The 55956-nt window shown below is 35.6% G+C and overlaps 1 protein-coding gene, 1 non-coding gene and 1 pseudogene across 2 annotated transcripts; 1 reads left to right on the top strand and 2 right to left on the bottom strand.

Moving 5' to 3' along the window:
• Positions 1-17127: 17127 nt before the first annotated feature.
• Positions 17128-17235, bottom strand: LOC148547746 (small nucleolar RNA R71). Its single transcript, XR_015897571.1, has one exon. It is a non-coding gene; the product is annotated as a small nucleolar RNA R71 (small nucleolar RNA).
• Positions 17236-25937: 8702 nt separating this feature from the next.
• Positions 25938-29653, bottom strand: LOC107610921 (uncharacterized). The gene is made up of 2 exons (XM_016312900.2): positions 29123-29653; positions 25938-27668 (listed from the first exon to the last, which is right to left on the bottom strand). The coding sequence occupies exons 1-2, from the start codon at positions 29514-29516 to the stop codon at positions 26347-26349; spliced, it is 1716 nt and encodes a 571-aa protein (XP_016168386.2). The 5' UTR covers positions 29517-29653; the 3' UTR covers positions 25938-26346.
• An 8277-nt stretch (positions 29654-37930) lies between these two features.
• Positions 37931-39348, top strand: LOC107610920 (sodium/hydrogen exchanger 1-like; annotated as a pseudogene).
• The last annotated feature ends 16608 nt before the right edge of the window (positions 39349-55956 follow it).

Below are 55956 nucleotides of genomic sequence, written 5' to 3'. Positions count from 1 at the left end.
ACTGAGTTCGATTGTGTGGGATTCTTCTCCCCTGCCTCTGAGGTTTAGACTTTCATTGTAACAGCGGCACGCCATCTTCTAGTCTGCTTTTATTGTAGCTACTCCTTCTGCGGTTGGGAATTTTATGCATAAATGTGGAGTCGAGACTATTGCGCCGAGCTGATTCAACGTTGTCCGACCTATTAAGGCGTTGTAGGCAGAACTCACGTCGACCATGATGTAGTCTATCTTGAGTGTTCTTGACTGGTTTCCTTTTCCGAAGGTTGTATGTAGTGAGATGTATCCAAGTGGTTGTATTGGGGTGTCTCCCAGTCCGAACAGGCTGCTCGGATATGCTCTGAGTTCTTTTTCTTCCAGGCCGAGCTTGTGGAAGGCAGTTTTGAATAAGATGTCGGCGGAGCTTCCTTGGTCTATCAGTGTGCGGTGGAGATTTGCGTTTGCCAGTATAATGGTGATGACCATGAGATCGTCGTGTCCTGAGATGATACCGGATGCGTCTTCTTTGGTGAAAGTAATTGCAGGGATGTCGAGTGCTTCCTCCTTTCCCTCAACATGATATACTTCTTTAAGATATCTTTTGCGAGATGATTTGGAGATTTCTCCTCCTGCAAATCCTCCGTGTATCATATGGACGTGTCTTTCTGGTGTACGAGGTGATCGCTCAGTTCGTCCGACATCTTCATCCCTTCTTTTTTTTTCTTTGCTCATCGTCCCGGGTGGCCAGATACCGATCTAATTTCCCTTCTCTTACTAGTTTTTCTAAGATATTCTTTAAGTCAAAACATTCGTTGGTGGAATGCCCGCGGATTCGATGGTATTCACAATATTCAGTCCGATTTCCTCCTCTTTTTTTTTCCTTTGAGTGGTCGAGCTAGGGGTATTTTTTCAGTGTGGCAAACTTCTCTGTAGACATCCACAAGGGACACCCGAAGAGGGGTGTAATTGTGATATTTTTTATTTTTTCCCCATGTCGATCTTCCTTCTTTTTGGACTTTTTATCCTTATCGCGGGAGGGATAGGTGAATCCGGATTTTGAGGTCTCCCCTAGTCGAGAGTTTTCCTCCATGTTGATGTACTTCTCTGCTCGTTCTTGCACTTCGTTCAGAGATGTGGGGTGTTTTTTCGATATAGATTGACTAAAAGGTCCCTTTCGCAGGCCATTGAAGAGGCCCATAATGGCGGCCTCTGTTGGTAGGCTTTGTATGTCCAGGCATGTTTTGTTGAATCTTTCCATGTAGTTGCAAAGACTCTCCCAATCTCCTTGCTTGATTCCTAATAGACTTGGGGCGTGTTTAGCCTTATCTTTTTAGATGGAGAATCTGGCCAGAAACTTCTTGGCTAAGTCGTCGAAGCTTGAGATGGACCTAGGAGGTAGATTATCGAACTATTTAATTGTTGTCTTTGTTAAAGTAGTTGGAAAGGCTTTGCAGCGAACCGCATCTGAGGCGTCGGTGAGGTACATTCTACTTCTGAAATTGCTGAGATGATGGCCGGGATCTGTAGTGCCATCGTACAAAGTCATATCTGGGAGTTTAAAGTCTTTTGGGATTTTGGTCTTCATGATCTCCTTGGTAAATGGGTCTTGATCTTTGTGGGAGCTATCCTCATGAGAGGATCGATTAGCTTTAGCCTTGAGATCGGCTTCGATTTTTAGAAGTTTGTCCTCCAATTCCCGGCGTCGTCTTATTTCCCTTTGTAGGTTTTTCTCAGCTTCTCGTTGATGCTCCGCCTCTTTTTGAGTTACTTCAAGTGATCTTGAAGTGCCTCCATGGCTTCCACAGTTGATGGATCGTTATTTTTGTTAGGTTGAAGAGTATCTTTTGGTGAAGTATCCGCGTTCTTGTGCGGCGTTCTATCTTCTAGATCCGAATCGTTGTCATTGTCATGGTCGTCCGCCATGGTGATGGGATGACTTCCAAGTTCCCCGGAAACGGCGCCAATGTTCCGAGGGTTACCTGAAACTGTAGGTCGATCTCGGATGAGATCTTTTGTACTGGTCGGAGATGACGTATCCGGCTGGTGGGTGGCGGCCGGAGCTGTCGTGTCCGACTTGTTGGACTGGCTGCACTGCTGATCCTTGGTTACCAGAGGGTGGGGGGTACCTGCAAGAGACTCCGATGCTTAAGTTAGCATGGGTATTAAACAGGTTTCTAGTAGAATCAGAGTATGAGTTATACCTGCGTGCTCCAGTGTATTTATAGTAGTGTGGAGTGACCTTTTTTGATAAGATAAGTTAGTTATCTTTATCTTATCTTATCTTTGGGCGAGGTCATCTTATCTTCAAGGGAACTGCCCTTCTCTCTGTAGGCTTGGGGTGCCTTAGGATTTGGGTCGTGTTCCTTGATTTTGGGCCCTTCTTTGGGCTTTCCTGTCAATTTGGCCGAGCTCTTTGAAAAGAGGTCGGATAGTTTGACCTAAAGAGGTCAGTCGCCTTGTTACTGAACATCCCGGGTCGGATAGCTTGACCCAGGGTATGAACAATGCTGTAATTTTAATTTTTTAAATTATTAAAATAATAAAACCACGATGCAATTTTCTATTTTCTTAATTTGAATGAAAAATGAAAAACAAAATGGTGATGGTGTTTTCTAATTTTAATAATTTAAAAAAAATGAAAACAAAATGGCAATGCCATTTAGTATAGATAGATAAATTACTAAATAGTGTTCGAAAGTTCGTATCAATAAATTCTAAAGAAAAAGTATAGATAGATAATAAAAATACTAAAGAATGTGAACAATGGATATGTCGAATATTCAATTTAATAGGGATACAAATGATTATGTTCATTATTTTTAATTGAATGGTTATTTCTTTTAATTCGATTTATTCATGCACAGTTAACAATAACTAGATGTTCAATTCACTAAGTGTGCAAATAGTTATCCTAAGATTTAAGAGGTAATTTGAAAGTAGAGTATTTTTTTATTTTATTTGGTCAATTGTAGAGATCATTGTTTATATTGTTTAAAAAAGTCATTGTCTACCTAATTTGAATGAAAAATGAAAAACAAAACGGTGATGGTGTTTTCTAATTTTAATAATTTTAAAAAAATGAAAACAAAATGGCAATGCCATTTAGTATTGTTAAATTTAAAAAAAATAATGAAAATGTCAATGACGTTTTCTTTTAAATTAGAATAAATTACTAAATAGTATTCGAAAGTTCGTATCAATAAATTCTAAAGGAAAAGTATAGATAGATAATAAAAATACTAAAGAATGTGAACAATGGATATGTCGAATATTCAATTTAATAGGGATGCAAATGATTATGTTCATTATTTTTAATTGAATGGTTATTTCTTTTAATTCGATTTATTCATGCACAGTTAACAATAGCTAGATGTTCAATTCACTAAGTGTGCAAATAGTTATCCTAATGTTAAGATTTAGGAGGTAATTTGAAAGTAGAGTATTTTTTATTTTATTTGGTCAATTCTAGAGATCATTGTTTATATTATTTAAAAAAGTCATTGTCTACCTAACAAAACCGAATTCTAAAAGATGTTCGACAAATAAGTCTCCGAAAGATTTAAAAACACGATAAAAAGAACTAGATATTAAATATATATTCTAAAAATAACTTTAGAGATCAAATTTTGATACAAATTGTTGTAATTATTATTAAAAAAATAAAATATTTTCATTCTTGAAATTTAATAATTTTTTGTCAATTGAATTTTCTTAAAAAAATATTTTATTGTGAATGACCACATTTTTTGAAAAATAAAAAGAAAAATTTAGAAATTAAATTTTGCTCTGAAATTTTTTTGTGCACCTTTTAAATATTTATTCAAATGTTACCACAAAAATTTAGATCTAATGAATAAGCCATTTGCTAAATTAAATATAAAAGTTTTTTTTTTTACTTATAAAAAATATAATGTTTATTGGTTTTTTTGTCGTATTTTCAAATCATTGAAAAACTGCTTTGTCGATAACATTTTCCATAGACTTTTTTATTAACGGTTGAATCTTTTAAGTATCAAATTAATAGTTAACCCTTTAAATTAATTAAAAAAATTAGACAAAATGTTGATGCTATTTTGTGTTTTCTTAAAAGTAAAGAATTTTTTTCACAGTAGAGTAAAACTTGCGTGAAGCCAAATAACATATATAGTATAACATAAATCTTTGACCAATATTAAAAAAATTATTTTGTTGCTGACAACTTACAATAAATAATAAGAATTAATTACCTCATTGTAAATGGGAATTTGAATATATTGTAGCCAACCAAACAAAAAATTTGACAAAAATGTACGTCTATGAACTAAAACGTTTTATGATAACGAAAAAGAGTGATGTGACAAACAAAAAATATCAGAGTCTCACTTGTCACATTATGCTTTTTTTTATCATCATATTTATAAATTATTCAAGAGTATTTATGTCGATAACAAAATTTAGAAATATTTTTGTCAATTTCAAGATAATTTGAGTTACTACTAGAAAATAAGTTATTACAAATGGATATTTTCGACGGATTTTATCCACGGAAATACAGACGGAATTTCAGAGGGATTTTTTTGTCGAAAAACAAAAAAATGAATTAGCATAAATTACAGACGAAAAACAGAATCCGTCGATAATTCTATCAGTAAAATTATTTTTTTTGTGAAAAATGGTTACAAACAGAAAATCAGTCTGTAATTAAATAAGCAAAATGCTGCATTTTATTAAATTATTACAGACAGAAAATCCGTCTGTAATTTAAAATTTTCCGTCGGAAATATATTAGCATAAGGAGATGGGTCACTTTACTCCCAAATACTCCAGTTCACTTTTTTTCACGTCTCCTTGAATTACTCCCATGCCTTCTCTCTCTCCATTGAAGATGTGACGTCCTCCGCTGTCGCCGCCGCCGCGGCTCGCGTCGCACGAGCTCCTTCCACCGCCGCTCTCAATGCGTTTGCTCCTTTCGTCGTCGCACAAGCTTTCTCGGCCGTGCTCTTGTCTTACGAGATCCCTCCGCCGCCGCTCTTGCGCTGCTTCTTCTCTCCTCGCCGGAGGTTTGTCATCGTCTCTTCTCGTCGCTGTTAGTTCAGGTAGGCCTCCGTCTCCTTCTCGTCCCTAGCCCTAACCCTTCCATTGTGATTCTGTTCTGATTTCATTATCCATATCCCTTCGCTGTTTTTCTTAACCATAATTCTCGTCCCTTAACCCTAATTTTCCGTTTGTTCTCTCTGGTTTAGAATTATGTTATGTGGATCGATTTTAATCCTAATTTGTTTTTTTTTTTTGAAGAAAGAGAGCTCAACACAGTAAAGTGGAGCATGTATAACAAGATAACAACAGAGAAGCCAACATAAAGATAAATAACTATGAAGTAGATTTCGTTGTCATCTCCGGCATTGCCATCAACAACCAAACGGATCTACGCCACACCATTCCTTATAACTCAGAAATGACTTATGCTTGACTCCATCAACGCCTATCTCTGATTTCTGGAAGATTCTGCTATTCCGTTCTAACCAAATGTTCCAGATAATCGCAAAGAATCCTGTCTGCCACTTCCATCCAATCCTCAAACAGCTCTTTGATAGTCCCCGGAATAGCCCAAGCTCTGTCTGCACCCGCCAACCAAGCGCACCACACCTGCCAAGTGAAGTCACAGCCAAGAAACAAATGGTGCACAAACTCTATTTCTTTTTTACACAAAATACAAATATTATCACTATGTCGTATGATTCCTAGCCTACTCAGTCTCTCTTTGGTATTGATCCTCCCTATTAAGACAAACCATGCAAAAAGCTCCACTCTTGGAGGAACCAATCCTCTCCAAATGGCACTAGTGAAGCTGTAACTTGTGATGTCTTCTGGGAGGGTCTCATTCTGCAACACCTGCACAAAAGAATTAGTAGAATAAATACCTTTTTTATCAAATTTCCATACAATTGTGTCCTCTCTACTAGGGGACATTCTCACTAGTCGTAGTCGGTCATGGAGTTGATTGAGCAACTCAAGTTCCCATTGGAATAACTCTCTCCTCCACTGAAAGTTCCACACCCATTCTATCCCATCCCAGAACCCACAATCCCCTACCATAGATCTTTGTTGATTTGAAACAGAGAAGAGTCTCAGAAAGCTATCTTTCAACGTACCACCTTGTAGCCAATCATCCACCCAGAACTGAGTACGCCTGCCATTTCCCACCTCCATAGCCAAACCACTAATCATCATATCTCTCACATGTGGTTCTTTAATACTAAGCTGACAAATATCTTTCCACGGGCCACCTCTTAAAGGCAGTGGCTGTTTTGACAACATTACAGAAGGGTCCAAGAGATTACAAGAACAAACAACCTTCTTCCACAGCGGACAATCTTCCTTTGAGAAACGCCACCACCACTTGAACAGAAGCGCTGTATTTCTGATTAGCGCATCCCCCATCCCCAAACCGCCTAACTTTTTCGGAGCTTGCGCCATCTCCCATTTCACAAGTGGTATACCATTTTTCTCATCTTCTTTACTCCACAAAAACCTTCTCTGTAACCCAATTATCTTTTCTGCAACCGCTTTTGGCATTTTGTACAAGCTTAAGTAGTAGACTGGCAGACTATTTAGGACAGATTTTATGAGTACCAGCTTGCCAGCTTTGTTGAGGGACTTAGCTTTTCACAAACTGAGCTTATCTTCCACCTTGTCTATGATCGGTTTCCATGTCTTCACCAACTGGGGGTTTGCGCCTAGCGAGATTCCTAAATACCTGACAGGTAAAGTAGCTTGGGTGCATCCCAACAAACCACACATATCCGTCACCCAATCCTGCTCACAGTTAACTGAAATCAGATTTGACTTATCGAAGTTAATACTTAGGCCAGACATCCACTCGAAACAACACAAAAGCCTTTTATAGTTCAGTATTATTTCTGTATCCTGCGGGCAAAATAAAATTGTGTCATCCGCAAATTGGAGATGCGACAATTCTATGTTGTCCCTTCCCACCAACAGTGGAGAGATGCGCCCATTCCTGACTGCCTCACCCACCATCTTATGCAAGACGTCAACAACCAGAACAAACAGGAAAGGAGACAGCGGATCTCCTTGTCTCAAACCTCTCTCCATCCTGAACGGCCTGGTTGGTGATCCATTTATCAACACCGGCATAGATGCTGTGGTCACACATTCCTTCACCCATGCCCTCCATCTAAGACCAAAACCCATTTTTTGGAGTACCTCATCCACAAAGCTCCATCTCACTCTGTCATAAGCTTTCTGAAAGTCTAGTTTGATAATCGCCGCCTGCTTCTTATGCAACTTCAGCCATTGGACCATCTCACAAGCAATGAGAGCACCATCATGTATCTTGCGACCCTTGACAAAAGCCGACTGCGTCTCTCCCACTAAATCTGGCATCACTGACCGCATTCGTCTCACCAAGACTTTGGATATAACCTTGTAGATACAACCAACCATACTAATTAGCCTCAAGTCCTTAATTTCCTTAGCTCCGACAAATTTTGGAGCTAGCGCCACCCATGTTACATTAGCATCTGTTGGTAGCTTCGCACTTTGGAAAAAACCCAAAACAGCTGCAGTAAACTCTTGGCCAATCTCACCCCAGCATTTCTTTATGAAATTCATATTGTATCCATCGACACCTGGCGCTTTACTGGACCCACAATCCCAGACAGCCTCTCTGATTTCCTCAGGCGATGGTATCACCTCTAACTCTACTGCCTCCTCCTCATTAATCTGCCTTACCAACCCATCACGGATTCCAACCCTTGGATAGAACTCCTGTCGATATAGTTCTTTATAATACCCTGTAATTGCAACTTTTATTCTGGCCTAGTTCCTCACTACTCTACCATTAATTACCAGGGAGTCAATTCTGTTGTTCCTTCGTCTAGCCGATGCTAGGTTATGGAAGTATCTGGTGTTCTTATCCATATCTCTAGCATGCTGAGAACGGGACATCTGCTTCCAATGAATCTCCTTTCTGGCATACCACTTCGCACAATAGGTAACAAGAGCCTTTTGTCTAGCCTCCAACGTTCCATCATGACTACCAGTGCTAACCATGTCATCAATCTTCTTCATCTCTTCCTCAAATTTCTGTATCCTATTGTCAATGTCCCCAAAATTGTCTTTGTGCCATCTCCTCAGCGGATCCGTCAACACCTTCAGCTTCCTAGTGAACTGTTCATCGCCTAAGTTCCTCCACTCGTCCTTCACCGTCCTCAGGAACCCTTCATGTGTAAACCAGGAGTCTAAGCTTCGAAACAGTCTTGGACCCGCACTAAATCTCGCATCTTCTAGAATCAACGGACAATGATCAGATAGTTCTCTAGGTCCTCCTCTCAAACGAGTATCTGGGAACTCTTCAAGCCACTCCACACTGACAAGAACCCTATCTATTCGGCTACACGAACGACCTCGAAACCATGTGAACTTTCGATCAATAAGCGGTAAATCTACTAACTGTAAATCTTGCACCCATTCCTTAAAGTCTTCTGCAGATGCCGGTAAACTACCTGCGCCTTTTCTTTCCTCCAACTTTATTATCTCATTAAAGTCTCCCATGAAACAAAATGGAACCTGACATAGACCCACAATATAGCTCAACTCCTCCCACATCATCAGTTTCTCACTCCGAACATGCGCGCTATACACCAAATAGAATGCACAGTTAAAATTATTTTTTGTCAGCATGCCTTGCACACAAAGCCAACCATCCCCTTTATAGAAATTTAATTTTTTAAACAGCAAGTCATCCCACATTAATAATAAACCGCCAGAGGCTCCTACTGATTCCACATATTCCCAACCCACTGTGTCACAACCCCACACTCTAGCAACATCAAATTTAGTCACTACCTCCCTTTTAGTTTCAATTAATCCTAGCACATTCAATTTAAACTTCTTTTTCAACTCTTTCACCATACTTAACTTTCCATCTCCTCCTAAACCTCGAATATTCCAACAACTATAAATCATTTGAATGAAACGTTACACACCTTTTTATGTTGTTTGGGCCTACATCTCCTTGCTTTCTCCTTCTGTTTTGCAATCTTTCTTTTTACCGCCAAAGCTTCATTCTGACTTTGTAAAATTGCCATGATATCTTCTTCTTCATCATAGAAAACCGCACTAGACTCCACAGCTAACTTCCATGTTACTTTATTTTTGGCTAACTGATATTCCTGCGAAATCCTCTGATCAGCTTCTTGGTTTGTTTCTCCTTCCTCTGCATTGGATCCTACCTCCTCTGTGCCCCTTCCTTCCACATCTTTCTTTTCCGCAGCTTCATCCTCTTCTCCGGTCTCCGCATCCTCACTCTTGTCCTCTTGGAGTTGCACCCTGTGACGTCCCTGGGTTCCCCGGGCAACTCTTCTTCCATCTGACACCTCCACCACCGGATCTTTGTCAAGGATCTCAACAATCGCCTTCGGTGGTCAGCTCCTCTTCACTATGTCACCATGGCCTCTCCACTGACTTACAAGGCGCATCACTAAATCGGGACTCCTCAGCTCAATGGAGCGCGCCGCAGAGTTAAGACCCTCCAGCTCAACGGGATGCAGGACGATCTCCTTCAACGCGACATGCACAAGAGATTGCGTTCGCTGAAAGGAGCAACACATTTCGCGTAGCCCAGCAGCGTTCAAGGGCGCTTCTGCCCGACCCGACCCGACGCAACTGATTAGCCCTTTACCCGACCCAGCTCCCTGGACGGTCTCAAGTGATCTACCCACACAGCCCATGCCCTTCTCTTTAATCAGCCCAATTCCTTCATGATCCATCAGGAGACAAGCTTTGGAACCTTGTGCGTGGGCCTCAGGATTTGTGGAGCCCAGTCCCACACCTTTCCAACCTTGTTTCCGTATCTCCCCCCTCTTTGACCCACTTTCTTCATCAAGGTATATGTCCGTATTTGTTCTTTCCGAATTAGCCCTACCAGAATTGTCAAATCCCGCACCAATGGCCTTGCCATTAATTCCATTAACTCTGAATAAACCCGTTTCCATTTACATTTGATTCTGTTTTGAATTATCTTGATTGTACTCGTTCAAAAAAATCTCTAATGTTACCATTCTACCCTTGTCCTCATCTCCCTCATTTTTCCGTTCCATGATGATTTCGGTCGCCGGATCCCACACCGCCGCCATCACCTCCCCTCCAGCCGACTGTGAATTAGAACATTCGCTTCTCTGCCGTACCGTTGTATCTTCCAGCAAACTATTATCTCCATATACCTTGTGACCCACCTCTTTTACAAAGACATTGAAGCCACTAGTACCTACAGTGATATGCACCCATTTCTTGATGACACCAAACACACAAGTATCAATTAGCACACGGCCAAACCTGAATGATAAGGCTGATTCTGTTATTTCGTCACATTTGATTACTTCTCCCCATAGGCCACCTATCCTGGTGAACGTCTCCACTGACTAAGTATGTAGCGGCACTCCTAATCCTAATTTGTTTTTTTCAGGTCCGCTGAAAGTTACACCATTTATGGTCGAGTGAAGATCCCCAGCAGTATGCTTTGTTTTTCTTTTTTGTCACTTTGATTTTTATTTTCTTACTTTTTAGTTAATTCAAAATCTAATTGTTGGATGGTGACTGATGCGAATAACCATTGCATTTGAATTGGAAAATTTTTTATATTTTGTTCAATAAACTTTAGATGAACTAAAGCTTTCAACGTTAATATGTAGATGCACTAAAGCACTTTAATATGTGAGATTGACTTTGAATTGTTGATGGGACTGGTAATGGTGCTTGGGGTCATATGTCAGTTCAAGTTGTTCATATTTTTTGGAGTTCACACCAAAATCAAGTTTGATTTAGTCATTCAGAATTCATCTAATTTGAAGCTTTGGTTGGTTTATAGTATCAATTGTAATTTGAAATATTTAGAAAGATGGCTGTCAGAGCCTGTTAGCATCTCCGGTGTCATTTCATTTATTTAGATGTATCTGATAATGTTAATTGAGTGGAATTCAGCAAGGTTTTGCTAGAGTTCATTATGGTGTGCATCCATTCCTTGCATCCATTTCTTGTTAATGGTGTGCATAAATTTGTTTGCAGATTTAGGAACAAAAGACTATATAATTCCCGGAAAAGTGTCGAATATCAAAGTCATACTCAATGGTGGTCAGAGAGTTACTTTTTTTAGGCCTGATGGATATTTCTCATTGTATCCTTTAATTTACATCTTCATTTTAAACTCATTTCAATTTGCATGATAACTGCTATTACAATAATACTTCAGTTCATGTTTAATTTGATCTCTCTTTGCTGTCCTGATATTGCTTTTGCAAAGTTATAGTTAATGATAGTATTTTGTTGTTGAGCAACAAACTAGTTCCTTAACATGTTTGCTTTAAGCCACAACGTCCCAAATATTTCTTGATGGATGCTTCATGAGGTCTGAAAATTATAGCTTCTTTGATGAGTATGCAGGGCCAGGGGACAAGGCTGTTTGTGGCAACAAAACTAGGACGAATTTGAGTTTTCGAGCGGCCGCAAAGCAGGCTCTTTTGGAAGTAGTTCAATCTGCACCAAACAGCATAGGATACTATGCAAGAGGGAAGATTGATGTTTCTGGAAGTAGTTCAAGCTGCACCAAACACCAAAATTTGATTTGTGAAATAGGCCTACAAGAAAAAATTGACACCATTTTAGTAAGTGTATCCTCCTTTATTTTACCCCTGAATTTTTGCTTAGAAAAGCTAGCAATGCAAGAAGCTAAGTTTTGGATATATTTAGATGTAGATGATGACCTTAATATTATCCTATTTAATTTACAGTTTGCCATCCCATCACCTATCAGCTAGGCGTATTTCAATAAAATTGTAGCAAAATTAGAATATGCCGATGACCCACACAACTTAAGTGTCAAATAATACGAATAAAAATAATAAAAAATAATATTTACATCATTTTTTCTCATTTCTTATAAATCATTCTTAATACTAAACATAACTATATAAAAAAATTATACAAAATTAGTGTATATGATATTACTTTAAAACAATTATATATATGTAGGGTGCTACTTTTTATTTGCTCCTCTTAATTTTTCAAACATACTGTTTATTGGAAGACCAAGATTTTCATAAGCAACTATATACCACAGAGGAATGTTAAACATACAAAGAGGTGATTTTAAATTTTAATGGCAAAATATTGCTCATTATGATGATAAACATTTTTCTATAGTTTGTTTATTAATGTATATCCTTGTATGATATGAAAAAAATGTTACTCACATACTGTACAATGTGCCTCCTAACTCACACATACATGACAATATATTAATTGAACTGTTTTTAAATAATCAATTAACATTTTTGGGTTAAATAAATTAAACCCGATATGTATTTAGCATTATTCTTTATAGGGATTTCTTATATTATATATATTCACATGCATTTGAAAACCAGAGTATTGAAATTGAAGCCAGATTCTGTGTTCTTCCATGTATCCGAGTACAACAATCTTGATTTATATAGTCTTCTAATTGGCAGAAAAGTGGTGAGTTGCACACATAAATTAAAATTAACTCATTAGTTTCTCTTCAATATTTTTTTTATTTTTTTAATTCTTATATATATTCTTTTGCAGAATTTAGGTTGAATTAAAAGTGGTAGAATTTTGAAGGAGGAGTGGTAGCAAATATGGTAAGAAGGGGACAATTGAAGTGATGATCAGATCAATTAAGGATAAACGTTCATACTTTGTTTAGTTTAGTAGTTTAATTAAGCAATTGAAGTGCTGCCTCCCTTGCTCAAGTACCTAACGAGACTGATGAGCGGATAATTTATACGCTTTTTGGCATTGTTTTTAGTATGTTTTTAGTAGGATCTAGTTACTTTTAGGGATGTTTTCATTAGTTTTTATGTTAAATTCACATTTCTGGACTTTACTATGAGTTTGTGTATTTTTCTGTGATTTCAGGTATTTTCTGACTGAAATTGAGGGACTTGAGCAAAAATCAGATTCAGAGGTTGAAGAAGGACTGCTAATGCTGTTGGATTCTGACTTCCCTGCACTCAAAGTGGATTTTCTGGAGCTACAGAACTCGAAATGGTGCGCTTCTAATTGCGTTGGAAAGTAGACATCCAGGGCTTTCCAGCAATATATAATAGTTTATACTTTGGCTAAGAATAGATGACGTAAACTGGCGCTCAACGCCAGCTTTCTGCCCAAATCTGGCGTCCAGCGCCAGAAAAGGAGCCAAAACCAGAGTTGAACGCCCAAATTGGCACAAAAGCTGGCGTTCAACTCCAAGAAGGACCTCTACACGTGCAACACTCAAGCTCAGCCCAAGCACACACCAAGTGGGCCCCAGAAGTGGATTTATGCATCAATTACTTACTTCTGTAAACCCTAGTAGCTAGTTTATTATAAATAGGACCTTTTACTATTGTATTAGACGTCTTTTTGACCATCTTTGATCAGTTGTATGCTATCTTAGATCACGTTTGAGGGCTGGCCTCTCGGCCATGCCTGGACTTTCACTTATATAATTTTAACGGTAGAGTTTCTACACTCCATAGATTAAGGTGTGGAGCTCTGCTATTCCTCAAAGATTAATGCAAAGTACTACTATTTTCTATTCAATTCATCTTGTTTCGCTTCCAAGCTATTCATTCGTACTTCAATCTGAATGTGATGAACGTGAAAATCATCATCATTCCCTATGAACGCGTGCCTGACAATCACTTCCGTTCTACCTTAGACTGAATGAGTATCTCTTAAATCTCCTAACCAGAATCTTCGTGGCGTAAGCTAGAATGATGGCGGCATTCAAGAGAATCCGGAAGGTCTAAACCTTGTCTGTGATATTCCGAGTAGGATTCAATGAATGAATGACTGTGACGAGCTCCAAACTCGCGATTGCGGGGCGTTAGTGACAGACGCAAAAGGATAGTAAATCCTATTCCAGCATGATCGAGAACCGACAGATGAATAGTCGTGCCGTGACAGGGTGCGTTGATCATTTTCACTGAGAGGATAAGATGAAGCCATTGACAAGGGTGATGCCTCCAGATGATTAGCCGTGCCGTGACAGGGCATTGGATCATTTTCTCGAGAGATGACCGAAAGTAGCCGTTGACAATGGTGATGTATCACATAAAGCCAGCCATGGAAAGGAGTAAGACTGACTGGATGAAGATAGCAGGAAAGCAGAGGTTCAGAGGAACGAAAAGCATCTCCATTCGCTTATCTGAAATTCTTACCAATGATTTACATAAGTACCTCTATCCCTATTCTATTATTTATTTTCGAAAACCCATTACTGTTTGATATCCGCCTGACTGAGATTTACAAGGTGACCATAGCTTGCTTCATACCGACAATCTCCGTGGGATTCGACCCTTACTCACGTAAGGTATTACTTGGACGACCCAGTGCACTTGCTGGTTAGTTATGCGAAGTTGTGAAGATATGTTTAGACCATGGTCCTGTGCATCCGTTTTTGGTGCCATTGCCAGGGAATCAATTTTGAACAATAATTCACAACCTGAGTAGCAATTTCGCATACCAAGTTTTTGGCGCCGTTGCCGGGGAATCAATTTCGAACAACAATTCACAACCTGAGTAGCAATTTCGCATACCAAGTTTTTGGCGCCGTTGCCGGGGATTGTTTAAGTTTTCGGCAAGCTTTTGGTCCGGTAACATCAGTGCCAAGTTTGATCCGGCAACAGCATACCAAGTTTTTAGCGCCGTTGCCGGGGATTGTTCGAGTTTGGACAACTGACGGTTCATCTTGTTGCTCAGATTAGGTAATTTTCTTTTTGTTTTAATTTCAAAAATTTTTCAAAAATATTTCAAAATTTTCTCCTTTGTTTTCGAAAAAAAAAATGTTTTCAAAAATATATTTTTATTCAGAATTTTTAAGAATGAATTCTAGTGTTTCATGAAGCATGCTAAACCTGGCTGGCTGTAAAGCCATGTCTAAATTCATTTGGACTGAGGCTTGCAATTTGTTATCAAGAGCAAGTTAGTTGTTGTTGATCCACTTACTACTGTTCCTGATTTACATGCTAAAGCTTGGCTGGCCATTGGCCATGTCTAGTGTTTTGGACCAGAGCTTTCATTGAAAGCTTGGCTGGCTAGTGAGCCATGTCTAATTCTTGGACTGAAGCTTTAGACTAAGAATGCAAGTTTCCTGGAATTCATATTAAAAATTTTGGAATCCTTATTTTTCCTTTTTCAATTAATTTTCAAAAAAAAATACAAAAAAATTAAAAAATCATAAAAATCAAAAATATTTTTCATGTTTCTTGTTTGAGTCTTGAGTCATGTTATAAGTTTGGTGTCAATTGCATGTGCATCTTGCATTTTTCGAAAATTTTCATGCATTCATAGTGTTCTTCATGATCTTCAAGTTGTTCTTGGTAAGTCTTCTTATTTGATCTTTGCATTTGCATGTTTTGTGTCTTTTCTTGTTTTTCATATGCATTCTTGAATTCTTAGTGTCTAAGCATTGAAGAATTCTAAGTTTGGTGTCTTGCATGTTTTCCTTGCATTAAAAATTTTTCAAAAATATGTTCTTGATGTTCATCATGATCTTCATAGTGTTCTTGGTGTTCATCTTGACATTCATAGCATTCTTGCATGCATCACATGTTTTGATCTAAAATTCTCATGCATTGCATCATTTTTCTTGTTTTTCTCTCTCATCATAAAAATTCAAAAATAAAAAAAATATGTTTCCCTTTTTCTCCTCATCAAATTCGAAAATTTGAATTGACTTTTTCAAAATTTTTAAAATTTAGTTGTTTCTTATGAGTCAAATCAAATTTTCAATTTGAAAATCTCATCTTTTTCAAAATCTTTTTCAAAAATCAAATCTTTTCAAAATTCTTAGTTATTTTTGAAAATTCCAAAAATATTTTTCAAAAATCTTTTTCTTATTTTTATATCAAATTTTCGAAAATAACAATAACAATTAATGTTTTGATTCAAAAATTTCAAGTTTGTTACTTGCTTGTTAAGAAAGATTCAAACTTTGAGTTCTAGAATCATATCTTGTGATTTCTTGTGAATCAAGTCATTAATTGTGATTTTAAAAATCAAATCTTTTTCAAAACTAATTTTAATCATATCTTTTCAAAAATATCTTCTTATCTTATCTTTTTCAAAAATTTGATTTCAAAATATCTTTTCTAACTTCCTAACTTCTTATCTTTTCAAAATTTGTTTCAACTAACTAACTAACTTTTTGTTTGTTTCTTAACTTTTTCAAAACTATCTAACTAACTCTCTCTCTCTCTAATTTTCGAAAATATCTTCCCTCTTTTTGAAAAATTTCTTTTTTATTAACTAATTATTTTTATTTTTGATTTTAAAAATTTTTCGAAAAAATACTAACCTTTTTCAAAAATTATTTTCGAAAATCACTAACTCTTTTTCAAAAATTATTTTCGAAAATTCTCCCTCTCTCATCTTATTCTATTTATTTATTCATCTACTAACATCTCATCTCACATCTCTGCCCTCCTCACAGTTGTGTTTCTTTCTTTACATCGCATTCTTTGTCTCCCTCTTTTCTTCCAAAGGGATCCCTATACTGTGGTATAAATGATCTCTATTATTATTATTTTTCTGTGCCCTCTTCTTTGTCATATGAGCAGGAGTAAAGACAAGAACATTCTTGTTGAAGCAGATCCAGAACTTGAAAGGACTCTGAAGAGAAAATTAAGAGAAGCTAAATTACAACAATCCAGAGATAACCTTTCAGAAATTTTCGAACAGGAAGAGGAGATGGCAGTCGAAAATAATAATAATGCAAGGAGGATGCTTGGTGACTTTACTGCACCTAATTCCAATTTAAATGGAAGAAGCATCTCCATTCCTGCCATTGGAGCAAACAACTTTGAGCTGAAACCTCAATTAGTTTCTCTGATGCAGCAGAACTGCAAGTTTCATGGACTTCCATCTGAAGATCCTTTTCAGTTCTTAACTGAATTCTTGCAGATATGTGATACTGTTAAGACTAATGGAGTAGATCCTGAAGTCTACAGGCTCATGCTTTTCCCTTTTGCTGTAAGAGACAAAGCTAGAATATGGTTGGACTCTCAACCTAAAGATAGCCTGAACTCTTGGGATAAGCTGGTCACGGCTTTCTTAGCCAAGTTCTTTCCTCCTCAAAAGCTGAGCAAGCTTAGAGTGGATGTTCAAACCTTCAAACAGAAAGAAGGTGAATCCCTCTATGAAGCTTGGGAAAGATACAAACAGTTGACCAAAAAGTGTCCTTCTGACATGCTTTCAGAATGGACCATCCTGGGTATATTCTATGATGGTTTATCTGAGCTATCAAAGATGTCACTGGACACTTCTGCAGGTGGATCCATTCACCTAAAGAAAACGCCTGCAGAAGCTCAAGAACTCATTGACATGGTTGCTAATAACCAGTTCATGTACACTTCTGAGAGGAATCCTGTGAATAATGGGACGCCTATGAATAAGGGAGTTCTTGAGATTGATACTCTGAATGCCATTCTGGCTCAGAATAAAATATTGACTCAGCAAGTCAATATGATCTCTCAGAGTCTGAATGGAATGCAAGCTGCATCCAACAGTACTCAAGAGGCATCTTCTGAAGAAGAAGCTTATGATCCTGAGAACCCTGCAATAGCAGAGGTGAATTACTTAGGTGAACCTTATGGAAACACCTATAACTCATCATGGAGAAATCATCCAAATTTCTCATGGAAGGATCAAAAGCCTCAACAAGGCTTTAATAATGGTGGAAGAAACAGGTTTAACAATAATAAACCTTATCCATCATCCACTCAGCAATAGACAGAGAATTCTGAACAAAATACTTCTAATTTAACAAACTTAGTCTCTGATCTATCTAAGACCACTGTAAGTTTCATGAATGAAACAAGATCTTCCATTAGAAATCTGGAAGCACAAGTGGGCCAGCTGAGTAAAAGGATCACTGAAATCCCTCCTAGTACTCTCCCAAGCAATACAAAAGAGAATCCAAAAGGAGAGTGCAAGGCCATTGACATAAGCACCATGGCCGAACCCAAAGAAGGAGAGGGGGACGTGAATCCCAAGGAGGAAGACCTCCTGGGACGTCCAGTGATCAATAAGGAATTTCCCCCTGAGGAACCAAAGGACTCTGAGGCTCATCTAGAGACCATAGAGATTCCATTGAACCTCCTTATGCCCTTCATGAGCTCTGATGTGTATTCCTCTTCTGAAGAGAATGAGGATGTTACTGAAGAGCAAACTGCCAAGTTTCTTGGTGCAATCATGAAGCTGAATGCCAAATTATTTGGCATTGATACTTGGGAAGTTGGACCTCCCTTGTTCATCAATGAACTAAGTGATCTGGATCAACTGACATTGCCTCAGAAGAGACAGGATCCTGGAAAGTTCATAATACCCTGTACCATAGACACCATGATCTTTAAGGCTCTGTGTGACCTTGGTTCAGGAATAAACCTCATGCCCCTCTCTGTAATAGAGAAACTGGGAATCTATGGGGTGCAAGCTGCTAAAATCTCATTAGAGATGGTAGACAGTTCAAGAAAACAGGCTTATGGACAAGTAGAGGACGTGTTAGTAAAGGTTAAAGGCCTTTACATCCCTGCTGATTTCATAGTCCTGGATACTGGAAAGGAAGAGGATGAATCCATCATCCTAGGAAGACCTTTCCTGGCCACAGCAAGAGCTGTGATTGATGTTGACAGAGGTGAACTAGTCCTTCAATGGAATGAGGACTCCCTTGTGTTTAAAACTCAAGGATCTCCCTCTGCAACCATGGAGAGGAAGCATGAAAAGCTTCTCTCAAAGTAGAGTCAACCCAAGCCCCCACAGTCAAACTCTAAGTTTGGTGTTGGGAGGCCACAACCAAACTCTAAGTTTGGTGTTGAACTCCCATATCCAAACTCTAAGTTTGGTGTTGGAGAATCTCAACAATGCTCTGAACATCTGTGAGGCTCCATGAGAGCCCACTGTCAAGCTATTGACATTAAAGAAGCGCTTGTTGGAAGGCAACCTAATTTTTATTTATCTAACAATATTTTTCTTAGTTATATGTCTTTATAGGTTCATGATCATGTGGAGTCACAAAATAAACAAAAAAATCAAAAACGGAATCAAAAACAGCAGAAGAAAAATCACACCCTGGAGGAGCATCTGCCTGGCGTTCAACGCCAGAACAGAGCATGGTTCTGGCGCTGAACGCCCAAAATGGGTAGCATCCTGGCGCTGAATGCCCAGAACAAGCATGGTTCTGGCGTTCAACGCCAGAAATGGCAACAAATGGGCGTTGAACGCCCAAAATGGGCACCAACCTGGCGCTGAACGCCCAGAGTTGTGTGCAAGGGCATTTTGCATGCCTAAATTGGTGCAGGGATGTAAATGCCTTGACACCTCAAGATCTGTGGACCCCACAGGATCACCTCAGGATCTGTGGACCCCACAGGATCCCCACCTACCTCTACTCACTCTCTTCTCTCTTCTCAATCATCCTCTATTCCCAATAAACACCCTTCCCTGTTAACCCTTTACCACTCACATCCTTACACCCACTTACCTTCAAAATTCAACATCTCTTTTCCACCCAATCCCACCCATATGGCCGAATACACACCTCCCTCCATCTCCTCCATATCTTCTTCTTCTTCTTCTTCTTCTTCTTCTATTCCTTCTTCTTTTGCTCGAGGGCGAGCAACATTCTAAGTTTAGTGTGGTAAAAGCATAGCTTTTTTTGTTTTTTTTCCATAACCATTGATGGCACCTAAGGCCAGAGAAACCTCTAGAAAGAGGAAAGGGAAGACAAAAGCTTCCATCAAAGGGTCTATAGTTCAGTGGTAGAACATTTGACTGCAAATCAAGAGATCCCTGAGATACCTCAGGGGATACATTTTCTTCCACACAATTATTGGAAGCAACTAAGGGTGGAACATCAAGAGCACTCCATCATGCTCCATGAAATAAGAGAAGATCAAAAAGCAATGAAGGAGGAGCAACAAAGACAAGGAAGAGACATAGAAGAGCTTAAGGACATCATTGGTTCCTCAAGAAGGAAACGCCACCATCACTAAGGTGGATTCATTCCTTGTTCTTACTTTCTCTGTTTTTCATTTTCTATGTGATGTGCTTATCTATGTTTGTGTCTTCATTACATGATCATTAGTAGTTAGTAACTATGCCTTAAAGTTATGAATGTCCTATGAATCCATCACCTCTCTTAAATGAAAAATGTGTTAATTCAAAAGAACAAGAAGTACATGAGTTTTGAATTTATCCTTGAACTTAGTTTAATTATATTGATGTGGTGACAATGCTTCTTGTTTTCTGAATGTATGCTTGAACAGTGCATATGTCTTTTGAAGTTGTTGTTTAAGAATGTTAAATATGTTGGCTCTTGAAAGAATGATGACTAGGAGACATGTTATTTGATAATCTGAAAAATCATAAAAATGATTCTTGAAGCAAGAAAAAGCAGCAAAGAACAAAGCTTGCAGAAAAAAAAAATAGGCGAAAAAAAATTATAGAAAGAAAAAGCAAGCAGAAAAAGCCAAAAGCTCTTAAAACTAAGAGGCAAGAGCAAAAAGCCAATAGCCCTTAAAACCAAAAGGCAAGGGCAAATAAAAAGGATCCCAAGGCTTTGAGCATCAATGGATAGGAGGGCCTAAAGGAATAAAATCCTGGTCTAAGCGGCTAAACCAAGCTGTCCCTAACCATGTGCTTGTGGCGTGTAGGTGTCAAGTGAAAACTTGAGACTGAGCGGTTAAAGTCAAGGTCCAAAGCAAAAAAAAAGTGTGCTTAAGAACCTTGGACACCTCTAATTGGGGACTTTAGCAAAGCTGAGTCACAATCTGAAAAGGTTCACCCAATTATGTGTCTATGGCATTTATGTATTCGGTGGTAATACTGGAAAACAAAGTGCTTAGGGCCACGGCCAAGACTCATAAAATAGCTGTGTTCAAGAATCATCATACTGAACTAGGAGAGTCAATAACACTATCTGAACTCTGAGTTCCTATAGATGCCAATCATTCTAAACTTCAATGGATAAAGTGAGATGCCAAAACTATTCAAGAGGCAAAAAGCTATAAGTCCCGCTCATATGATTGAAGCTATGTTTCATTGATAGTTTGGAATTTGTAGTATATTCTCTTCTTTTTATCCTATTTGATTTTTAGTTGCTTGGGGACAAGCAACAATTTAAGTTTGGTGTTGTGATGAGCGGATAATTTATACGCTTTTTGGCATTGTTTTTAGTATATTTTTAGTAGGATCTAATTACTTTTAGGGATGTTTTCATTAGTTTTTATGTTAAATTCACATTTCTGGACTTTACTATGAGTTTGTGTGTTTTTATGTGATTTCAGGTATTTTCTGACTGAAATTGAGGGACTTGAGCAAAAATCAGATTCAGAGGTTGAAGAAGGACTGCTGATGCTGTTGGATTCTGACCTCCCTGCACTCAAAGTGGATTTTCTGGAGCTACAGAACTCAAAATGGCGCGCTTCCAATTGCGTTGGAAAGTAGACATCCAGGGATTTCCAGCAATATATAATAGTCTATACTTTGGCCAAGAATAGATGACATAAACTGGCGCTCAACGCCAGCTTTCTGCCCAAATCTGGCGTCCAGCGCCAGAAAAGGAGCCAAAACTAGAGTTGAACGCCCAAACTGGCACAAAAGCTGGCGTTCAACTCCAAGAAGGACCTCTACATGTGCAATACTCAAGCTCAGCCCAAGCACACACCAAGTGGGCCCCAGAAGTGGATTTATGCATCAATTACTTACTTCTGTAAACCCTAGTAGCTAGTTTATTATAAATAGGACCTTTTACTATTGTATTAGACGTCTTTTTGACCATCTTTGATCAGTTGTATGCTATCTTAGATCACGTTTGAGGGCTGGCCTCTCGGCCATGCCTGGACTTTCACTTATGTAATTTTAACGGTAGAGTTTCTACACTCCATAGATTAAGGTGTGGAGCTCTGCTGTTCCTCAAAGATTAATGCAAAGTACTACTGTTTTCTATTCAATTCATCTTGTTTTGCTTCCAAGCTATTCATTCGTACTTCAATCTGAATGTGATGAACGTGACAATCATCATCATTCCCTATGAATGCGTGCCTGACAATCACTTCCGTTCTACCTTAGACTGAATGAGTATATCTTAGATCTCCTAACCAGAATCTTCGTGGCGTAAGCTAGAATGATGGCGGCATTCAAGAGAATCCGGAAGGTCTAAACCTTGTCTGTGGTATTCCGAGTAGGATTCAATGAATGAATGACTGTGACGAGCTCCAAACTCGCGATTGCGGGGCGTTAGTGACAGACGCAAAAGGATAGTAAATCCTATTCCAGCATGATCGAGAACCGACAGATGAATAGCCGTGCCGTGACAGGGTGCGTTGATCATTTTCACTAAGAGGATAAGATGAAGCCATTGACAAGGGTGATGCCTCCAGATGATTAGCCGTGCCGTGACAGGGCATTGGATCATTTTCCCGAGAGATGACCGAAAGTAGCCGTTGACAATGGTGATGTATCACATAAAGCCAGCCATGGAAAGGAGTAAGACTGACTGGATGAAGATAGCAGGAAAGCAGAGGTTCAGAGGAACGAAAAGCATCTCCATTCGCTTATCTGAAATTCCTACCAATGATTTACATAAGTACCTCTATCCCTATTCTATTATTTATTTTCGAAAACCCATTACTGTTTGATATCCGCCTGACTGAGATTTACAAGGTGACCATATCTTGCTTCATACCGACAATCTCCGTGGGATTCGACCCTTACTCACGTAAGGTATTACTTGGACGACCCAGTGCACTTGCTGGTTAGTTATGCGAAGTTGTGAAGATATGTTTAGACCATGGTCCTGTGCATCCGTTTTTGGTGCCATTGCCAGGGAATCAATTTCGAACAACAATTCACAACCTGAGTAGCAATTTCACATACCAGAGACCAAGAAAAATCTCTTCAATATGAATAAACATTCATACTTTGTAATTTTGTTTAACATTTATATCATACTTTGTAATTTTGTTTCTTTTATCGTAAGCGATAAACGTTCATTTTCACAATTCATGGCAGTGGCAGTGTGTGAAGGAGAGGAAGAAGGAAGCAATAGCAATTCCCATATTGAGGGATGCAATCATTCCTCACTCTCAACCACTCCTTCATTCTTCTATATCTGGTGGTATTGATGAAACTGCCAAAAAGAAGAAAAACTGTTGCTTTCTTGTTCTTCTTCTTCTGAGCTCAATCCTGCAATTCGGTTAGCTACTGACCAAACTATATCTTATCTAATTCTCTTTCATGGTTTTAGACTTGTTGCGCCTTTCTTAAACATAGGTTTTTTTTTTGTTTCGTGTTTGCTTATGTTGATAGGTCAGAGCCTCAGATGTTTCATTTTCTGTTGGGTATTGCCTCCTTCCTCATCCAGACAAGGTACTAAGAGTGCTAAATTCTGATAAACCCATGTCATATTTATGTTTGGATTGGTAATTAGTGGAAGCTAATAGAATCGAATAAGATGGAGAGGAAAGCAAGGGAATGGAATGGAGTAGAGTGGTATAATCATATAATTGTTCTGTTCCATTGTTTTGATATTTTTGTTATTAAAATGGAGTAATTTTTCATATAAATGTTTAGATTTCTTATGTTCTTTCTTCAGTGAATATTCATATTGGGATCCATATAATGTGTTATTTCATTTGTAAAACATTAGGCATTAAGAGAAAAAAAGAAAGCAAAAAGAAAATGATGGAAGCCAATTGAAAAATATTCTGATATTTGTGTACCCTTTTCTGAATCCTCTACAAGTTCATCTTTCTAGTAATTCTCATTAAGTGTACATTTTTGGTGCCAAATGTTATGGTTATTGCTGAGTTACTTAGGGAATCAGCACTTATGATTACATTTACATCATAGCTCTAACGGAGCAAGAGCAGGAGCAGTAAGGAGTTGGTGGTCAACAAAGTTCTCACATGTCAATTGTTAGCTCACTTACTGGATTCAGCAGTGTGAGCTCCTTCACTACGTTCCAGCGTGGTTCGTGGTGCACACCACCATGCCTGTTCGATGAAGATTAGGTAACATTTTTTAAAAAAAATTCAACTTGCTTTTGGTATTAATGTGCTTTCTTTGTCAGACATGACATCCCTGGTGCTTTTGTGTGTTCCATTTTCTTACATGGCACCATATGTTGCTTTCATTGGCTACAGTTTGATGTAATCCTACTAGAAAGCGGTTCAGCTTACTTGGAAAGAAGAGTATTAGAGAAGAACCATCTAAGAGAAAGAATCCTGGAGCAGTCAAAATTAGTCCTTGGACATTGGCGCGATTAAATGTAGAAGAGGTTTCCAAGGCTGCTGCTGAAGCAAGAAAAAGGTCCAAAATTCTGAAGCCTGTGGTGAGACACAATGATGCTTTCAGACTAGAGCCAGAGAGCAGTTTAGGTAGCCGGGGTCGACAAGTCCCCAGAATCGACAACAAACGGCGTGCTGCTAGCAAGCAGGGTTTCCTTCCTACTGACATAGCTATGGCTTCCATGACAAATGTTTCTGCAAATAATATTGGTAAAGATTTCAGTGGAGTGTCTAGCTTAGCCCCTCTTCAACTTGAACCACGCAGCGCATTTCATATGAGTCAAGCAATGTCAAGCTCAGCTGCGAATGTTGTGACTTCTTCTGATTTGTTATTGGAGGGACAAGACTTGCCTTAGAATAGAAACGTATGCAAGCAAATCCTTGCCAGGTAAATCCTTCTATTATTGCGGCTGAAGTGTTATTTCTAGTGGAATAGAACCATGCACACTTTCCAAAGGACATGTATATAAGCAAACAAAAAGATAAGTAGTTTTTCAACATTACTAAATAACCTTTCATATAGATGCTAAATATTATGATCTATTAGGAAATAATCACTAATGTTTTATACATGCTATACAGATCCTTGTTGCTACACTTGGAAGGCTTACAGATCATGTGGAGAATACTGCTGGCTTTGCAACTCGGCTGATGGGTGTGAAAGTGTTGGTGCTCGATGAAGCTGATCATTTATTGGACATGGGATTTTAGAAAGATGTTTTGAATACAGAGTTTATATTTTGAATTATAGTTCATGTATCAATGCACTTTGTTGATGTATGGTTATTACTTATTATTATAGTTGACGTATCAATACACTTTGTTTATGTTTTGAATTATATTGACTTGCTTGTTTATAATATTTTTCTTAGTTTGATAATACGATGAATTTGTTTATGTTTTGAAATATTATAAATATTTGAATACAAATTAGATAAAAATTTGTATTAAATTTATATTTATTTTGTATGAAAATAAATTTATTTTGTAATTGGAAAAATAAAAAAAAATTCTATTTTATCTTACTGACGGATTTACAGACGGATTTTCTGTCTGTAATTAGAATGTAAGATGATTTTCCAAAGTTCAAATTACAAACGGAAAATCTGTCGAAAAATCCGTCTGTAATTATAGACAGAAAATTCGTCTGAAAATCCATCTGTAATTACAGACGGAAAATCTGTCTGAAAATCCGTCTGTAATTACAGACGAAAAATCCGTCTGTAATTACAGACGAAAAATCCGTCGAAAAGTTCGTCGCCTTCGGAAAATTGATGCAGAATTTACAGAGAAAAAATCAGTCGGTAACTGGTAAAAATCCGTCGGTAATTTTTCAACGGAAAAAAATCCGTCGGTAAATAATTTCCGACGGGACTTTTACAGAAAGACAAAATCCGTCGATAATTTCATCGGTAACCAAAAATTCGTCTGTAATAAAGACTAAATATGTCTGTAAATCTGTCTGTATTAATCCATTTTCTAGTTGTAGTGCAGTTTTGTGGTTTATCCTAAAATTTATTTTTTTTTTTCAACATCATCTATCAACCCAGCTTCTACAGCTAGCTTCAAGTCATAAATTCTTCCCAAATTTTTGGATAACACCTGGTTTCCAAATGAAGTCCCAAAAAGAATTGAAGGACAAATGAATGGTTCTCAATTCCTTGAAGGTTATAGAAAAATAGACCATCAACTTGGAAAGCCATAAACACCGTACCCATCATCATACATCCATTGTTGTTAGGGTTATCCGCCCAAGTAGGTAGCATATAGAATCGTTGGAAAAAGAAGCCTTGAAATCAAGCACTGGAGAAATACAATATTTAATTGCGCAAACAACAACCGAGTTCAATAAAATATTTTATGAGAACTGGAGCGACTAATTACTAAATTAAAGTCTAATACTACTTGTTCTTCCAAAAATGCAAGCTAGGTTCCCTATCAACCACATTAGGAAAACGCATATCAAACATCCTTGGGTAATTTATTTCATAATTTTCTATGTAGAAAGTATCTCCAATTAACGAAAGCATTTAAAAAGACACCATTCAACAAAATAAAACCACACTCTTCTCCAATATGGATTGATCCAAAGAATTATCACCAACGCTAAGAGCACTGTGACATAAGATGCAGAGAAAGTCCAATAAAAAGAAGTGAAGTCAACGGCAGAATCATCTTTCTTTCTCTTATCCAACGGGGCTGGAGGTGGTGGAATCCGCCTGTTACTGTTGGTCCAATGGAGAAATGGATTCCCTTCGTAGTTGCTATCATCAAAGTTGGCAAATTGGTTTTCCTCAGGTGCTGTACCTGATAGATTGTTATAGGACACATTAAAGATCTCCAAAAAGTACAAGTCCTGAAGATTAAGAGGAATTTGCCCACTCAAAGTGTTGTTTGAAAGATCCAAGCTCTCTATGTTTTGTAGATTGTGAAAGCTCTCTGGAATCAATCCATTCAGACGATTGTGAGATAAATTGAGTGTATGAAGGCCGCTGAGATCTCCTAATTCGCGAGGAATTTCTCCCGTCAATTGATTAGATGACAAATCCAATGCAGACATGATTTTAAGTGTATCACCTTCGTATGAACGAGATGAACCTTTTGTTTTGACTTGTACTTCTCCCATTCTATACTTAAAACCAAATATTTGTGTACGATATCTTTTAGCTCCTCCAGGAGACACGGTAGCTCTTTGTCCACGAGAGAAAACAAAATTTACATCCTGAAATGCTATATTATTGAAGCAAGAAGGTATAGAGCCAGTGAATTTATTACGGGACAGATCCAAGATCTGTAGATTTCTTAACTCACATATACCACTGGAGAGTTGTTCTTGCAATTGGTTTCCTGCCAATAGAAGAAATGTCAAAGACTTAAGACTATAGATGCTCTCCGGAATATGTCCCTTGAAATTGTTGTCACTGAAATCAATAGCAACTATATTGTCGCCACGAGGGTAATAATTAGGTATCTTGCCAGTAAGATCATTTCCTTTCAAATTAATGAAAACCAAAGATGGTGATATCGTGAAGGAAAATGGCAGATGACCCGAGAATTTGTTATGAGACAAGTCCAGGATATGTAAACCTATTGGAGCTGAGGTGTCTCGTCCTTCAAACATGTTGATGGGTATGCTCCCTGAAAAATTATTGTGGCCCAGATTTAATATTCTTAAACTTGGCATCATTGCCATTGAAGCAGGAATACTCCCACTTAACAAGTTATGTGAAAGATCAAGAGTCCGAAGTGATGTCATATTTCCCATGAGTGGATCCAAAGTTCCTTCGAAATTGTTATCATTTAAATATAGCTCTTCAATTTGCTTCATTTGACATAAACCTAGAAGTGAAAGTTATAGTATTTTCGATAAGGAAAAGTATAGGGTACCAATATATTATCTGCCAACTTATTATCAATAATAATTAATTATTATATTTTGAACATATATATAAAGAGACACATCTAGAAAATATATATATAAAGACACTTCTATTAAACATATCCATAAAAAAGACATTTTTATTAGACACATCTATAAAGACACTTCCATTAAACACATTTATAAATAAGAGTTGGCAAAAGTTGACAAAAATGTTGTTGGTAACATAACGAGATTGTTTCAATAATAATTAGTATACACTTGAGGTAGTGGTTGAAGGATTCCTAATCCTTCAATTAAATTAGTTACTACTCATATAAATACATATTAAAATATAGATAAAATAAATAATATATATTTATAAATAAATATATAACAACCAATTGGATAGCAAATTTATTGCGTGCACATTTGTACAGTTTTATCCCTTAAAAAGTTAAATACATTTTTCAATTCATAGTTATGTTGTATTTTTTAAAATTAAAAATTTTAATATAATTTTATATATTAATAAATATTAAAACTAATTCATAAATATATTTATGTCTATTATAATTATTTTAAATTTAAAAATAATTTTACCAATCAAATATCACTAACGTAACTTTTTATTTGCTGAAAATGTTATAATTTATGCTTATTAAAAGCAACTTTTATTTTATTTTACCAATCATAGCGCTGCAACTTGAAAAGTAATCTTCCAAAAAAAAATTGAAAACAAGAACTAAAAGAAATAAATAATAGGACAATTTACCTAAATAAAATATTTAGTAGAAACTAATATTACTAAAAATGTCTCAATTAAAATCAATTAAGTAATTAAATATGTATCCTAAATTATTTTTATGTAATCCGTTGATTTCCTGCACGAATTATGTGTACACATAATTTGTTGGGGCTTATAACAACTTACTAAGTCAGATAAAAGTACATGTAATTCGTTGGAGGAAAAACGAATTAGAAGAGTATTTATTTAAAAGCAACAATAATATGAAACCAACAATATATAACTATTATAAAATGAAAACAAATACTTAAGTTTTCTTAGAATACACACTAAATATGCATACTTAAAAAAACATATATATAGAAAAAGAGAAAGTCTAGGGAGCCAATGGCCTAAGCGTACATATATACACACTAAATGAAGGTTTAGAAAGTATTAGAGATATCATTATTAGTGTTACATTATCCTGTCAGGTTACGCTTTTGGGATGAGTGGTTTCAAGACATGGTACAAGAGTTCCAGATGTAGAAGGTCAAGAGTTCGAACTTTGGCTTTTGAACCCAAAATTAACTTTTTATAACATGAGATGTTTATAAGTGATGTTCATTTAGCCCATTGTACATACACTTAGGCCATTGGCTCCCTAGCACTACTCATAGAAAAAAATTCTCTTAGTTGAAACGGTACCTCCTTGACAAACGAAGTTTTGGAAGCAGTTATGGGAGAGATCAAGGATTGTCAATTGAGGGAAGGTGAGGAGCAAGGACCAGTTGAAGGGTGTGGAAAAACAACGTCCATAGGCATCACGGTCTCTGATATTGGAGAGAGAGAGATTGAAGACATAGCCAGAGGAGGGATCACACTCAACGCATTCCCAATCACAGCAATTGCTATTTGGATCAACAACGTCATCAACCCAAGATGGCAGCAAAGAATGATTCGAATAAGCAGTCTTCAATTCAAGAAGCGATCTCTTCTCTTCTCTGAAACAACCGCTTGTGTTCACAAACACTTGAACCAACACCAAAATACTTCCCACCAATACCATCCATCGCTTCTTCCTATTCAAAGCCCACTCCATAGATTTAACGTATCAATTCTCTCGGCTCTTCCTGAGCTTTATAAGTTCTTTCTTTTCTTTTTCTTTTCTTAAAAATGCAATGGCTACATTTTCTGACACTCAAATAATTGAAAAAAAAAAAAAAAAAATCAAATTTAGCCTATGGTACACGGCCAAGAATCAAGTCTTGTCTTTATTGTTCGTTCTTATTCGTAATTTGAAAGAGAGACAATTTGTGGAAGTTGACTGCAGCTTGCGTTAACTAATTATTCAAAGCTCACTCCATATTCAACGTGGAAATATCAAATTTCCAATTATCAATTCTTTCGGGGCTATGTGAGCTTTAGGTTCTTTTTTCTTTTCTTACAAATGGAATAGCTACATTTTCTGATATTCAATCTTGACCCAAAAAGAAAAGAAACAAATAAATTTAGCCTATGGTACACGGCCAAGAATAATCAAGTCAATTTGTCTTTATCATTCGTTCACATTCATTCTGATATTTAATATTCTGATATTTAATAGCAGAAACTTTAATATAATATATTTTATTATAAAAATACTATTTATACTAAAATTAATTATTAAAATTAGTTATTATATATTTGTGTATAAATATATATTATTTAATTTATTTTTAATATATATTTTATATTTTAATTTATATTTTATATTAATAATTAATTTTAATGACTAATTTTAATATACACTTAGTATTACTATTTTATTAAGATAAAACGTAACTTTCTAGTAAGTACTATCCCCTCTATTTTAAAATTATGAACACAAATGATAATTATTTGGCAATAATTTTTTTAAAAGGGACATATATAGTCGAGCAATAAAATTATAAAAGAAGTCATTTAAATAAAGATGTCAAATACGTCTTTTTTTTAAAAATATTTTTTAGAAATTATAATTTAATACATATAATTAATTAAACTGTATTATTTTTATTAAAATTTGATTAAATAAATTAATTTAACTAAAAAATTAATAAATTAAATTTTGAACCGGTCTAAATTAATATTTTTTAATAAAAATTAACTACAATATTCATATTATAAAAAATAACTAAAATATCCCAATTATTTATATATATATTTTACAAATTTTAAATCCTAATCCTATAACAACGCAAAAAAATGATTAAAATTTAAAATTCTCAAAATTAATATATATATATATATATATATATATATATTTTAATCATTTTCTAGGAATATTGTAGTTATTTTTTATAAAAAATAATATTAATTATTTAAAATTTGATTTATTATTTTTTGGTTAAATTAATTTGTCTGATCTAATTTTGACAAATATAATACAATTTAATCGGTTATATATATATATATATATTAAATTTTAATTATTAAAAAATATTTTTAAAAAAGATATTTTAGACATTTTTATGGAAGTGAACCTAATTAGTAATTATAGAAGTATTCATATGAGAATACAACGGAAACTTTGTCGTTGCTCCTTCCAAGTAATTTACCAAAGCAAGAAGAGCAAATAACGCGAACTTTGTTTTTCATGTTTTCTTTAAACATAAAAGTAAAAGTTTGTTGACACATGGTCCTGTCCAAAAACCAAAAGAGAAACACGGTCAAACAAAAAAATATCAATACAAGAATGCAATGGAAACTTTGTTGGATACTTTAGTGATTTGTTATATATATTAGGGTTTTTTATCTATATCCGCATGTAAAATACATTTATTCTCAAAATACGCACGGTTTGAAATTTCTTCTCAAATACGTACTGCCAACTCGTAAGGAACAAACACAAAATAAAAATAGGAGGCATATCAGGAATGGTGGCCGCGAAATAGCTCCTGGCGTCTGATACAAACCATTCCAATTGCGTCAACCACGAAATAGAGCACCTCAGCTATGACACACACGAAATGGCTCAAATGTCACGGCAGAAATAAGAAAAACACACTCACAAGAAGAACCTGTGACTCTCTTTACCTATTTATATATAGAGAGAGAAAAAGAGTGATAGAGATAGATAGATATGAAAATGGTGAGAAGAGTGAGAGAGTACAGCCTTTCTCAACAAGAAAGAAGTGTCTCAGATACAAAATGTGTATATGAATAATGCATAATGTATCATAATAATTAATTTTTTTATATTATTATAAATTATAAATTTAATTTTTGGCAAATAACTAAATTATTATCTAATAATTTTTAATATTAATTTTATTTAAAAATAATTAATTATATGTGAATTTTTATTTAATTTTATATTATTTTATAGAATTGGTATTCATAATATAAAATATAATATTTTATATAATTATTTAATTACATATATTTTTTTGAATAAATATTTATGTAATAAATAAAAAAATATTATTTTATTTAATATAATATTATGTAATTGGATATATAAATAAAATTATTTTATGTTAACAATATATTAAAATTATTTTTTTATATATTAATAATATTAAAATATTTTATATGACAATCAATTAAAATTTATAAGTTTAAATGATTTGTTGAGCTATAACTAATAATGTACAATATATTACTAAAAATTTACACACAAAAATTTATATTATTAATATGTGAAAATCTTAGAGTTATTTTATAATTTAATTTTTGTCTTTGGTAAAAACACTATATCCATTGTTAACAATAATAACAAATAAAAGTAAATGCTTAATTTAGTTTCTAACTATTTTTTATCCTAAACAAAATAAATTACAATTCAACTCTTAATCATGAAAATAAATCATCAATGGCTGATCCATCTTGCACTTTTTGTAATTAGAAAAAATTATTTTATTTTAGTTAAGATGTGGCTGTCTATAAGAAAAAATAATTAGAAAGTAAATTAAATATTCACTGAATTTGTGTCTTTGTTGTGCAAGCTGTTTAGAAAAAGTAAAACAATCAATGCAATATAATACATTTATTTTGGGTATACTACTTATATATACTACAATTCGTGCTCGTCATACAAGAAGTGGGCCATTTCGTGTGTGCCATAGCTGAAGTGCTCCATTTCGTGGCTGACGTAATTGGAATGGTTTGTGTCAGACGCCATGAGCCATTTCGCGGCTACCATCCCTGATATGCCCCCTATTTTCATTTTGTGTTTGTCTCTTGCGAGTTGGCAGTGCGTATTTGAGGAGGAGTTTCAAACCGTGCGTATTTTAGGAATAAATGTATTTTACATGCGCATATAGGTAAAAAAGCCTATATATTAGACACATTTTAGATATGATATTTATTGACATTCGTCTTATATATATGTTTTTTATATTTAAATATATTTTAATAAAAAAAATTTCAGACAAATTTAAACATACTTAAATATCATCACTCATTAATATGTCTAATTTTATTTTTAACATGTATTTTTAAAATGAATTTAGAAATAATATATATTATTAATTATTAAAATAAAAAATATTTTAAATATTTTATCTAATTAAAAAATATTAAAAATAATTAAAAAATTAAATTATATTTTAATAAATACTAAAATATAATTATAATTTATTTAAAAATACTTTATATTTTATATATGTTATGTTTCCGTATCTTATATAAATTTTAAATTTGTATGTCTATGTGTCTTATGTCGTATTGTGTCCTGTGTCCGTGGAGTATCTGTGCATCATAGGTTTTAAGTAATTTACTAGGCAAGTTATCGAAATAAATTGTTTGGAAACCAATATTACTAAAATACAACATTTGAACAATGAAGACGCAAATGCAACTTTTATAATTCTATAGAAACTGCGAGAGGGATATAACGGATTAGGAATTGCACGTAACATAATAGTTTACGTTGAAACGTGTGCGAGTATAAACCACTATACCTGTAGCGATTTCTAAAGGAGCTTAATGTAACGACCCAATTTCCAGTACGTCATGATCATACTGGAAATCAAGTGTCACCAATTTGCTCACCTAAAACTTTAGCTATTTATTATTAAGCCTGTAATCGTATTAGCGCACTATCGAATTTTTGGAGAAAAACTTTTATTTTATAAAAAGATTTGCGAGAATAGCTAATTAAACATACACAAGCCATAATAGGAAATCAAATAAAACATACACAAAGCCAACATTATATATAAACATAACACATAGCATAGATCATACATACATATAAAGGTACTGTCATATATCTATATATCATAAGTTAGTATACAACTCTTCACATCTTGCTACTAATGTACAAATCAATACTCTGGACCCTGGTATGGTCCATATAGAAAACTCCTAAGCTGGTGCCCGAAACTAGCCTAGTCAACTATGTAAACCCTACTCTCTCAGTGAATCTATTCAAAAGTGGGAGACTAACACAAAAGCTAGGCTAACATAAAAACTACCAAAAGGGCACATCCTCAGCTCCCAGGCATCAGCTATCATCGTCAGAGGAGATCATAATCACGTCAAAACACTCCTCAGGATCCTCGTCCTCATCATTAGATATCTCGATAATCTCCGGAGGGGCCTTGGCACTCGTACTACTGGTCTGACCAACACTCGTCAGTCCACTAATAGAGACAGAGAGAGGCTCTTCAGAAGATGGCTCGGATGAAGATACTGAGATCTACTCTACTGGTATATCCTCCTCCGATACAGGCTCTGGAATATGCTCCTCCATGGGCTCAGGCTCAGGGTCCATCTAATCCGCAGGCTGATTGGGATGCTAATGAGGCACTAGTCTATCATGGAACGAGTGAAATGGCGTATCCGGGTGGAGCCAAATACAACGGAAACTCGTAGGGCATATAGGGATAAACTGTAGAGTGTTAATCGGATGACTGAAAGGGTGATCACGCAAAATGTACATATGAGTCATAATCTCTACACCTACTACATAAAACCTATGCAGTACAATATCCTCATATATATAGGGATGGTCTATCTCGTAAAACAGAACTCCGGTCTCCATCTGAAGGCGGAGGAAGAAAAGGGGTAAGAACTGGGGGGTTCTTAGTAGGGTCGGGGATAGTTAGTTTAGTCAGGATTATCATAGTTCAAATAATTTACAATGAAATATACAAGTGTCATAAAGAAGTATCTAATTACCACAATTCAGAGTAACAATAAGGAATACATAACCACAGGAAGACAATCACAAACAATTTTACCGCATCAAGTAAAATGCAAATGCACAACAAGGATGATACATGTCTAGCCTTATTGCAGGTAATAAGCTCATTTGTTGGTTTCGACTCGCACCCGATGCAATCCGACTCGCAAGTCAGATAAGGCATTCCAGCATCATAACCTCTGCAAGTTACTACTTCTTGCAGGTACTGATTCTCCAGCTAAAGTATGTCGAACATGACCTCTGCAAGTACTTGTAGGCGCTGATTCTCTAGCTGAAGCATGTGCCCCTTTCTCTTGGATGCCATTCCATATATACGGGCATCCTCGTACAATCATTTACACATAAAGCACCTGGCGTAACATGTTCACATCAACACTATAACTATTTACTTTCTGTCACCCTCTCGTGACCTTTTAATCATTTCATAATCACACGTGCCGATTTATCTTCTCTTTTTCTTTTAAAACCAAAACCAATCCCCCTTTCATCCTTAAAACTAATTCTTTTACTCTTTCCAAGATATCACAAAATGAAATCATTCAATAAAAATTCAATTACTTTTAAGGTTCACTAAAACTCCTCCAAATAAAATCCTTGAGTCAAATTCAAAACATAAGCCCTTTTCATTTTTAAATCAAACTTAAACATAATACTTTTCTTAAATAATTTAAAATCGTAAAATAATTCTTTTCTAAATAAATCGAACTCAAAATATATATACTTTTCTTAAATGAATTAAATTCGACATATAACTATTTTCTGAATAAATCGAGAATCAAATAATACAATTTCTCAAATCCAATCTGCTTTTTCTAAATAAAATTTCAAATAAATTCTTAAGGTTTATAACAAAATTTCAGCGGCATCTCCCCTAAAACCCAGACTCTGCCACCCTTCTCGGATTCCATCCAAACCATTTTCCACACTCTTTTCAAATCATTTCTAATAAATCAAACCAGACAAATTCCAACATTTTCAAATTATCCTATCGTAATCCAGAAATCAAATTCATCAGAATAACTCAGTTCCTCGGTGCACTAAAACCCTCCGAACTTCAAACTTATCACAAATATCAATATATCACAAAATTCAATATAAATTCAATCAAATTCAATCAACAAGTAATCACGACATCAATTCACTTGTCCAATACCAATTTAACCGGTGAGAATTTACCAAAATCTTACCTTCGTATGGAATCAAAATACTCGAAGCTCTAGAGAAGCCTTCTGACCGAGTCGTCTAAGAAGAAAACGTCCGGAATAGTCTGTGCCTCCTAGAACTCTAGTTGGTCAAACTCAAAGAGTAGAAAAGTTACGTCTTGACTTCCACCGATCAAAAATAACGCCAACACGTCGAAAAAGATGATATAAATACTTTTACCGGATTAGATTTTTAATTGAGATTACGGATCGCAAAAAATCAAAACCGAAAATTTGGTGGGGTTACAGTTCTCTCTCTCACTCTTTTCTCTTCCTCACCGTTTGCATGCAATCAACTAAGGTTATATGATGAGTAAGGTAATAAAAATAGTTATGTGGCTTGCTTTTATATGTGCCACAGTTTATGCTTTTATGAGAATGATCATGCAATACTAATATGCTCTTGCCTTAATATTAATATGCTTTAATATGTTTATGCTTTTGCTTCCGCCACCTAATAATACTAGCCTTGTATATATATATATATATATATATATATATATATATATATATATATATATATATATATATATATATATATATATATATATACACGTAACAAAGGAAAAGCCAACTAATGATAATAGTCTCATATATATATATATAACTAATGGAACTCTACTTATTATTAATAATAATAATAATAATAATAATAATAATAATAATAATAATGATGATGCTGCTGCTGCTAATATAATTATAATAATAATATATATAAATTTAAATATATATGAGTTACTAATATAAATGACATTAGTAATTTAGGAATATAAAGATATTTTATGGAACTTTAGCAACTCTAAACTCATTAAGAAATATTAATAATTAATTTTATCAGCAAAAATCGGACTTGATAATAATATTAATATTATTATCTAAGTTCCATTATAATTAAAGCAAGTAAAATAATAAATAAGATAATAACAAAATTATATTATCATCTATTTTATTTCGGGATTCGAAATCGACTCATCAAAATAAAACTAATCGCTTCAAAATATTATTTTTAAAAAACTCGCGTTGTTAATACAAAAATTAGAGTTGTTACACTGAACAAAGCAGTTTCTTCACAAATGCAACATTAAAAAAATCCTGGTACTTCTGTAGCGATTTACATGTGCCAAGATAGTAGTTACTAATTAACACTAATATTGATGGTATCCTTAGGTGTAAGTGAACTTTTCCATGAAGATCCACTACCACATTTTTTATCCATTGCAACATATTTTTAAGACAACACTTTAAAAGAGTTGCCTAACATAAAAATAGACAATATTTTATACAAATTGCTAGTAAATAGAGCTATTACAACATATTTTTAACCAACATATTATAAATGATGTCTTAGATAAATTAAAAGACACTTAACAAGTTTTGCTCTATCAAATATATAAGACAATTATTATAAAGTCAATATGTTACATTTTATAAGTGTTGTCTTTAAATTTATTTTAAACTTCGTCTCCTAAGTGTTGCCTAAATTTTTAATACCTCTCTCGGAAATAAATCTTATAATTGGTACATAATTTAGCTTTGCTTCCCAGTTTCCAGTTTTCTACTGATTTTGAAATAAAATAAATCCAACTTAGCAGGAAATAATAGAAGTATTTCTCAAACGAGAATGAGGAATGAAAGGGGCTAGGTTTAGGGTTCTACATTATGCTGGAAAAGTGAGCATGGCAATGTGGAGGGACACGGAGAATGACGAAGAGAACGAGAGAAAGGGGGATCTGCCATCGAAAGAGGAAGAAGAGAAAGATGGAGAAGGTGACAATGGAGAGAGAAGTCGCCACCGCCGCTTCCTACACCTATAGAGCTATCTCTGCCTTGTGTTGTTGTTGCCGTTTCTACCTTGCGCTGCTGGATCCGCCGCTGCTGTAATCCCTCTTCTTTGCCTTGCGCTGCCTGAGCTATCTCCGGTCATCGTCACTACTCGATGGTCGTCGTCGGCTCGTCAATGCCTCACGTCCTCGCTGCTCTGCCTGAGCCGTCTCTGTTGTAATCCTCATTGCTCACTGCAATCATGTCTTAGGTTAGGGTTTTTTCTCCTCCGTAATCTTAGGAAGCTAATTCTATTCTCGGATTGGAGAAATTGAGGAATGTGTTTATTGTCTAATCATGTCTCAGGTTAGGGTTGCTTTTATGATACTGATGGCTTACCTTTCAAACATGCTTGCTGAGATGAGAATCTCCTTTTAATTTTAATGGAGGTATTTTTCCATGTCTATTCATTACTGATGCAATTAATTCCAATACTAATAATTTTATTTTCTTTTATAGCTATTTGCGTTGAGTGCTATTCTGACCATGTTCTTCTGCAGCATAGTTATGTCTCACTACACATGGCACAATGTTACCAAAAGTTCAAGAGTCACAACCAAGTACGTCAAAAATTTCAACATGTTTGATTTATTATGAGATTGCTGATCTGAATTAACCTATTGCAGGCATGTTTTTGCAACATTGTCATTCATTGCTGATATATTTATATTCCTTTATGTTAGGATGGATGCACTGAACATAGAGAAGTGACGATTCGTAAGCCAAAGGTAATACTAACATTTCTAGATTAATAAACTTTGTAAAATGTGAAAATTTTAATTAACATTTTTGGTCTCTTGATTCATTAGTCCTGGAAAATCTGTTGGGATCAGTTCAATGCTTCTAGGATTTATCCTAGTTGAAAGAGAAGCATTTGTTTTCCCTCTTTTATTCTTATCCAAGTTGCTCCAGAAATCCCCACATGTGAAAATTGACATGAAGCAACAAGTATGTGTTTTCTTTCCCTGTTTCAATTTCTTTTCAAAGCCTTCCTTGGTACATGACTTCTATCTCCTATGATCTTGTTTCACAGGTCACAATCTGGTGGTCTGGTCTCATGCGAGGTGCTGTTTCTATAGCACTTGCTTACAACCAGGTGAAGTAATCAAACTTCATGGCTAGCTTTCAATACTAACTAAATCTATGTCTGGTTTAGTAATAAACTGAATCTTTGACATGCAGTTTACAAGGCTAGGCCACACTACGTTGCGTGAGAATGCCATCATGATCACTAGTATCATTTCTGTTGTTCTCTGTAGCACAGTGGTTAGACACTAATCTTTTCTTGACCAACTTGGTTTGTAAGTAATAAAACAAGTGTTTGATTGAAAATATTGAACTAAAAGTCAACAATAAAAGGAAAAAGGGGACTTTGGTAGATTTGAAAAATAATAGTGGCAATGCATCATTTTCTCATACGTGTGATGTGATCCCAACATGTAATAATGTTTATCTTATTTTTCTTCTTGTTTTGGTTATTACAATTATTGGTTTCTAAGTAGTGCTTGCCCTTATGTATATTCACCTCAACATCTTCCTTTTTCTTTTTCTATTCCAGTATTCCTTTAGTTTTCGTTTTCATGTCTGTAGTATTGGAGTTTGTATCACCTTCTGAGAAACCTAAGCATAATTCTCCACGTTATGAGTAGGTTACTATAGAACAACAATATCTCAGGTCAAATTCTGCCAAAGCTGGAACCCTTCCAAAGCTTCAGACATTGGATCTTTCCAATAATTGATTCTCTGGGGCGATTCCTTCCACTCTTGGCTAATTAGATAGTCTCCAATACCTGTGAGTAGTTTCTTATTTTGTTTTTCCTTTTATTATCATTTTTAAGGAGTAAATTGATTTATTAATTTTGATACTACTTGTGAGTAGTTAATGCAAATAAGTAAAAATTAAACAAAGGTAATTAGATAAAAATGATATGATTATAAAGGTAATATAGTATATCTTTCTTTGTTGCTTTTATATTCTCATGCCCACCCCAGCCTAGGCCAGGTCAGACTAGCGAGCTCCATGAATGAATGAATGAATTGAAGGAAAGAAAGGTTCAAAAAGTTTGGGGCTGGGATACAGAAAGCTTGGTGTCTCTTTATGCGGTTATGGAAAGGACTCTGATGTTATTTTCTGGCTCTTTCTCAGGTATCCAAGTGATGTAGATAAGCATCTCTTGGCATGGCAGACTGGCCTCTCCAGAAATCAGGTTCCCCCTCCCTCCCCCCTTTCTCCTCTTTATTAACTTTCATTTATTGCTTTGCTTTCGTTCATATTCACAAATTACAAATACAAAAATCTTATCTTATATTTATATCTTGCATTACACATCCATTAATCATTACCAGTTATATATAAATCTCTCTTACAATAAATAATGACTTTTTTAAAATTTTACTATAAAATAAAAATAGGACAAATTAAATAGGTACATATGTGTGATCTACTAGGCTTCTTTGTGATTTGATTAATTACATGCATAGCCTACCTTGACATGACTAAGTAACGATGAAAAAATTTTTATTTCTTCATGTTTCTGTTGTTGGTTTTGGTACTTTTATTTCGTGTCAGTAGTCATTACTATTGATTTGTTTCAAGTTATAAAAAAATACTTTGTTTTTTTATTTTTGTTGTATATATGTGATTGGTAGTCTGTTCTTACTATGTCTGTAAGTTTTTTACCATTGTTATATATATTATTTTGCAGATATAGTTATCATTGCATGTACAAGGGACAAGAACTAGGATTTAACAAGAAATATATACAAGAAGATTGATAAAACTTTGAAACAAATATATTTAGCTTTTTTTTCTAAGTCATGTATTTAATCTGGAGGGATTATTTAATTATCTTTTTATATTTTGATATGTGAATTAGAAATCATTTTATAATAGTGTATTTGAAATATTTTAATTTTATAGTATTTATCCAAGTAGAATAAATTTAGATTTTGTCTCTTTTTCATATCTTTAATTTTATTGTACCCAAATTATAATAAAATACTCAAATTATTATAGCTATAGGTAGTAGATAGTGTAGTATGAGAAGAATATTGAAATGCATAGTAATAATAATATAGGCAACGCTGCTGGATTGAAGTCATAGTGATAGCAGAAGAGCCAACACTTCTAAAGTGATGCCATAATTGATCAAATATGCAACACTTCCGAGGGTTGCTATAGCAATATAACAGGCAATGCTTTTTATTAGTTGCAAAATTAGTAGAAAAACAACACTTAATAAGCATTGCATTAAAGTCTACTCATAAGTGTTGTCTTTATTTTAGAGTAGGCAACACTTTCAAAGAGTTACTTTCAAAAGCATTTGCTTTTGAAGCAAAAAAGTATTTCCTTGATCTAAGGCAACAGCTGTATCTGCAAGGACCCCAAAACATTGCTGTAGGTCCAAAAGTGTTGCCATAGATCAAAGACAACCCTTTTTCAATCTTTAAGAAACATTTTTTAAATGTTGTCTTAGACAAGAAAATGTTGTAGTGACACCCTAAGTGAAAGAGAACCTTATCTTTCCATTTTTTATAGTTGTCACCACTTAACAAATGAACTTAAGATGTAGTTTTAGATATCATTATTGCTGTAAATAATAAATCATGCTAGCATTACTCAACTTTAAATAGGCACATCAAAATCTATAACATATGATAATACATGCCAATGCAAGTCATATAAAAATAATTATGAATCATAGTGTAATTAAAATCTACCTGTAGGCAAAGATTTTAACACACATAATATTCATTATATTAACTAAAGTATTGAAACTAAAACATAAAATACTACTTAATACCCGTAGGCTAATTAAGAAGTAAAAATATTTTCTATTTCAACTTAATTATATGTGAATAACATAATAAATTCCTGTGGGTAAGTTTATCATATAATTCACAATAATTACAAATATATCATATTAATATTTACGTGATTTCTTTAAATATAATTATTATCAAGGATGTTGTGGCTACTCCTTAATAAATCATATATTAATCACAATATGATATGCAGTGGAAGAATTTATATTCAATACAAATATAATAATCAAATAAATGAATTCAGTGACATAAATAATGTCAAAATTGAAGATGATCTAATGGACAAATAATTTGGCAATATTTAGAAGATCCAAGTTCAAACCTCAATCAAAACAAATTTTAGAATTTTGTAGCAATTCAAATGAAGCCCAGCCTAAAAATCAAAAGAAGTGGACCAAGGAACTAACAAAACCATATATAAACATAGTAGGGAAAAGCCATTAAAATAGAAAGTAACACACGCTATATACCAGTTCTTCTAGTATTTTCTATTATTCCCAAAATTCATACTATGCATTTTTCTTTTGAAAATAATTAATCAAAATAATGCACAGTAATTAAATTTTGAAATGGCAAGCAGAGACAATTTTTCTCTGATACCACATGTTAGATATTTTATAAAATCAGTAAATTACGTACCTCCAGCCATTGCCAATAAATTCTTTGATTTAATTTGGAATTTCCAATTCTTGAATTACAAAATCAGATGGAATCAAAATGTGTTTGTTTTGTTGTTTTTTGTGATCAGAATTAGGGACCCAAATTTTATAAAGTTTATAAACAGTCATGTATGTTCTTTCCATCAAAGAGAACAGACAAACTGCCAATATAATTAATGAATAATTACAACACCACCCAAACTAATTTTTATATTAACAAATTAGACCACAATTAGAATAAAAATTCTAACAAATGATTCTCAGTCGAACAAAGCCTATTTCTATATTTTCTTCCATTTCTTTTTTCACCTCTAAGGATGATTCTCATTTTGTAAGATTGAGAGAGTTAACCATAGTAATCACATAATATTGCCACATAAAAGTTTCCAGTTTGACAATGTAAGATCATAAATATGTGCAATATAATATAAATTTCCATATCCAAATCTCAAAGAAACAACACAGAGAAAAAGAAGAAAAAATATTTGAAAAAAGAATATGACACTAGCTTAACTACTCTAATAATGGAAAAGAAACGGAAGAGTGCAATCCCACTAAGGACATAAATCAAATTGTTAGAGTACAACAGCAAAAGAAGCGAGACGGCAAAATATATGATTACCGGGCCAACGACAGGCATTGATTACGATGATTTTGGCAGTGGTAGGGGCACTGGAGGAACAGAAAATGCGGTTGAGATTTTTTCGGTGCCGACAGCAGAGAATCGAGAGATGAGGTTGAGGTTTTTCTCGGTGCTGATATGGAAGACCTGGAGGAGAGAGAGGTCAAAGTGAAAAACTTCAAGGGAATGATCTCCGCAATCTAGGCATGAGTTGGGTGGCTTTGACACGTTGAAAAGTCGTTGGTTAGGTTGCATTGGTTTGGCTTTGGCACATGAAGAATTTGTTAGTTGACGTGAATTGGATATGTATATATATAAAAATGTGATAACTAATTTTAGTGGCTAATTTTTAGTGCTTAAATAATATTTTTGTAATTGTTTTGCCCGAATTTTGCTTTTTTGACCTCAATAGGAAGTGTCAACCAAGCTTGTATCAAGATCTTAATTCGAGGAATAGATACGACTCCTTTTTGTGGGTTGCTCTTATGATTTAGAGATCGTGTCCAATAGAAATGTAAAAAAAATAATAATTATAGAAAACAAGAAGTAAGAAAGAATAGGTGCAAAAGATAAAGAATTGACAATTATGACTTGTATTAAAATGTGCAAAAATTGTCAAGTGCTTGAGTGAAAATAAAAAAAATTGAAATAACTGAAATAAAAATGGAATCTCCCAATACTTACATGGACTTGTGACTCTTATTTCCGTGCGTTAGTGTAACTAAGAACTTTTAAAGTGAGTGAGTATGTGAATGAATGTGTTAGATACCAGAGGTCAAAGGAGAGACAACTAATAATGTGATTAACAAAGACAGGGAAGATAGAATGGAATTGATTTTATAGGACGTGATTTTGATTACAAGTAATTCAGATAGGAGCAGACTTGCTATTTATATACACAAACCTAACTGAATATAACTGACTTAGTCTAAACCAGTATTAATAACAAAAAGTAGTTACATACTTATTGAAAGAAGAGTTCTTGTTGATTAAGTCACTATAGGCACTGGGCGCCGGTCCACAAGCACTAAGAGCTAATCCGCAGGCACTAGGCACCGGTTCTCAGCTGCTCTTTCATACTTGACATCCCTCCCTCAAATTCATGGTCCTTTTGGACAGAAAACCCTGAGTTTGATTCTGAATTTCTCAAAGCTGTAAAGGGAGAGAAGTTTAGTAAAGAGGTTTGCTACTTGATCAATTGTTGGAGTATGCATTACAACAAGTTATTTTTTATTGACCCTTTCTCTAACTGAATGAATATTCAAATCAAAGTGCTTAGTTTTGTTATGCAAAACAGGACTGGCAATAAGCATGATAGCACTTATGTTGTCACTGTAAATTACTGGTACATGAGTGTATTTTATCTAAAGTTTTGTAAATAGGTTAAGAATCTAGCAAACATCTGTTTCTCCAGCTACAATGCTCTCGAATTCAACTTTTGCAGTGGATTTACTAATTGAATGTTGCTTCCTACATGCCCATGAGATCAGATTGGATCCTAAATAGACACAAAATTCTATGGTTGATCTTCTATCATCTATGTCCCAACCCCAATCCAAAACTGCAAAAGCAAATAATCTAAAGTCAATACAAGGTTAAAAGAAGATCCGTTGATCTTTGGTACCAACTGTAAACCCCGTAAAATTAGTGAATAGTTGTTAATAAATTAAATCTTAATAAATAAATTAGAAACGTAAATTTTATAGAAAAATAGGATAGAACAAATTAAAATAAAAATTTTGACACTAATTTCAAAGAATTTGGCCAAGATTGGGCCGAACAGGTCGAACCAGTCGAACCGAGCCCAAATCGGGCCCGTGGGCCCAACTAACCCATCATACTTAATGAGCTTCAGCTTATTATCTTCCCTATTCAGCATGCATACACGTTGGGAACATTCAAAAAGGGGAAGAACATGTATTAAGTTTACAAACCCTTGATTTCATTCAAATTTATGTAACTTTTAATCCGAAACTCCGATTCCCGCACCGTTTGCAGCCATGCAACCGTGGCGTCGAGCTCTACAAAGCCCGATATATTATAAGATAAGAAAGTCATATTTTCTTCCCCAATGGCTTAGTTTCAATTTCGAGAATTCATGAACAAAAATGTTGAAATTGTTAAATTTCGGTGTTTAGGATCAAATTAACTTGGTGGACTTGCAAGCTTTGTTCTAATTTTTCGTTGGTAAGGTGAAAATTCTAGAACTCTAGTTAATTCTTTAATTTTTGTGTGTTGGGCATATTAGGTATTGAATTTGGGTATATATATATATATATATATATATATATTGGAAGTTGGATTGTGGACATTGGAAGCTTGGAGTTGGAAACTAGTTGTTGAATTTTTGGTGTTGAGGCTTGCAATCTTGCCTAGTGGGTGGTCTTGGAAAATACGTGGAAATTGTCTAAGGTATGGTTTAGGGTTCTCGTATTTAATATGTAAGGTTTTGTGAAAACTTAGGCTAGATAACCATAGGCTAGGTATGAATGTTTGAATGCATTAGATGTTTAGTACTTTGATAATGATTGTTGATTTTGTTTGATTATTAGCTTGATAACTGATGATTGGTGATGGAACATAATGTTATATGGTGAATTAGTGATAATTGGCAATGTATTAAAGAATGAACTTATATATGTGATGAAGGATTATGATCTTGTTATTTTGTTGAGTAATTTATATATGGGAATGTGCATATAAAAGTATAATTGAGTAATCTAGGAGGTGGAGGTTTTTGGCATTCTAAAGTGGTATGTTGAGGTGTGGGTATTGAGTTTGTTGTAGTAAAAATAGAGGTTTGAGGTTTTGAATAAAAACTTGGTTTTTAACGAACTTTGGCATTCCATAACTCGAACCTCAAATTTTGGATGAAGATGAGTTTTGTTTCAAATCAAAGAGGGCTTTATAAGTTTGAGAACAATATAAATTTTGCAAAAAACCGAATCCTGTAGAGGAAGTTATGGACGCCGAAAATTTGGTGCAAAAACTGAAAATTTATAAAATACAACAAAACCAGAATTTCTGGTGTGTGCCTACGCACGCTGATGTGCGCACGCACCCCACAGTAGCAACGACTTCACTTGTGCGTACGCACGCCTTTGTGTGCACGCACACCGGGTGTTTTACAGAAAATGTGCATACGCACGCCATGGTGCGCACGCACGCACCGGGGGATGCTTTCTACTGGTGGCGCTTGCATAGGTGAGGCGCACACACACTAAGTAGTTCTTGGTTGGTGTGCTCATGCACACATTCATGTGCACGCACACGCTCTACCTTTCACAAACTGTGCGCACACACACTTGTGTGCGTCCGCACACACTCTGTTTTTCCAGCACTTGTATTTTTATGATTCAAACATGGTTTCAAACCTCTAAATCTCTATTTTTATTCTTTTAACCTTAGATCTTATTAGTAAGCTTAGTGATAAGTTGGAGTTAGAAAATTAAGGTAACTTGGAGGTGAAGTAAAGTTTAAAAGGTGATGATTTAGGTATGAGAAGATTGGTAGCATAAATATATATGTATATATATCTTTTAAATTATGAAACTGGCTAATGAAAGGAATAAATATTGCATCTGAGCACTCTTTCTCGAAAGTGCGACCCTAGACTATGGAAGGTGAGGATCCCCTTCTTTGTTCCTCCTGGTATTGTAAAATCGCCCCTAGTGAGATGGTTGGAGGTTATGATCTCCTCTTTTGTTCTTCCTGGACATATGAGAATGTACCTTCTGGGTAGACGCAAGGGTTATGGTTTCGGCCCAGTTGCTCCAGGTTGGGTAGTATAGAGGCCCCCGGGTAGACGCAAGGGTTGTGGTTTCGCCCTCACTTGCTCCGGGTTATGAAAAACTATGCAAAAAGATGAAAATATATGAGATGTTTATGAATAAATATGAATGATGATATGAGATACGAGTTTTCCTAGTTAAAGAACCGTGGCTTGCCACCACGTGTTCCAGGTTGAAACTCGATACTCTGTTGACCCTACGTCGTAAGGGTGACCAAGCACGTATAAATTCCCTGGAATAATAGCCTCCGTTGAGTAAAGTTTTATATATGAATGTATGAATTATGAATGAAAAGAGAAAAAGCTATGCATAGACTCATGGGGATGTGCGATGGGGGACAGTCTAAGGATTTTGGACTTGTCGGGTTGGCTTGATAACCGACAGATGAGCCTCATCAACCATAGGACAAGCATGCATCATGTGAATATTGTTTGAATTGTTTGATTGTGCATTAACTGGGAATGCCTAATTGCTTATAACATGCTATTTGATATACTTGCTATATGTACTATTTGTATTCTACCTGTGACTGCTTTTGTTTGCTTGTTTATCTCTGTAACATCATCAGAGATGAAGGAACGGAGGAATAGCGAAGAGAATTAGGATCCTAGTTCAGTTTTATTTAGATGTTAAGGAATCAATTTAGTTTAGAAAGCCTTAGAAAACCACCCTACTTTACGGCTTCTGTTATAGTTCTTTAAGGTTTATAATCTGAGTGTTGGTGTTCTAGGATTGCCTCTGACATTCCCAGGACCTTATATCTTATGTGCGTGGCACCTTTACCATGCTGAGAACCTCTGGTTCTCACCCCATACTGTGTTGTTATTTTTCAGATGTAGGTCGAGAGGCTCTTCAGTAGGCGTCAGGACTTCTGTAGCGGAGCAGTTTCTGGGTTTTATTTTGGTGTATAGTTTATGTTTATAAATGTACTTAACTCTCCGAACAGCTATTTCATTTTGTACCTCTTAGAGGTTTATGGAGAATTAGGGTTTATCTTCGTATTTTAGATATTAGGGTATGTATATATGTATATAAATATTCTCCGGTCAGCCTTGGCTTTGCAAGCTGAGTTAGGAGCTTGTTATTTTGTACTTTTGGCCCTCTCTTTCTAGTCTTCTGTTATCTTATACTTGTTAACCATAGCTTTCTTAGCACGCAAGTAATCACGTTTCCTAAGCGTTGCGCTTTTATATTTTGCGATTTTTGCTTTACCTTTTATTCAGGGCTCCTCGTATATTAAATCCTTTCAATTATTATACTATATGTGTGTGTGTGTGTGTGTGTGTGTGTGTGTGTGTGTGTGTGTGTGTGTGTGTGTTTGTGTGTGTGTGTGTGTGTGTGTGTGTGTGTGTTATTTTAGAGGCCATAGCGCCTCGCCACCTCTGTTTTACATCCTAGGTGTAAAGCTCTGTGTGGTAGGGTGTTACATTATGGTATCAGAGCAGTTCGTTTCTATAGAGCCTGAAGGACGGACTGACTATGCTTTCGAGCATACTCTGAGTGCTATATATGCTAATTAGGATATCTAACTGATATATGTGGCATGAATGTTCATGAGCATGTATTTGGAACTTTGAATCACTAGACTTGCGATATTGAGACTGATCACCTTAATATCACTTGTTTGGTGTGAACAGAAACCAAATGGCGTCTCGTGGGCGCAGTCGTGGGCGTTATCGAGGTCGAGGATGGAGAGGTAACGAGATAACTATACCGGTAGACAGTTTGACAAATTTTGTGACTGCGATGACGAGTGCTGCTGCTGCCATTGTCGCTGTTGCTGCTGCGACCAATCGAGCGATGGATAGAATCAGATCACAAGCTAGAAATGGCAATGATGGTGGAAATAAACATGAAGGCAGGAATAATGCCCCAAGTGCAGTGGTACTAGTGGAGATAATGGGTTATCCGGAGTTAACTAACATAGGTCAAGCAATGGGAGAAAGCTCAAGAAGAACTGTGGTGGCAAGGAGTAATCGCCGGGAATATTTTACAGATAAAAAGGGAAAGAAGACAAAGATTACACCTAGGAGCCAAAATTTTAAGAGGGATTGTTTTGCCACTTCACGTTCTCAACGCCAGAACAATGACCGAAGGAACGACAGCCGTCCGGATCCAAATTCAAAAGGACAAACTAGTACTCAACCGAAAGACTGAAGGTGCCCAAGATGTAAGAAGTACCATTCAACCAGACCGTGCCGGGCTGGGCTAGGCGTATGCTACCCGTGCAGGAAACCAAGTTATATAGCCCGGGAATGTCGACACAGAAAAGGTTGGGATGTAGCTGAATTTGATTCTCATACCCAAGGTAATTAGAAAATAGCAGTTGAATTTCTGACTACCTTGCATACGATTTCCTTGCATACCATTAGTATGTAATATTCATTCGTGATGCATGACAAGTTTTTGGTAATCATAAAGTCTAAGTGGATGGTTAGTCGAAGATTATTAGTTGTTGAGGTGGAGTAATATTTTGTTAACCTAGAAGAGTGGCTAGGCTCGTGAAGGATAAGAATCACAGTGACGTAGCGAAAGCAGGTTGGATTATATCTGAGGAATTGGAAGTGCTGCGAACTACACAGAGTTATTGTTCAAAGCCCAGTGACAGTGAGCCGCGAGGATGAGGAATATAGTGGATTCGACCTTTAGTTGCTAATTGGTTAAGAGACGAGTGAAGGAGAGACCAAATCCCTATACGGTAGAGTTTTCGAGACAATTCTTGGAGGTGTACCAGAATTTCCATCTCAGAGAGAAAGTGAGTTTGTGATAGGCTTAGTACCGGAAGCCGGATTAACTTTAATTGCATCACAAGTAAAGACACCATTATAATTGGTAAAACATAGGATTGAGTTGAAGGGAGTACTAGAAGAGGGAATCCTCTAACCAACTATTTCTTTGTGGGAAGTGCCAGTTATGCCGGAGAAGACGGAAGAGAACGGCAGGAAGCCTTATGCAGAGAGAGTGTGCCAACAAACCTTCGTGACTCGATCTAATCCTTCTTTTGAAACTTACATTGAAATTCTATCTGGAGCTCTTCCTAAATAGCTTGATTACCTTTCTAATTTTACTCCTTATGAATATGAATCTTGTTTCTTCCAGGATGAGTTTGAGCTTGTCTTGATATAAACGCGTAATCCTTGAATCTTGTGTGCTCGCTGTGAATATAGTTGCTCTTATTCGCAAACTGTATTCTTCAAAGTCAGCTGAGATTCCTTTGACTCTATACACTTTGTTCTTTCTACCAAAAGGTCCTTGATTTGAAATCTTTTCCTGAGATGCACTTAGGACCTTTTCTTGTGCATTCCATTTTTTCAGTACAACTCTGTTTGACCGTATACGAAATTTTCTATCTGATTTCTCACAAACACCATTCGTATTGTTTATTCATCTTTCGAGCTTAATGACTCCCTGAAAACCAACTCGAGTCTATACTAGTATCGCGTATGAATCCTAGCTGTAACCGTCGAAATGTTGATTCCTTAAGAGCAAGACTTTTGGACGCGAAAGATGAAGCCTGTAAGCGTGCGCCATCAATAGGAGTTTTGGAGTTTTAAATTCTTGCCAACCATAATATCTATGATTAAGTTAATGCGCTAGAATGCACCGTTTGCATGGATACCCAAATGCGAAGAGAGCTTTTCGAACTCCAAAAGAAGAATTAACCTCTGTGCCAGTAGTCATGATACCTGAACTTAATTAACCAGTCAGAATTTTTGCGATGCATTACTAGAGGGGTTTAGGATACATGCGAATACAACATCGTGAAGTGGTGACGAACGCCTTGAGCAAGAAGTTTCTAAGGAATGCTTGGATATAATTTCAGAGGAACTGAGGAAGGAATGATAGGTAAGTTAGAACCCTAAGTTGGGTATTGAAGGTGTAGCTGAAGGAGTCAAACTAAATCTATTGTAGTCTTAAAACGTGGCAAAGACGAGATCCAAGAAGCGTAATAGGACAATAGAGAGCTACCGAGGATGTCGAAGTCTGGTAAACGAAAGGGAATCAAAAAGAGATAGAGGGAAACAAAGAATGAGACTGTAAGGAATGAAGAAATGGATTTTGATTCAACCGATGACTGCTACAATGTACCACAATTTTGATAAGAGTGGAGGGGCCCGAAGTGATGGATAATATGGCGACGCGTGTGACTGAATATCTAACACGTCCGAAGATAAGGAGCAAATACCAAGAGTCATTTGAGATGTGGTAACCATGGAAAGGTTCACAATGGAAGTACTAGGGATTGCTATTGATTATGAAAGGACTTATTGAGGACTAGGATAGGAAGTAATGCTGTTAGGTGATCGTGGGTCAGTTAACCCAAATCTATTCAGCCCATTGGGGCAAACTATTTATCAGGAATATTGACGAAACTATACACCAGAAAGAAGGTAAGGTTTCACGGTACGCTAAAAGCCTATATGTTAATCTGAAATTAGAGCATCAAACATCTTAGTATTAGTTCCGAAATTCGATAGGCGATACCTATCACATATTTCATGTCTCACAGACTCAGGAGAACACACCTGAGAATTCAAATTGAATATGTGAGGGGACTACCCACACCTCTTTCGGATAACTAAATCTGAATTTTGAGGGCAAAATTCTTAATAAGGTGGGTAGGATGTAAAAATTGTAAAATTAGTGAATAATTGTCAATAAATAAAATTTTCATAAAATAAATTAGAAACGTAAATTTAATAGCAAAATAGGATAGAGCAAATTAAAATAAGAATTTTGACACTAATTTCAAAAAATTTGGCCCAAGATTGGGCCGATCCGTCATACCGGGTCCGAACCGGGCCCATAGGCCCAACTAATCCATCATACTTAACGAGCTTCAGCTCATTATCTTCCCCATTTAGCATGCATAAACGCTGGGAACATTCAAAAGGGGGAAGAACATGTATTAAGTTCACAAACCCTTGATTTCATTCAAATCCATGTAACTTTTTATCTAGAGCTCCGATTGCCGCACCGTTTGCGGCCACATGACCGTGGCGTCAAATACTACAAAGTCTGGTACATTGTAAAATAAGAAAGTAATGTTTTCTTCCCCAATTCCTCAGTTTCAATTTCGAGAATTCATGAGCAAAAATGTTGAAATTGTTAAATTTTGGTGTTTAGGATCAAATTAACTTGGTGGACTTGCTAAGCTTTGTTCCAACTTCCCGTTGGTAAGGTGAGAATTCTAGAACTCTAGATAATTCTTTAATTTTTTTGTGTTAAGCATATTAGGTATTGAATTTTGGGTATATATATATATATATTAGAACTTGGATTGTGGATATTGGAAACTTGGAGTTGGAAACTAGTTGCTGAATTTTTGGTCTTGAGGCTTGCAATCTTGCCTAATGGGTGGTCTTGGAAAATACGTGGAAATCAGCCAAGGTATGGTTTAGCTTTCTCGTGTTTAATATGTAAAGTTTTGTGAAAACTTAGGCTAGATGACCAAAGGCTAGGTATGAATGTTTGAATACATTAGATGTTTAGTACTTTGATAATGATTATTGATTTTGGTTGATTATTAGCTTGATAATTGATGATTGGTTATGGAACATAATATTATATGGTGAATCAGTGATAATTGGCAATGTATTAAGGAATGAACTTATATATGTGATGAAGGATGATGATCTTGTTGTTTTGTTGAGTAATTTGTATATGGGAATGTGCATATAAAAGTATAATTGAGTAATCTAGGAGGTGGAGGTTTTTGGCTTTCTAAAGTGGTATGTCGAGGTGTGGGTATTGAGTTTGTTGTGGTAAAAATAGAGGTTTGAGGTTTTGAATAAAAACTTGATTTTTAATGAACTTGGCAGTCCATAACTCGAACCTCAAATTTTGGATGAAGATGAGTTTTGTTTCAAATCAAAGAGGGTTTTATAAGCTTGAGAACAATATAAATTTTGCAAAAAACCGAATCTTGTAGAGGAAGTTATGGACGCCGAAAATCTGGTGCAAAAACTGAAAATTTTTAAAATGCAGCAGAACCAGAATTTTTGGTGTGAGCCTATGCACACTGATGTGCGCACGCACCCAGCAGTAGCAACGACTTCACTTGTGCATACGCACGCACCGGGGGATGCTTTCTGCTGGTGGCGCTCGCATAGGTGAGGCGCACGTACACTAAGTAGTTCCTGGTTGGTGTGTGCACGCACACTTGTGTGCGTCTGCACACACTCTTTTTTCCAGCACTTGTATTTTTATGATTCAAACATGGTTTCAAACTTCTAAATCTCTATTTTTATTCTTTTAACCCTAGATCTTATTAGTAAGCTTAGTGATAAGTTGGAGTTAGGAAATTAAGGTAACTTGGAGGTGAAGTAAAGTTAAAAACGTGATGATTTAGGTATGAGAAGATAGGTGGTCTAAATATATATATATATATATATATATATATATATATATTTTAAATTATGAAACTGGCTAATGAAAGGAATAAATATTGCACCTGAGCACTCTTTCTCGAAAGTGTGACCCCAAGAGACGCTGGAAGGTGAGGATCCCCCTCTTTGATCCTCCTGGTATTGTAAAATCATCCCAAGCAAGATGGTGGGAGGTTAGGATCCCCTCCTTTGTTCCTCCTGGGCATATGAGAACGTACCTCCTCGGTAGACGCAAGGGTTGTGGTTTTGCCCCACTTGCTCTAGGTTCTGACAAACTATGTAAAAAGATGCAAATATATGAGATGTTTATGAATGAATATGAATGATGATCTGAGATACGAGTTTCCTTGGTTAAAGAACCGTGGCTTGCCACCACGTGTTCCAAGTTAAAACTCGATACTCTGTTGACCCTACGTCGTAAGGGTGACCGGACACATATAAATTCCCAGGAATAGTAGCCCCCGTTGAGTAAAGTTTTATATATGAATGATAAAGAGATGTTTATCGTTGGTCTAGAATTCCTCTCATAGAAAAGAATTACTTCGTTGTAAGCATAGCTCTAAACCAATAAACAATCCTCCCAATAAAAAATATTGGTTGTCACAAGTACAAACCCCAATAAGAATTTTTAACCGAAGTATTTAAACCTCGAGTCGTCTCACAAGGAATTGCAATGAAGTGCTCAATTATTGGCTATGAAGATGTAAGGTGGTTTGATTTTTGGAAACGGGGCAAGAAAAGTAAAGGAACAACCAGAGAAGGCAATTAATAAAAGAGAGACATCCTTGGCAAGAATTGAGAATCTAAGCTTTCTATTCTAGTCACTAATAACAATAATTAACAAGAATTTATCTTATTACGTCATCCCCGACGATTGAAGAAGGTATCATGTTATCTTCACACTCGAAGAAAATCTAATAAGACTAGCTAATCTTAATTCAAATGTCCTAATCAACTCACTAAGTGAATTAGCAAGAGATTAGAGTTAATAGAAACAATACTAGCTAACAACTCTAGATCACCAACATAGTTGGGCCTCAATGACTCAAGATCACTTAGTTTCTCTTTCCAAGCCAAGAATGCCAAAAAATCTACTCTAAAGCCCAACCAAGCATTTTGTCAAACACTTGGTGGGTATGAATGGAAAACATAATAAATTGCAAAGGAAACAAGATCACCAACTCAAATCATCAATCAAACATCAAACATCAATTTTGCATTAAGGAATATCCAAATCCAACATGAGTTCATCAACACAAAAGAGAGCATTAAGTGAAATTAACAAGAGAATTAGGAGGGCAATGATGCAATAACAAGAGATCACAAAGGAAAAGAGATGAGAACAAGAATTGAACATGGATCTATGATGCAAATAACCTTAGAACCCTAATTGTAGAGAGAAGAGAGAGCTTCTCTCTCTGGAAACTAAACTACATGATGCTACTCTTCAAACAATTGCTCCCCTTTTGCTCAATCTTCAATTCTGCATGACATACTCTCAAAAACGAGTTGGATTTGGGCCTGGGCAGCTCAGAAATCACCCCCAGCATTTTCACTTTAATGAAGTCACGTGCGAGCACCGATGCGTATGCGTTGATCACGCGTACGCGTCGCTTGGCGGTTTGCGATCCACGCGTACGCGTTGCCATGCGACCTCATCCTCACGCGTGCGCGTCTGCTGCGCGTGCGTGTCGCTTTAAGCACTCCAAATCCTTGTGTTTCCATGAGTTCTCCACTTTGCATGCTTTTCTCTTCACTTCTTCCATCCAATACTTGCCTTATGAATCTGAAATCCCTCAACAAACATATCACGGCATCGAACGGAATTAAAGTAAATCAAAATTAGTAATTTAAAGGCCTTAAAAGCATGTTTTCACTCTTAATCACAAAATCAAGGAGAATTATAAAACCATGCTATTTTATTGAATAAATATGGGAAAAGGGTGATAAAATTCCCTGAATTAAGCACAAGATAAACCACAAAATTGGGGCTTATCAAATCTCCCCACACTTAAACCAAGCATGTCCTCATGCTTAACCAAGAAAGAGACAAAGGGTATCAACATTTATTCAATGTAAACTATCTAAATGCAACTACCTACATGCAATCTATATGAATGCAATCACTTGGTCAAAACAAATCAATTTTCAAAAAACGTATGCAAGCATAAGGGCTAAAGCAATAGAAATCAAATCAAACCCACAATTGTATTGAATTATCCAAAAGATTTACAAACTTGCAAGAAGAAGAATGATCATGGTGAAAACATGTAATTGAGCAATCGAACCCTCACCGAATGTGTATCCGCTCTAGTCACTCAAGTGTTTGGGGTTGATTCACTCAATTCTCCCCTAATCATGCTTTCCAAGATTTGTTTTTCATCTAACAATCAACAATTATTTCATGCATGCATACAAATATCATGAGGACTTTTTCAAAGGTTGTAATGGGCTTATGGTCAAGGTAGGGTTGTATTTGGTCAAGTGAGCTTGAGATTTTGAATCTTTGATCAACCTAAGCTTTCCACCTAACCTACAACCTATACAATTTGAAGCTAACCTAACTACCCATTCTTCACTTTTTTCACACACTCATGCATTTTCTTTTCACTTCACAACACATATGCATTGATTTTTATTAAACTTTACTTTGGGGTATTTTGTCCCCTTTTTTTTGTTTTTCTTTTTCTTTCTTTTTCTATTTTTTTTATCAAACTATATACAAGAACATCAATGCATAAGGTCTAACATTTAATTAATAAATGAGTATGCACCCAATTCCCAAATATAAAAATACAAAACACCTTTTTATCCCAATCAATGTCCCAAATCTCCCAAAACTTGAATAATAAACACTCTCACTAGCCTAAGCTAATCAAAGATCCAAACAAGGGACATTTATTATTTTTTGCTTTAGGCTTGTAATGTGCTAAAATAAAGAACAATTGGGTTAAGCATAGGCTCAAAATTGGTTAACAATGGAAGATAAAAGGTAGGCTATTTGGGTAAGTGAGCTCAATGAAATAATGGCCTCAATCATACAAGTGCATGTATACAAGGA

This window comes from Arachis ipaensis, chromosome B8, assembly GCF_059453495.1.
Source record: "Arachis ipaensis isolate K30076 ecotype BB chromosome B8, ASM5945349v1, whole genome shotgun sequence".
In the NCBI taxonomy this organism is placed as follows: domain Eukaryota; kingdom Viridiplantae; phylum Streptophyta; class Magnoliopsida; order Fabales; family Fabaceae; genus Arachis; species Arachis ipaensis.
This window is presented reverse-complemented; position numbering and strand designations above follow the sequence as displayed.

Coding starts and splice junctions, on each gene's coding strand:
- LOC107610921 (XM_016312900.2), bottom strand. CDS start 29,516: ATGGAGTGGGCTTTGAATAGGAAGAAGCGATGGATGGTATTGGTGGGA. Junction 27,669..29,122: donor AAACTTCGTTTGTCAAGGAG/GTACCGTTTCAA, acceptor TTTCACTTCTAG/GTTTATGTCAAATGAAGCAA.